At 30.7% G+C, this 72,089-nt stretch overlaps 2 protein-coding genes and 1 pseudogene across 2 annotated transcripts; 1 reads left to right on the plus strand and 2 right to left on the minus strand.

Annotated features, from left to right (window-relative positions):
* Nucleotides 1-5,243: 5,243 nt before the first annotated feature.
* LOC108332797 (uncharacterized) lies at nucleotides 5,244-21,380 on the plus strand (annotated as a pseudogene).
* A 23,710-nt stretch (nucleotides 21,381-45,090) lies between these two features.
* On the minus strand, nucleotides 45,091-46,776 carry LOC108334386 (NAC domain-containing protein 72). Its single transcript, XM_017570202.2, has 3 exons — nucleotides 46,479-46,776; nucleotides 46,124-46,392; nucleotides 45,091-45,953 (listed from the first exon to the last, which is right to left on the minus strand). Exons 1-3 carry the CDS (start codon nucleotides 46,657-46,659, stop codon nucleotides 45,378-45,380), a joined length of 1,026 nt encoding a protein of 341 aa, XP_017425691.1. The 5' UTR covers nucleotides 46,660-46,776; the 3' UTR covers nucleotides 45,091-45,377.
* A 21,962-nt stretch (nucleotides 46,777-68,738) lies between these two features.
* LOC108333370 (ABC transporter G family member 9) lies at nucleotides 68,739-71,777 on the minus strand. The gene is made up of 4 exons (XM_017568795.2): nucleotides 71,524-71,777; nucleotides 70,373-71,162; nucleotides 69,722-70,047; nucleotides 68,739-69,586 (listed from the first exon to the last, which is right to left on the minus strand). The coding sequence occupies exons 1-4, from the start codon at nucleotides 71,614-71,616 to the stop codon at nucleotides 68,921-68,923; spliced, it is 1,875 nt and encodes a 624-aa protein (XP_017424284.1). The 5' UTR covers nucleotides 71,617-71,777; the 3' UTR covers nucleotides 68,739-68,920.
* Nucleotides 71,778-72,089: the final 312 nt, after the last annotated feature.

Genomic DNA, 72,089 nt, shown 5'->3' on the forward strand with positions numbered 1-72,089 from the left:
CGTCGGCTCCCCAGGTGAACCGACGTCTATTCTAAACTAGACGTCGGGGCCCTCACTAATATGACGGCCAAAACAACTTTCAGAGGCCATTTAGATGTTGGTTGGCGTGATCCAACGTTTGTACGGCGGAAAAAATATAACTTTTCATCTACCTATCAAACATATACATGTCTGTTAGGAGGGGCACCGACGTCTATAATCGAATATAGACGTCGGGGTGGCGGGATCGGACGTCGCTAAGGCGGAAGAAAGTGACTTTTCACCTACCTGTCAGGCCTTAAGACTTCTGTTAGGAGGGACCCCGACGTCTATAATATTATAGACGTCGGGGCCCCGCCTAACAGACGTCTTAATGCCCACTTATTTACAAAAATGCCACCGGTCCATAATTTACGTTGGTTATTTTGTTGTCCGACGTCTACGGGGTGACGTTAAAGCCCAATTCTGCACTAGTGGTATTTGCGAGGGTTCTCCAAAACCGCTGGGAATTATTAAGTTTATGTAGTTGGAGTTTCTAAAACTGTCAATAATGAAAATGATTTAATTTTCTTTTAATTTAAATGATTTGATTAGTATAAAATATGTTTAATAATAAATCAAAAGGAATAATGTGAAACCAAAATTAAATATTATTATAATAACAAGTTCAATCCTAAAAATTAACAAGAAAAATGTTTTGAATAACATTCCTTTCATTCACTTACATACAAGTTTAAGTAATAGTAATAAAATTACACAGTGTATAAACAAAAACACAAAAACAGTAGCGGGTAAACTACTTTCTCTATAATTATGTGGTATGAATGGAGATATATGCCAACAAGATACTTAATTCTGGGTCTAGCTCACCTGAAAATAAGAAAACAATAATTAATTAAAAAGGACAAGACATATATATATATATATATATATATTTATATATATATATATATATGTATATATATATAAATATATATATATATATATATATATATATATTGTCGAAAAGATTGGAAAAGGAAAGATGAGCTAAAGAACTTGAGATTCTAAAATAAGTTTTGCTACAGAAAGGAAAAAGGACATTTTGTGATCTGCATATGAAATTATAGTGTACGTTTGTAACTTTAGTATATAATTTGCTTAAATATAAAGATTATAATTCTAATCATTTAAAACCTTAGATAAATCAGTAATGAAATAAAATAATAGCTTGAAACATTTGAACTTTAAAAGTAACAATAGTATTTTACTCTGTAAATATTTCCAGTACTAGTTCTTTTATGTTTAGGCCTCGTGACAACTGTACTATTATAATCTCTTAGTTTTTGTATAGCTTATCAAACTCCTATAGAGTTAGACATATATATACAACTCTTCTCTCACCTATTGTAAGTTGGCTAATTCATTGTACCTGAGAATACGAAAACTCTTCTCTTAACTATTTTGTTTAACTAATACATTCGGAAAGATTTTCTACTTTGAAACCTCAACTACGTTTGCAAAGGCATTAGACAACATAGACAATAAAAAAAGAAGAAAAGTATTATAGGAGAGGCAAAATAAAATGGAAAACGTTTATTTTCTCGTACCCAATCTGTAGCCGCCTGTAATGTGACATGATCACCCCATTCACCACTCCTGGTACATCCACACAGAAAGCTATCAGTAAACACATAATCTAATGAAATCACATCAACAAAAATAACATAGCAAGATGAGAAATAAGAACATACTTTCTCATATTCAAATAATTATTATAACCCATGGGAAAAAGTTGAGCAAGTCTATCTTCCCAAGAGCAATTGCTCTGTAAACTGGGGTTTATCCCAAATTGTTCGTCATCTCTATCAATTGCAGATACTGCTCCAACCCAACTGAATGTTTTTCCTTCACCTTGCATCAGAGGAAATGGCTCTGTGCTATCTGCTGTTAATAAATTAAATATTAACATCACAAACAGATAATGAAGGCGCATCATATCAATACAAAAACCTAAAAATTAATTAAAAAATGACACATACTATACGTTTTTATCTTATAAGGCCTTTTAGCAGTATTAGTTCCAGTTCCAATGGAATTTGAATCACCATCAGTAAGCTTTGCTTCATAATTATCATCAGAGCTAACATCTTCCAATATTAATGATTAGCTATTAATATCAATAGTAAATCACAATATATCAATAGTAAATATTACTGCTTAGTTAGAAAATATAATAAAAGAAGCATAAATAAATTAAAGAAAACAATGGCATAAATAATAGGATTAGATACCAGCTTCCGGTTACGCTTCCCTTTCCCATGGCATTAAACTCCTCAACTTTATGCTCTTATACTTGTCTCTTAACAACTCCTTCCAGCAATGTTTCTGCCATACTTCCATCAATTACAATGAAGTTTTTAGATCCATATTAGTTTTAACCCCTGTCACCCAGTTAACTAATGAAATCAATAGTATTACCTTTAGTCCCACAGAGAAATATGATTGATCTTTGTCGTCAGTATTCATAGATATCACAGGTAGAAGTGTTGATAAAACAATAGTCAAATCCTGCAACCAAAGATTCAGAGAGAAATGAAATAGTGTTGCACTTGCATACATACATCATTGAAATGGTGATTCGTAAAGCATCAAGAAGATAAAATAAGAAATATGTCAGATGTTTTAGGTTAAATGTGATTTTTCACTGGAGAAATTTTACAAACACCTTACGGCTTAAAATATCATTTCAATTTCACCAAAATACCCCAAAATGTCAAAATCCATTTGGGTCTCAGAATGCACCCAACTCAACACCCAACAAAATCACGTTTATGAATCTAAAAAATGGATCAAACATTGCAAGAAAAAAAAAAGCACATGAGAAGGGATGACATATCAGAGAACGACGAAAGAAGTGTCCAAGGCAACCACTTTTTCCTCACTTCTGCAACAAGATTTCTAGATGGAAAGGAGAAGTGGGGAACACTAATATTAGGATCTAAATGATGTTTTTTCACCCTTTATGCGTTTTCGGAAGATGCAAAATGCCAAATGAACCAACGGTGAAGACAAAACTAGGGTTAGGTGCATTTTCAGAAGATGCAAAATGCAAAATGAACTAGCGGTGAAGGCGAAATTAGGGTTGGGAATGAGAGAGTTATAGTGGAGAAGATGCAAAGGCGTGGCGAAGGAGAAAATGTTGTTGGGGAATGACAACCATAGTGGAGAAGATGGAAAACGAGACATGATAGGAACTGTGGAGAAGATGGAAAAAATAGGGTTTTGAAAAGAGAGGCAAAGTGAAAATGATGGCACAAATTAAACATGAATAAAAAATTATTTACAAATTTAAGGCGTTTCACAAAGCAAGCGCGAATAATTTATTGAAAAAAAAAATAACTTCACTGCTACTATTCATAATTACAGCTTAAATTTTTTAATTAAAAAAAAAAAGTTAAAACATAGTTGTGGTTTATTATTGAAATCGTCAGAATTTTGGAAGGATTTTTCAGCTGCTAACAAAAAACCTCTCCTATAATATATAATTTTTGTAGTGAAACTATATACATTATATAATATTTTTATAGTTGTTTATATGTTTTGATCTCATATTTATTTATTAAGATAATATTTTTCTGAAAAATCACCACATCCAATATATCATATAAGTTTATAAGTTTATCATATAAATTTTATGGTTGTAAAAAATTTCAACTGAATACATAAAGCCAATATTTAATATGACAACTTCTTCAAAGAGCTAGTTATAACATTATCCTTTTAACAATTGAGATTAATGTGGCGTAAACCTAACCTTATCTTATTTCAATAGTTGGTCATTTCTTAAAGTTCAAATAATGTGTTTTCTAATTAAGATCAAACCCATTGTAAACAAATAGAATTATTTCGTTCATTTTATTTAACGTGGTTCTCATTTTTCTATGCATTTAATTTGATTTATATTTTGGTAAATTTTACTCAATTGAATCTTTTTTTATGACATCATCTAAATTGTTAACTAAAGAGTATACAAGATGAACAATTCCTATGACGATATGATATTTTATTTGAGGTGTGCGTTGTGACATGACTCCTCTCCACTTATTCACAAACGTTAGGGTTCCATGAACCCATGGTTGTTAGAGATGCCACTACTGCCATCAATAACCCCAAAGAGGAGCTCGACAATCCTAGAGAAGTTCGACATCCCCAGAGAGAAGCTTAGTAACCCAGAAAGAAGCTCAACAACCCTAGAGAAATATTTTCAGTATATTGTGAAAAGACAATGATGAATGAAGAAGAAGAATGAAATCTGTAATGGTAAACAACGATGATGATAATGATTGAGTTTATTATGAAAATGAAAAATGGAATGATGAATAAAGGGAATGGAAGCAGAAAGTCAAGATTGATGAGTGAAGTGTGTGAAAGATAAATGATTGTTGATAATGGAAAGGATTTGAGAAGTGATGGTTTTTGTGTGTGTGTTTTCTAAAAAAAAAAGTATTGATTGGGGAAGGGGTTGAAAATAATTTCAATGCAGGTTTAGGGATTGCATGTGCACAAGGGTTTTGCGATCTGCGTTCACAGCGGAGGACGAACAATGATTCCAAGTTTGACTATAAAAAGCTCAAGGTAGAACATAAGAAAAACAAGTGATTGTACTTGAAGAGGTTGTAAATTCTCAACCAACAAATATTGAGGTTATGTTGAGCTTGGATCAACAAATAGTTGTTAAAGTGAGTGTAAAACTTTTGTCTTTCAATATCGTTTGACTTCTCCCAATCTACTTCCCCATCCAAAATGTAGGATTTGGTAACTTGTTGTAAAGAGGTCTTCTAAATCAATTTCAAGACATATCATCAAGTCTTGACATTGGCTCTTTATGGAATACAATGAACAAGACTGGTTTGGTAAGTGATCTCCTTTTTATCTTTGATGAAAAACATTAAGGTCTAAGGAAGTTTAGTTATACTAAAGTGATGATGTTTCAATCACATGCTATTATTTGTGACTAAAAAACAATTGTGGTGGAGGCTATAAAAAAAATAACAAAAGAAAGGAGTTAGAGTTCAAACTGTCTTAAAACCTAATAAATAAATGTCTTAAGTTCTTAACTTAACATATATGAAGAAATTGTTTCCATGAAGGCTAAATAAAATAAAGTATAATAGCGGAGAGCTTTGAAAATCAAGTACAATTTAAAAAGGCTCAATATAAAGTGGTTATTTTTAAAGCTCATGTATCGTACAAAGAGAAAGTTATTAAGGTGGTTCAGGATCATGAAGCTGAGCTTCAAAAAGGTTGTAGATTACTGGTTCATTGAGCTTCTTAAACCTAAAAGGGACCTAATTGATGATACTTGTGAAGGGAAGGCATCAAAAGAGGTCCTTTACCAAGTCAAAGTCATCGACTTGGCAATTAATCTAAAAGACTTTAATATTGAAAAAGTTATAGTAGATGGACTGTTAGTAGATTAACAAACATTTTCTATTACTCGTGTCATTTTTTTACATTGTTTATACCATGAATAAAATATGTCTCGATATTTGGCCTAAGTCGGTTTGACTAATCCTTAGGCATGGGCAAACTAGTGACGACCTTTGACTCGGGAAGATCCATCTTGACCCTCAATCTGGGTTAACATATCTCAATATTTTGCCTAGATCATCCTGTGTCAATCTTTAGTTCGAGATAGACTATGTTGACCTTTGGCCCACGTAAGCAATCTCTACTTTTGGCTCAGAACGCCCTGTATCAACTTAGGCCTCGGTCAGCCTATCTTGGCTTTAGGCCAGAACTGGCCCATCTCTACCTTCTTCTCGTTTCGGCCTATCTCGACCTTAGACTCATAATGACACGTCTCAACCTTTGGCTTGGGTTAGCCTACCTCAACCTTTGGCTTGGGTCAGCCCATCTCAACCTTCTGCCCTGGTCAATTTGTTTCAACCTTTGTCTTGAGCCAACCTATCTTAACATTCGACTCGGGCTGACTCATCTTTACATTACGCATGAGCCAACTCGTCTTGACATTCAACAAGGGTCAACCCATCTTGACCTTAAATTTGAGGCGACTTAACTCAACCTTTAACCCAAGATGAATGTGTTTAGGAGTTTTATTAAAGTCTTGTAGTAAGGTCAAACCCACTTTGACCCTAACCCAAACCCACTTTAAGAGGGGGTTTTGGCGGTTAGAACTTTTTTTGGCTCACTCATTTGGTGGCTCTATAAAACGGAGTTTATTTAGGAGTTATTTAAAAGGAAACCTCTAGTAATAGTATATCGTAAGTATGCAATTTGTTGCATAGTTGGTTGTTTTTGCATTTCAGAGACATGATAATTTATATCATGCTCATGTAATTCGATGGTTAGTTAGTCGCTTATGTTTTTACTAATATAATTATGTAATTATATTCATAGAATATATATATATATATATATATATATATATATATTTTGGTTCATATCTAATCACTTATACATTTATAAGATGGAACATTCTATGATATAAAATGAGATAAGTATAAAAGATTTAAATACCTTAGAATTGTGTTTCCTAATACAAGTATTATGCTTTTAATTACTTTTTTAAAAAACTTTTGAACGTCAAATATTCTTATTAGAAATATGAATAACGAAACAGAAAGAAAAAAAAGATTAAAATTACCGCAAACAAACTATTAGAAATCTCACATCGACTAGAGGTAAGACCAATTTATAGTATATAAGTGAGTGCAAACCTTACCTTACAAACCGATTTTGTGGGGTTAAGTTAAGCTTAAAATTCATTTCTTGTTATTGAGAATGAACAACATTTCACACAACACGTCACGTTCAAATGATAAAAATAATGCATTTTCACCTACTTTTTACAAGACATAGCATTTTTTAGACATTTTAATTTAAAATAGTGATAGCCAAATAGTTTTATTATTGTGACACTGATTAAAACTTCTCATTACAAACTTTAAATTATAAAATTCAAATTATTAGTTACAAATAAATAATAACATATTACATTATCATTTAATAAGCTCAAATAAAAAGAAAACTATTATTAAACACTTTTGATATTATTAGAAAAAAAAATCTCAAACTCAATTAGTTTTAAATATTGAGTTTTAATTGAATTTATATCACATTATATTTTATTAAAACACTAAAAGTAAATATAAATTAATGTTAAGTTAATTTTATAAACATAAAAATGTTCAGAAAATATAAAATTATTTTTAAATTATTTTATTAAATAAATATTTGTATTAATATCATATTAACCAACATTAACTAAAATAAATAATTTAACGTTGACTTAATGGAAATTGTATTATATGTATTGTTTGATGCACACTAATCGAAATAACATGATCGATTCAAGAATGGAGGAAATCGATCGGTCTTGATCAAAATAAACTAATTATTTAATTAACCTAAACAAGTTAGTAGTCATGTTTAAAATGAATTAGATCGTGATTAGACTGACCTTATTAAAAATTTATGGAGAAAACTATACATACAAGACAAATGGATGGTTGTTGGAACTTTTATTACGCATTTATTATAGCTTTAACCGCTTAACCGACAAACTTGAGTTGACTTAAGCATCGAAGTATCTTCAGCAGGTACACATGACCAGTTGCAAAACAAATTATTCGAGCAGGAAGAGGACAACTAAGGAGTAAGCGACAAGAAAATTGTTTTAAGTGGACGTTCAACCCTTCACACGAAGCATTTTGACGCCCATCGTGGAGTCGAGTGAAAACGTTTGAAGCTGACATGGTAACCCTTAGGAATATGGTGAGCAACATTGTAGTAGATGAAGTTGTTCATGATCAAAAGAACCCACTGGAGAGGATGTGATGGATGTAAAGGCAAATGGACAAGATGTAAAGGAAATATGAAAAAGAAACAAAGGCATTGCGAATCGAGAATGAGATCATCCGGCAGGAGAGGGGTGGTAAACGTCTTGTGCCCTTCACCCCAACTCTTTAAGGACTAGCTAAAAAACCTTGTGATGAGCCAGACCGAATACTCCAAGCGAGTAGCTTTGACGTAAGTAAGGACCACCATCATTTGGTCGCAACTATCAATATGGTCGGTTTGTTGTCATTCATTACAAGGACCATGGAGACCCATTTACCCAATAATTGGAGGATCTAGTAGTCGACAAATACATTGGATCTACTGACCCAAACAATAACATCCAATTTTTTGTGAACCAAATGGCATTATATACAACGTGTAATGCCATTTTGTGAAGGGGTTTTTTCACTTCTCTAGAGGGGGAAACCATGGCTTGGTTCTCACTGTTGTCGACCAACTTGAAATATTGTTTTGTGACCATCTGAGGGAGATTTAGAGCTCAGTTAGAAATAAGTTAACCACATCACTTGACATCGATCACTTTGGTCAATGTTTGGTAAAAGAAAGAGAAGACCTTTCAGGCCTTCATGGAAAGGTTCAGGAAGGTGTCTTTGCAAATTTGAAACCTCAACTAAGAACATGGAAGAGTTGAGGCAAAGATTGACCCAGTACATGCAGGTGGAGGATATGAGGGTTTTCCACAAGAAAATGCGTGAAGAATCATCATGAGGAGAAAAAAAGGAGGCAAACAAGAAACTGTTCAGGGTAAATAAAGATTGAAGGGTCCCCACTTCAACAATTACACCCTGTTATGTGTGCCTCAAGCCAAAATCTTGGAAGAGAAACTTAGTGGTGACTTATTGCCCTCACCTACAGAGAAGTCGACTCCCTCCAATGTTGATGGATCACATACTTCCTTTATCACCAAAGCCTAGTTCATACCATAAAAGAGTGTTCAATCCTAAGGAATAAAATCAAAAAGCTCATGAGATTTGACCACCTGAGGCAATTTGTAAAGAAAGATTGCTCAAAAAGAAGTCCACCTTACTAGTGGATTCTAACGCATAGTCTCATAAGAATAAACCATGGAACCAGGCGATAAGAGAGTTAACTAGGAATAGAAGTCATAGTAGGAGTAGAAACATAGACCACCCTCTAAGGGCCTATATAAACAACACCTCAAATGGATTTGTGAAAGGTGGTTCATGTCATTCGATGCAAAAGAGACATGTTTGCACCCTTGGTCATCTCGATCGAGCTTGCTAAGTATGGAGTCAGCAAAGTTTCAGTTGATCAGTTCAACATCCTGAATTAGAAGACCTTTCGAAAAATGGATATCTCTGAAAATTTATTTATGCCTTATAACGAGCAAATTGTGGAATATTTTGGAGAACGGATTGACACGCATGGATACTCTGACCTTAAGACTCATATAGGTTAAGGGAGGGATAATCGATAAGTATGTGTACAATATTTGATGGGTTGTTGTGCTTAAACGTGTTCGGGGCCATAGTGTCCATGCTACACTTAGTCATGAAGTTTTCATCCAACACGGGCCAAATCTTCACAGTGTATGTAGATCAAAAGGTAACCCAAGAATGTTACACTGGAAGCCTGAAGGTGACACCAGACTAGCCCCCTTGGAAGGCTTTTCGATTGGAGGTGGCATGGTTGATCTAGTCCCTAAAATGAATGTATGAAGTCATTAGGAGAGACTAAGAGTTTGGAGATAGGTCGATAAGATGATCAAGTTACTAAGTTGAGTAGTGACTTGAGCAAGGAACAAGAGCAAATATTATAGATTATGCTCTTAAAAATAAATATATGTTTTCTTGGATGTCGACAAACATGCCTGGAATTCACAAGGGAGTTTTATCCCTCAAGTTGGTAATTTTGAAGGAGGTCCAACTGGTTGTACAGGAGAACCACAAGTTGTGAGAGGAGAGGAGTAAAACTACTTAAGTTCAGATCAAGAAGCTTCCTGAAGCAGGATTCATTCAGGAGGTCAAGTATACTACTTAGCTTTCCAACGTGGTCCTCGTGAAGAAGTTGAGCGGTTAATGAAGAGTGTGCATCGACTTCACCGATTTGAACAAAGGATGCCCTAAGGATGCGTACCCTCTTCCTAGTATCATCAAGTAGTTGATGACGCATCAGGCCACCAGGTGCTAGGCATATTGGATGCTTATTTGAGATATATCCCAATCCCTATTTACCACCCGAACAAGGAGAATATTGCGTTCATCACCGAGCGGGTTGGAGAACAAATTATCTGAATAAGAAGAGGATAACTGAGGAGTAGACGACAAGGAAATTGTTTTAAGTGGACACTTGACCCCACACCCAAAATAAAAACTAACTAAAATAAATATTGAAAACAAACACTAGTGCAGAAAGGGCTTTAGACGTCCGTTATTTTGGGCTTTTAATGTCAGATCTTGATCCCACGTCTTTACGGGTGACGTTAATGGGACGTCAGACTCTAAAAGGTGTCAGATTACACCAAAATCGACGTCCAAGGGCACTATAAACGTTGGACATGGCATTAATCGACGTCTAAGGGCATTATAGACGTTAGTTAATGCCTTTAATCGACGTCTAAGGGCACTATAGAAGTCGGACATGGCATTAACCGACGTCTACTACAGCTCGTGTCTTTGGGTAGCGTAGTAGCACCTTCTTCCTTTGCTAGTTTCGTCATAGAAAAGGTTGCGTCTTTTGGACCTCTTCTGGCATTTCAACCAAAAAACAAATATGGGTCCTTGCCTAGTTCCATTCCAACAGGCAATGAAAACGAATACGGTGACTTGAGAACTAGGCAAGGACCCAGGTTCGGTTTTGGGTTGAAACGCTATAAGACATCCAAAAGACGCAAGCTTTTCTTACGAGAAAACTAGCAAAGGAAGAATGTGTTACTACGCTACCCAAAGACACGAGAAAAACTGCACCAAAACACAACAAAAACTCATTTTAATCGGTTCAAATGGAAGATAATCAATCAAAGACTAATTTAATCGGAGTAAAAGTAAGTTTAAACGGTTCAAAAGAGATAAAACGCACCTGGAAATGCAATGCCGCGGAGAGAAAAGGCGAGGAGAAAGACGATGAAGTGTGCGTAACCGCGGGTCCGCGATTTCTGATTTAACAGGAATCTAGATGTCGGTGCCCCAGTGCTCGACGTCTATTCTCGACTAGACGTCGGGGACCTCACTAATATGACGTCCATTCGATTTAAAAATTAATATTGGTGGTGTATATAGACGTCGGATGTGGCGGGATTCTGACGCATACAAACGTCGGTTAGGAGGGTGCCCGACGTATAGGTTAACTTTTCACCTACCCTGTCAGTCATATAGATGTTGGACTGGCGGGATCCGACGTCTATATGGCGGAAAAAAATGATTTTTCAGCTACCTGTCAGACATATAGACGTCACTTAGGAAGGGCCCCGATGTTTATATGCCAAACTTATTTACGAATATGTCACCGGTCAATAATTTACGTTGGTTATTTTGTGGTCCGACGTCTACGAGGTGAGGTTAAAAGCCAATTTTGCACTAATGAAATAAGGATTTAAGTGGACGCTTGACCCCACACCCAAAACAAAAACTAACTAATATAAAAATTGTAAACGAATAAGGATGCACTTATGTTTAGATATTTATATTTATTTAACACTCACGCACGCACACATACATATACATATACATATATCATTACACTAATTTTTTTCATTAACATTCATAAATCTTTTAACACTCATCTTTTTTATTAGTATTTATCTCTTTTACCCGCATTTATCTCTTTCTTTCACACTCATATTTTTTATCCACATTATTCTCTTCATCTTCTTCATTCACATTTATCTCCTTCATTAACATTTATCTTTTTCATTCACATTCATCTTCTTCATCTACACTCATTTCTTTCATTCACTATAATTTTTTTTTCTATTTTTTTGTTTATATTATTTGAACATGTAAGTACTATACGATTTTTGTTTAAGTTACTGTCATTAGCGTCAACCAAACTTACAGTAAATTAAATTAACAATAGAAATAGATTTTATTTAGTTGACGCTAAATTAATTGAAAATTAAAAGGGTTTGTTGAATATAGTGAAAAACTATGTATGGAATTAATCTCCTTATGTTGAATATACACATAGGATATTGTATTTATAATAGAAGAAATATGGACTAAGTCCAAAATACAAATAAGAAATAATATGACAAAATAATTAAAGATAAAATGATAATCTACAGGAACTAAATTATCATTTGACAAAGAAGATTATCGTTAGTAGTGGATTGCCAACAGTGGCGGACAATGACAAACTACAGGAACTAAATTATCATTTGTATCTGATGGGGCCTACAATGACGAATAGAGACAAACTGTAGGGACTAGATTGCCATCAGTAACGGATGGTGGCTTGTAGTGGCTGACAACAATAGGCTGTAGGTGACAAACTCCACCTCATGACGAAAATGACAATGCACCGATGACACACAATGAAGGTGAAAGATTTGACTCTTCAAAATAATGGTCTCCTTTATTCATCAAAGCACCTAGTAAAGCTCCTCCCACGAGGAACATCGTGGACAAAGGTAGTGAGTAGTGGACAATAGTGAAAAATACATTGTAGAGAACTGAATTTAGGATAGTAGGACTTAGGTACTCATACACATGTATGGAAATATAAAATTCTTAGGATGACCAGCTGAGACGATCAAAATTATGTTGTCACTAGTAAAAACTGAAACTTTGAAGTTTTTTTCTTCTATGTTTTTTTATATGTTCAAACGGCAACACTTTTTCCTTTTTTTAATATATTTTTTATTGTGATAAAAATAAATAAATTAAAGTTAATCTTGAAAAGTCAATGTTATAAAAAATTTAACATTCATAATTTTAGAATAGTATAAGTGTGTAACACAAATTTAACTGTTAATTATTATTTAGCATTGACTATTACTTGTTAGTGTTGACTTTTAATTAATACTAAATACATATTTTCTCACCCTCTAAAAATCAATTAAAAGTTTTAAACTTAAAAACTAACAACATATTTTTCCGAATTTCAAATTTTAGAGAACGTACATAGATACTGATATTTGATACACTAATAATATAACTTAAATATCTTACATATATTGAATTTTCTCACTACAATTCAGAACTTAATTGATAAAACGTAAAATTTCCACCTTATAGAATATTTAGTGTCAAGTGAGGATATTTATATATGTTTTTTTTCTTTTTTTTTTCTCTTTTGGTGTTGTTTAACATGATATTACCATGACTTTAATATCTAGAGCGTATATATTTGGTAGGGGGATTGTTGTGGTAAATGTAGCATGATTTGATTTCCTTTCCCATTGGTGTTTGTCTAATCATGAATGCACTCTTCCTTTCTCTTTATTGTTGTCTTTTTTCATTTTTTCAATTTTCTAGAATTTTTCGAAAAACAAAATATAAATAGCTATATAGAAGTCATTTATAGGATGAAACCATTTTACAAGTTATTCATATTGGTTACTCAAAATGAGATATGTACAATACTAAAAAAAAAGGCACCCATTTCAATTATTTTTTGGGGTGAAAAAGTAAAGTTGATATAATTTTTTTAATAAAATCTAAAAACGCAGTTAATATTAGGATTATAGTTTACAATTTTCTTTTACGGAATTAAGGTCTTATTTGATTAGTTTTATAAAATTATTTTTAATTTTTTTTAAAAGACTACAAAGATTTATTTGAGCAATTATTTCTACGTGCTTTAAAATTATAAAATAAAATACATTTATAAGCATAAAACAAGATAGTTTTAAGCTTGGTGGTATTCTCTCATAACAATAAAACATTTATTGATCTTGTATACCAAGTAATTAACAAATATTGAAAACTTTTTAAACAAAATTATCTTCTATTTTATTTGAAAAAGTTATATCCACACACAGAAATTCTGAAAACAAATTTTAAAACTAGAAAACGAGAATCATTTCGAAAAAATATCCTACTTCTTTCTATTAGACTCATTTTTGTTGGTATACTCTTCAAGTTTTTGATATTTAGCTAATTGATGTGTTTTGTAGAAAATGAATGCTTAGAATTTTATAGGGAAATTTCTATAACTGTTAGAAAAAAGAGGTTTTTAATTTTTCAAAAGAAACGTGTACATCTGCGTTAGTTTGACAGATCCGTATAGCCGTAAAGCTATCTAACTTTGTCTGTTCTATGCAGCATTCACGAAATAACTAAATTTAAATTGTAATTATTTAGTTTATAAAGTTTATGTTTTTTCTTTAAAATAACTTATTTATAAAATATAATAAAATAAAATATGTTTTTAATCACTTAACTTTAGAATTTATTTTTATTAAAAAATTTAATATATTTTTATTTTAAAATTTAAAAATAAATAAATAAAAATCATTTTAATTCTTACATTTTATTAACAAGTTAAACATAGTTAATATTGAAACGAAAATATTAAATTATATAAACAATTTAAATATTAAAATAAAATATGTTTAAAAAAAATTTAACATAATTAAATTACAAAAAAATTATTCATTTAATTTTAGAGTTTGATAAACAAAATATATCAAAGTTTTAAATACAAACAAATTTTGATTTATATCAAAATTTAGAAACTAAAAATATTTAATCTAAAATGATATTACAAATTATATTTTTAATTAAACATGACAATTTTAATATATATATATATATATATATATATATATATATATATATATATATATATATATATATATTAAGCAATAGATTTTAACTTTATAATTTCAATTTGTAAACTGAAATTTATATTTAATTATATATAGTAGATTCTGGTTAAAAGTAATATTTTTAATACACTCTCTTCTTATTGAGCAATATATATCTTAAGCATATAACTATATATTAATATATAGTTATTGAGTAATATATTCTGGTTAAAAATCGATTTGTAAAAAATATTATATGAAATTATTACAGTAGAATTTCCAATACTTTTACATGAAAGAACTTCTTAAAAGAAATCACATTACAAGATAAAGAGAATAGTAAATAACTATTTGAAACACATATTGTATTGATATTTTGAAAAGTAAAAAGAAGGAAGTATTGTTTTTTATGCCACAAGAAAAAAGATTAAGAAGATGATGATTGAGTTGATACCATTTGAATGTTGTAGCTGAGAGATATCTTTATCCAAGATTCTCCGGCATGTATCAGATCTTATTTGTCACTTTGTTTATCCATTTAGGTTCTTTTCGTCACCAACTAAACTTTCACTCTTTCTTATGAATATATTGGCTACCATTCAAGTATATATTCTTACCCAAAAGATCTTTACTTTTTATCTCTTTTCTTTTATGGAATATCCTCTGCCACTATAAATCTCTATTTACATTTAGCCACCAACCATCATCAAATTCCATTAAGATTACAACAATCTTAGTCTCTAAACTAATTTTCGACTTATAGCATGTAATTCTAATTCAGAGAAACCAAGTGGTTTATAACTTTATTCAATTCATTAATTTTGTTACAAATTCACTAGAAAAAACAAGAATTTAATGTTAGTTAAGTTGCGATAGTTTTAATATAAGTTAATTCGAATATGACACAAAATATTATATTTAAAAACATATTTTTAACTATTTTTAAGAAATAAATATTTGTATTAGTGTTGATGTAAGAACTTAGAAAATAGAGTATTAGAGTTGGTAGATGTATTAAAATAGTGAGACCCAGTATTTTATTATAAAATAACCTTATAATATAAATAGAATTTTCTAAAGCTCGACTCATTATTTAAAATACTTCTATCTTTTTAAAACACTATTCTCTTCTCTTTCTCTCACTTCTCTCTACAATTTCTTACTCTTCAATCATTTGTTCAACGATCAGGAAGTGTTTAGGCAATCCCTGCGTCAAGGGCTACCAATCTAACCGATCAATTGGTTGAATCGAGTAGGTAAGTGGTAAACCCTTTTTTTCCTTAATGTTTAGGGTTCTTGATCATGTAAAGTGGTTATGTTATGCATGGGTCAATAATCCCTCTCCCTTGATTCTTAATCTGTTTGTGGTTCTAAGGTTGGTCTCCAATCACCAATCGGTGATTTGTAGGTTTTCTAGAAGTTCCTTTAGCCACAAGAAATTCGTGGAGCGTTTAAAGGTTTTGGAGTTGTTGAATCGAGGTAAGGGAAGCTAGATAATTGCTTTTAATTGAAGTGTGTAGTATAAGTTTAATGGTATGTGAGTACTAAACTGTTTGGATGAAAAATGTTATTGTGTGTTAGTGATAATTAAACTAATTGGGTGATATTGATTATTTGAGTGACAATGAATGTTGTATAACATGTTGGTGAGATTGGATTTGATGTTGATGAAGTGAATTGTGTTGATTGAACTGTTAGAGGAAAAAGAGTAGTCTTGGTTGTAATTTTGTTGGCTTTAAGTGGAGGTTTAAGGTAGTGAAATGGTGAGAAATGGTTGGTGAACTGAATTGTTGAAGTTGGGGTGTTTAGGAATTAGTTTGGGTTATGTTCAACACTTTAATTGGGCGAGATTTTAGTTTGGGGTGAGTGGTGGTAATTGTGTAGAGTTCAACTTGGTTTAGAACTCAAATGGAGGAAGTGAAATAGTGAAAACTTGGTTTTGGGGTTCTGTGTGCAAATGATCATTTTGGAGAGCTTTGGTAAATTGTTTGGGACTTGTTTGAGTCCCTAAGTCGCTTGAAATTGTGCCACAAGTGGTAGAATTCAATTTGAGTCTCTAAGTTGAGTTTTTGGTTGAGATCTTGTAGTCATTTGTTATAAATAGGTTTAGAAAGGTTTAGACACACTTATTTAAGTATAATTGGGTATATAACATGATATAGGAGGATTAGAAATTGGGAAAAATATGTTCATTTGGTCAAGAGTGGTTTAGGGGTAATAATTCTGCAGTTTTTGTGTTGCAGAATTATGCAGACTCGATAAGCGACTCTACTTGCTCAACGAGAGGTCAAGGAGTCTGGGTCACTGTCTTAGGTTTTTCGCTCAGCGACCCAACTCGCTGAGCGAGTGAGTTGGGGGTCTGAATCACTGTCTATGTTTTCGCACAGCGAGAGGTTGAAGTCTGGGAGCATTGGAAGCTTTATTCGCTCAGCGGACTGTGTCCCTGAGTGAGTGGTTGAAGTCTGGGACCACTGTCTTTTTATTCGCTCAACGAGTGGGGTCGCTGAGCGAGAGGACTCTGTGGTCGCTCAACACGTTTGGCCGTTGAGCGACTAGTCCAAGGGGTGTTTTATTCTTTCTATTCTTGTTTTCTTATGGATTGGAGTTACATTTATATTCATTGTGAATGATGTATAAGTATGTATGAGATTATATGATCAAAGAGGTGATGTGATGATGATGTTCAAGTAATGTGTGAGGTGTTGATTTCAAGTACCATGTGAGAAAGGAATTCCAAGGAGGAATATCCTAAGTTGGTTGTGTTGTGCTATGTATTAATGTATGGGCTCCTAGATTGGGGAATGATCCTAACACTCTCAATAACCCCATTTCATGTAGAGATGGGTGATTATGTCGTGGAGAGTAGCAGGAGGTCCTAGTCTATGGTCACTGGTTAGGGCCATAGATGTTTGACAGATTAACCTTGGTGTATGGTTTTATTGGTGGTGGTTGAAGATGTGGTTATTATTATTATTTCTGAGCTAGATTGCTCCACCATACACAGGTGCAAGTTCCCCATGAGTCTGATATCAATGCATCTATCCGGATAGTAAGAAGTGTTTCAAGTGGATTGGACAAGTTGTTTTGTTCTTTGATTCATCATATGCTTGTATATTGTTTTAAATAGTATGTAAAATCTTTTGATACTCTAGCTTACCCTTGCTTTTCTGTGGTTTGTCTTTGTATGTTTTTTCTCTTTCGCGATGATCACCTTAATGATGTGAGCTTAGGGATGCAGTCTTTTCAGTTGGTGTAGTTGAAGGTGGGGAGTGAAGCTTATAGTATAGGTAGTTACTTTTGTTCTTCAGTTGAAAATTTTTATTCACCTAATCTATAGTTCTTGTTCTATTATTATATATGTAATGTTCAGTTTAATAATTTTACACTACTAAATTTAGGATGTTAGAGTTGAACTGGTGTTTATTTAGTAGACACTAAGTTAATTTTTAAACTAAATAAATAAATAAAATTATTTCACAAACGTTAAATAAAATAAATATTATAAATAAATAAAATTAACGTATGAGAGTATATTAACCTTAAATTTAAGTTAGTGTTAGCTAAATGAATACTAGATTTTTTTTATTATAAGTGGATATATTTCTAAAAAATTATGGCAAGTTTGTAAAAATATTACTATTTTAGGTAAGTTGTACTGCAACATAACAACATCACATACAAAAGTCATGTGGTTATAGAATGATTTTTACATAGTATATTGAAGTCCTGAGAGATAGAAACAACTTCATTTTGTATTTATTTTTTAAAATTAGAAGTCATGTACTCTCTTCATAATTTTCAATTGATACGATTTTCAATTGATCTAACAAATTGAAAGTCATTTCTACCTCTCACGATTTTATTACACTATGGAGAAACCGTTTTAGGATTACACAAGTTCTATATATAATATCGTTCTATACTACACGACTTATCCAAAGAAAGTAATACTTTTACAAAAAAAAGTTAAAATAAAATCGATTTAGTAGACATTAACTTTATTTTTTTTAATATTTTAATTATTTATGTTAGTATTGATTTAACTTATACTAAATTATATATTTTGAATTTATGTATGTTTCTTCACATTGAATACAGATCGCATACTATTTTTAATCTAAAGACTTAGATTTAAAAGTTACAAACTTCACTCATAATTTTTTTTTCTCACATTTGTTATATAAATTTCATCACACTCATCTTATTCACCCACCCACATTCATATAATGCATATTTTCATCCGCATACATATCTTTCCTTTATATTTTTTTTCCTCATTTTTTTACTCATATTCTTTTTCTCATCTTTTTCGTTCATACTCATCTACTTTTTTTAATATTAATCTTTTTCATTTACATGGATCTCTTTAATCCATCGTGATTATTTATTTATTTTTTTCATTTATATTATTTAAAGAAAGAGGTGCTGTAAGAATTTGATATGTTACTTTCATAACACAAATTAAACTAATATTAAAAATAATAAAAACACGTTAACGTTCATAAGTAGTAAACATTAAATTATTTTGATTAAAAAATTAATTTAAAAACGTCAACTAAATTTTTCGAGTTTTCAAAATTCGATTTTAATGAATTAATTTTAACGTGACATATAAATAACACAAAAAGTATTTAACATCAACGTTACTGGAATTTGAATCGACATTAAATATCCATTTTCTCTTAATGATAAGACATAAATTTGGATACGTGGAACCATTTTCTTCTTAATTTTTAGTAAGGGATTAAATATGATAGTGCATTATTTTGTAGAGTTTTATTAATCCCACGTGCCTCTAGAAGATGGGAATAAATATAGTATATATTATAATGCTGGATTTAAACGTTAATTTCCACTACTCTCTGTCTTCAATTATACATACAGAGACCACGTTCCTTGAATAATATACGACGTTGTCTTTCACTTTCAGAAATTGGTGAAAATAATAGTAACCCTTTGGCTTATGATTTAGGAGGATTATAGCTGTGTTTAGCCTTTGCTGTGCGTTGGACCACTTCTATCCTCTTCTAGAAAGGAACCTTCACCCTACCCCAAACATAACACAAAAATCCATTTTTTCTGCCCTAAACAGCTCCCATTACAACGAATACTTATTCATATTATTTTAGATTAACATTTTTATTAATTTCGTTAGAATCACCTCTTCGATCCAACACTATTGTTAAAAATTGCAACTACTCTTTCCTTTTAAGAATTAATCATTCTAAATCTAACAATTTGGTTGAGATTTAATTCATAAAACTAAGTATAATAATTATAATCATTAAGTTGTAATTTAATTTATTTAACGTATTTTATATTTATATCGAGTATAAATAAGATAAATTTATAATATATAAATAAACATAAAATTTTGTAAAATTAAGTTTAGAGTTTACTTTTTAATTTAATTTGAGTCGTATCATAAATTAATCAATCTCTTTCACTTTCTTTGAATTATTTTTTATAAATGCAGTATATAATTAAAAAAATGAATTTTTAAATATTCATAAATATAACAATTATATTTAATAAAGAGGGGAAATCATGTTACTCGAAGACGGTTTCTAAGGTTATATTTGTTTAGCGGGAGTAAATAAAGCATGAAAAATGAAGAAAAAAAGTTAAAACAGGTAATATATGAAATAGAAGTTAAAAATGTTCAGTCACGGAGAAGTAGAGAAAAATAAATAGATAAATAGAGTGGAAAAATATCATTGACATTCGCTATTTTTTAAGGTTAAACTGTGTTGGTTTTTTTTCAGTTAAATCCTTTTATTAATTTTTTTCTTAATCAAATTCTTAAAAGTGAAAAATGGACTCAATTGAGTCTCTGTTGTTAAACTGGGTTAACAAGATTAAGTTTTTGATGACATGACAGTTAAATGTAGAATAATTTAATGAACATAGTCTTTTAAGTGGAAAATGTTTGATTAAATTTTTTTTAAAAAAGGTCATCCTTTATTACAATGAAGCACCACCCAGAAATCTCCTTCCCTGTGTATCACCCAGAAATCTTCTTCCCTCTACATCATCCAGAAATTTTCTTTCTTGTGCATCACCCAAAAATCATCTTCCATGTGTATCAAGCCTGTGAAAGGAAATTCAAAGAATTGCGCCTCACAACAAACCTGCAAAGAAATCCCAAATTTCACAAACTCGTAACCCTAATCACACCTCCACCATCTTCGCGACACTAAACAGGAAAATGCAAAAACACTAATTCATTCACCCATCCTTTTCTCTCGTTCTCGCCGCCTCTTCTTCCAATCCCATACTCTGCCCATTTTCTTCAATAATCTTCTCTTAATCTAACCAACCAAATCTTCTTATCACTATCTCTGAAACCATATATCTTAATACTATCTTTATTCTTATTCATTAACCCCAATCTTCACAAGAAACCTAAAAAAGAAGTATATCAAGAAAAGCAGAATTCTCAATTGCTTCAAGCTGTAACAAATCATAAGTAAAATTCAGAACCCCATCATCAACCCAATGGAGAAATCAGAAGAAAAATAAGACAGTGTCGATTTGAGTCGAATATCTCTTCGACCTCTTGAGCTCTCTGACCTGGATGATGTCTTGGTGTGGACCTCCGATGAAAAGGTGGCAACTTTCTGCACTTGGGTATGTTATCTATTCCAAATACTAGGGTAAAGGGGTTGCCACGGTGGTTGTGAAAGAAGTGGTTAAGGTTGCTTTCACTGAGCAATCGTTGCCAAACTTGGAGAGGATTGAAGCTCTTGTTGATGTGCTGAATGTTGGGTCTTAGAGAGTACTGGAAAAAGCTGGTCTTCATTGGGTTGATTTTGATAAACCCTAATTTGGTGGTTCTTAATTTCATATTTTGAAAAAAACTTGGGTTTCATGAACCCTAATTTCGTGATGAACCCTGAGCATCAACCGCTAGGGTTGAAGATGATGAAATGTAAGGTTGAAAATGATGAACCCTAATTTATGTTTCAATTATTAGAAAACCTAATTTTTAAATGTATAATGTAATCGAATTCCACATAACAACTTGTGCTAATGCCATGTATTAAAATTTATTCCATGTCAAGTTGTTAGGTCATCAAAAACTTAACCTCGTTAATCCAATTTAATGGTAGAAACCCAATTGAGTCTATTTTTCACTTTTAAGGACTCAATTGAAAAAAAATAATAAAGAGATCTAACTGGAAAACTCAACATAAATACGAATTGTGGAAAATATTTTAACTTTTTTTTATTATTTATCTTTATAATATAAAAGATAAGTAATTAAATTTATCATAATAACTTTAAGATTCACCTAATAATAAAAGTAGAAAGAGATGTGAATTTAGCTCTTTTATTAATATTTGAAAAATATAAAATTGATTTGAAAGATATGAAAAGAATAACTAGATTCAATTTTCTCTGTTAAAAAAAAATAACATTTAACATTTTTATTAAAAATATTAAATTTATTATATAATAATGTGCACTCGTTTATTTTATTTTATTAGAAAAATAAATACATTGGCAACCTATTATGGGTGTACTTTAAAAAATAATAATTATTAGCTGATAATGTATGGTTTTTATTAAAAATTGTTCATAAATCCTTGTAGTGCACTCATTTTTTTTAGAAGAAACATGTTTTCAAGTTTACATATGTGTCAACTTTCTGTACCAAAATTTAAGCTATTAATTAGTACAATGTTGTCTTGCTATATTAGTATAATAGTAGTTACATTACTAGTTAAACTTTTATATATTAGACAACTCTTAATCATTAGAAAAAACCTCAGTGTACTATAATTAACAATTAATAATTTAATTTTATATTTTTTTACGAAATATCTAGTTACACTACTTCAGAAAAGACTTTTAACGTCTATTATTTTGGGTTTTTAGTATATGATTTTGTCCCAACGTTATATTGGGTGATGTTAACGGGACGTCAGATCCTTCAATAGAGGTCAATAGGACGTCAGTTCCTTTATCAGACGTCAATAGACCTCGGATCCCCCCACAGACGTCAAAATAGACGTCCAATCTCCCCATATCTGACGTCTAAGAGTGATGAGCGCCAATGTTTCGTGCTGAGGGCGTAAGTTGTCAGAACCATTAAAAACGCACCTAAAAACCCCTCTGAACGGACGCCAGGTGTCAAGCTGAGGGGAGTCAGAATCAGATAGTGGAATGCAGGTGTCAGTAGAGGAGCGGACGTTCGTTTTAAACAAAACTGAGTTTTTGAAAGTTTACATCACACTCTCTGCATGCATCTTCTTCTCCAAAACTCTGATATTTCTCATTTCTCCTCCTTCTCACTAAAAGCTCTCCCTTCTCTCTACGAAATCTTACCTTTGCTCTTCTCCGATCACCGTTCAGGCACCGTAGAAGCATTTCTGGCGTCCTGAGCTTCATTTTGAACCGAACAATTTTGAGTTCTGAACTGGTAGGTTTCCTTGTCTTTAGCCGTTCGTTCTCTGGTACATGCAAATCAAGTTCTGGTTGCATGCTGTCATCTTGTTTGAGCCATTGTTGGTTTTCTGTTGTTTGATTTAGTTCGAAGAGTTGTTGAGCGTTGAGAGTAGAAGGATTTGTAGTCAGACAAACCGTACTTCTGTCTCTAGGACGTTCGTTCACGCTCAGAGGTAAAGGAAGCTTATTTAATTTAATTTGTATGTTTATGGTGATGCATGAACGTTCGTTGTGTTGTTAAATTAAAGTGAAGCATGATTGTTGAGATATTTGACTATATGAAATATGATGGTTATTATGTTCTGATGTATGAGGAATATGAAATGTACTATGATAAGAATGTATGAAATTATGAAGTTATATGTTGAGAAATGAGTTTGAATATAAATGAATTCTGGAGGTGAAATTTCCCTATGATAATGTACGTTCCTCATTGAACGGTCATTGACCGTTCGGTAATACTAGTAACTTTGGTTAAAATTGGATTCTTTCATTTGGAAAGAATCCTAATTGAGGACGAGCGTCTTCGTGTGGTAATACTATACTTGAGTGTTCGGCCAAGCGTAGTTGTATCTGAGTATTCTGTGATCAACTTAAATTTTGTAAATATATGTATTTGTATATTTTAGTTATTCTTAAACACTATTCCAATAGTATCCTATTATAATTATCAAGCTTTCTATTATAAGTTTAGTAGTGCTCGGTCTTACATCAAGCGCTCGTGCTCGTCTCTTGTATGATCTATCTTGATGAAAATAGTGTTCGTCCAACTTCAATAGAATTTTCTTTGTACCGTGTTCGGTCATTGACTGACATTCGGTTTATTAATGTGAATCCTTTTAAGTATTTTTCTCTGAAGGTCTTGAAGTGTATACATCCATTTAGTTCCGGCTTAGAGCTTTAGTATTTGGTATGATTCTTTCGGTGTTCGGTTAGAACTCTCAAGGGTCAGTTCATCTAATTGGCTCACTGATTAAGTAACGATCGTTCTGAGTCGTTCCTATTATACATGATTATACTCGGTTTCTTTCTCAAACCGATAGTAATCCTCTCGGTCTTATTCTATTCTGGAACGGGAGACTTCTCTGTCTCGTTCCAAGTGTTCATCCTCGTTCTGAGTGAGGATTGAACGTTCGGTATCAGGTATCCGTAAGAATCTTTGAATAAAGATGGAATTTAACTGATTGGTAATGAAATTGAGAATGATTATTAATGAAAGATGAAGAAAATGTGATATGGATAGAATTGGTTGGATTATGGACAAGCGTTCCGGGGAGGAACGACTCATGAATGAATATTGAATTGGTAAAGTATGACTGTGGGCATGCTAAGATGGCGGTTCATCTTGATGTTCCGTGAGTACTCGTCCTCACGTAGAGGAGGGTAGGTCATGCGTGGGAACGGCAGGAGGTCCTAGTCCTTAGGGGTACTTTGGACAGATAGGACTAACCTCGGGTGGCAGCTGTTGAGGGCATCCCAGTTACTACATCACCCGGGTGCACGAACGCCTGTAGCTACACAGATTTCATACAGTCCGGACAGTCAGTCTAGTATTAGGTTTTGTATGAAACGTATGATGAATTATATTGTTTGGTTTATTGTATGAAATGTATGTTATACATGAATTAAATTACATAAGCTTACCTTGTCTTGTCTTGTTTTGTACGTCTGTCTTTGTCATTGCAATGATCATCCTTGTGGATGTGAGCAGAAGGAGACGAGTTGTTGGAAGAGGCGCTAGAAGAAGAGAACCTGGTCGAGGTAGAAGTTAAGACAGAACAGTAGAACGTTCGGTTAGTAGTTTATTAAGATAGTAAGGTGGTCGTTCGATCACCTTCCCCCTTTGTGTTGTATGACCGTTCGGAATAGAATTTTTAAACCGTTCGGTCAGATTTGTACCATTGTATAGTTCAAATTTGTAACTCTTTCTGTAAAGTTGTTCGGCCATAACCGTACGCTCTTCTTAGTGTAAGACTGATCTGAATTATTATTAAATGTAATTATTCTATTATATAGTTTATACTGTATTTTTGGGATGTTACATAAGTCCCTAGAGTAACATTGGAACGAAGATGACGTCGGACAGTGCACTAACGCCAATAGACGTCGGACGTGCACTAACCCACGTCTACTTTATGTTTTTTTTTTTAAATTAATTTATTTTTACGATAAAACCACAACTGAAAAATAGAAAATGATCCCAACACATCACAATATAATATATTTTATGCGTTTTAAGTTAACAAGATACTAAACAATCTAAAAAACAATCCAAAATTTAAACTATCAAAACTCAAACTTAAACTAAAGCTAATTAATGTTCAACAATAATAAAAGTCTTCCTAAAGGCATGGGCATGGGTCCTAAGTCCATCTCTACAGAAGATAAGATGCTCACTCTTGTCGTATCTTTTTAATTGTCTCCTCTAGTATAAGAGATGTATTCTTGAAGCATTGCAAAATGAAGAAAAATTCATTATGTTTGGATATGTTCAAAGCTAAATTTAATTTGTAATGTACTAAAGGTAAGCATCATTACCTCAGTCCAGTCATCTGTAATGTCAGCTCGAATGATGGTTTTAATCCAAGACATGACATAGTAACCACATTCCCATGAATGTAGCTGCTTGTTACACTAAAATAACAAACTAAATAGTCACACATGTAGATCATACAATAACATAGAAAATGAATAACTTAAATGACTTGCAACCTTTTTGGATACAAGATTTGAACTAGCTGACCTCAGGGTTTACCCATAACTCTATTTACATTGAAAACACATGGTAATATTAATATAACTATATTCATCATAAAAATTTAAGGTCAACATGAATTTGAAACATAAAAAGAAAAACACTTACCCTTGAAGCATGTTTCTCAAATCATTTTTCATTTTCCTGTGCAGCGAACAAAACCATAGAATTTTGCATTGTCTGGGAATGATGACCATCACTAGACCTATCATGAATCATAAATAGTTAGTAAGCTAATTAAGTAAACTTTAATGAAATTTTACCTTTTGCAACCCATATCCATCAATGTAGGGCACAAGGTATATGTCTCTATTTCACTCAACCATCCATGTTTAGAAATATTTTTGTTTACTCTCAACTGTGTTACCAGAAGGTTAAATGGTCTGAGGTTCAACAAATTCGTACATGGAAGACCGACCTTGATCCACAAAACTGTGTCCATGTACCTATGACAACAAAGTTAAGTTGTTAGAAACTAACAATGTAAATATAACTAATATGGAAGACAAAATTGACTATCTTACATGCACCATAGTTGAAGGATTGAAATATTCAACATCTTGTCTTCCCCAGACCTTCAGTGCCTCATTTAATGTGATATATAGTGGCACATGGCATTGGAGGCTAAATACTCTCAAATCCTACTATAATTCTACTGGTCCTTTGGACAACCTGGGTAATTTTGACATGAGCTTTGTTAGAGGATCATCCTCCGCTTCAGCCATGTCATCATCTTTATTTATGACTGACTCATGCATGGGTTGCTTATGAGGACGTATGAACTGAAATTAAAATTTTCAAAGTTATCAATCAATATTTATAAATTTATAATAAAAATACTAATAATAGAAATATAATACTTGTGGTGTAACAATGTGTGACATGATCAATGCTTTAGGCCAGACTATAAATGTTCCTATGGTCTCCCCCACAAAATGAATTTTTGAAGTCGGTACAGGTACCTGAGCCTAAAAATCACGAACTTCGTCAATCGTCACACGCACGTTGTGGGATAATAAGGGAACACCATGAATAGTTTGCTCTCCCTCAAGTACTCGTCCGACAGCCACAACACGTGGGGGATCCCCATCAACTAACAGCTCATACTGACCACTATACTCAGTTGGGTCTACAATAGAGCATCATCATCTTGTGCTCACCCGAGGTGCTATTAGAACTTCAGTGGGCAACCCCATGGTGCCTTAAGTCATTGAATGCAACTTCCCTTCAAGCGCTCTTTGGATTTCTTTTTGTTCTTGTAGTTGCTCCATGAATCGTTGCTCCATAGATCTCATGCTTTGGTTGAGTCTTTCCTCCACTGAAGATCCATCTTCTTCAGTGCCTCCTGACTCATGGATTCAGTATTTTTCTGTGTAAGGCCAAAGTAGTCACAAAGACCAATCGCCCTACCAACCCCACGTACACGGCCTGGGTGCTCGGGCTTTCCAATGGTCATTGTTAGAATGTCGTCCCTACCTTGTCCAACAAATGAACCCTGAGTTTGTGCTCAACCAACTCATGTTGCATATATCAAAGAACTTTGTTACATAAAACACATGGGATGATAAATAAACAACCAATCAATGTTTAGAATTTGAACTTACAATTCTTTTTTAAATCAAGGCAGCTGAGGAGGATGTCATGTTCCCATTAGACTTAGTCCGAGCAACCTTTCACATCTCGTACCTAGCAGGTGCAGGTGCTAGGTCGGAGGATTCAAGTTCTAAGGCCTTTACTCGACTCTTTCTCATCTTTCTCTCAAATAATGCATAACCACCTCGTGATAACACATGTGGTGCATCATTTAGCCTTTGTCTTTCTTGGGCGGCTAACCTTTTACCCTGACAAACCATGTATATTCATAAGTGTAAAATCACGATTAAATACATTATTTGACTATAGAAATATGTTAAGAAACAAACTTGTCAGTCTCTAGACTCTCTATATGCACGAAAATGCATTCACTCCTCTTCAGTTATTTTGTACTTGTCACAAGGAGACTCATGGTGTTTGTCTCTAAAGACATATAGACGTGTCAGCCTTGTCTTGAAATCCCTCCATCTGGTCGCTATATGGGATAACACTTTATTTCTAATTTGACCAGTGTTTGGAATATCAAAATGTTGTTGTTTAAAACAATGAACATCTTAATGACATAATAAGAACAACGTAAACAGTATATCTAATTTCTTTTAAGTAAACATACCTTAATGTCCTACCATATGAGGTTTTTGTTGACCACTGAGACGTCATCCCAAGATGCAAGAACGATAGAAAATTGGGTTTTTGCTAACATACCCAGATAACTCCTACACTTGACAGCATGTGGCCTTGAAGGCAGACCTGATCTAGGGTCAATCATGATATGTGTCCTCTCCGCCGCAACGTGTCGGGATGTCACATCGAACAATCGTGTCACAGATCAACCACGTCCGCTATTTCCTGATCCTGATCTCGAGCTTGACATACCTGAAAAATACAATGTTAGTACTACATCAAATATGATAAATACAACAAACTATAAAGGATATAAAAATATAACACAAAACCTATTAAGATATTGTTTTCTCCCATATTCCTTCATTGTGATCACTCTGAATTGTGTGGGTGTCATCGGCTACGTCATCCACCTTGTCTTCAATGGGTCTTGCTTGATGCAAAAGATGTTGTCCCAAGTATATCAAGAGAATCTTCATCATCATATTCATGCATGTTTTTTCCTTCCAATATTACTGACCATTTTTTATTTGTTCGATCATTTACATAGAATATTTGTCTTGCTTGACTAGCCATAATGAATATAGTTCATCAGTGTAATTCATCTTGTTAAGGTCCACCAATGTGAAACCAAAGTCATTTGTCATGACACCGGAATTTAATGTCAACCCATTTACACTTGAAAAAACTTTAAAACTAACATAATCAACTTCCTATATTTCTTGTATTATTCCAAAATAACTCATGGATGTTGTGATTGGATTTTTTTGTCTTTAGAACTAGCAAAGTGCACAACCTCACTTGTAGTGTAAACCTCACTTGTAGTGTAACCCTACTATTTTGAACTTTTGTTTTGTTATCTTCTAACTTTGTCTAAAAAGAAATATTATTTATATAGTACGCACCATATGTAATCACATCTATGTTCGACCCACAATTTAGCCTCAATAGACTTTCATAAACATTTGGAGTCGCATAAATATTTTTCTTAAACCATGGTAAGAAGGTTTTGATATGTTCATTAAGAGTCCATTTTTCACTCATTCTTAGATGTGCAGACTTTATTTCAGTAACGTGTTCTAAAATGTATGGAATCACATCAACAGTGTTGTTTAAGATGTACAAATGAGTTTGATCAACTTATTTTATACTCACACTTTCAATTTTCAACCCTCGAACACCCTTACCTTCACATTTTCCTTCATGTTTGCTCTTAGGAAGCCCATAGTTCACAACTTAACATATAACTTGAACAAAATTTAATGGTTTCTTCTGCAAGGTACCGCTCTATGATTGAAGCTTATGGTCGATACTGATTCTTGACATATCCCTTTAAGATCTTCATGTATCTCTTAACAAGGTGCATCCACCTTAAGAATACCGACCCACATATTCGAATTTCTCTAACAAGTTGAAAAATCAAATGAACCATCATATAAAAAAAAGGTGGAAAATACCATTCAAATTCGCATAATAGTCTTATTCTTTCATTTTCCAAACCATCTAAAACTCGAGGATCAACAACTTTCTTACAAATGGAATTAAAGAACAAATTCAAACGTGTCAGAATACCTCTAACAGAAGCAGGTAATATGCCTCAAATAACAACTAGTAACAATTGTTGCATCAATACATGAAAATCGTGAGACTTTAAACCAACTAACTTTAACTCTTGCATAAAAACAAGGTTACTAATATTTGAAGAATAACCTTGTGGAACCTTCACACTTCTTAAACACTTACAAAAACTTTGTTTTCCTTTTGTAGAAAGAGTGTGACAGGCTGGGGGCAGATAAGTGTGTCTTCCAATTGATAGTAGATGTAACTCAGAACACATTCCCATGTCAACCCAAATCTTGTCATGCTTTTATTTTGTCTTTGGTCTTCCCTTTTACGTTTAATAAAGTTCCGATAACACTATCAAAAATATTTTTTTCAATGTGCATGACATATATACAATATCGTACATCAAGTTTACACCAGTATGGAAGATTAAAAAATATTGATCGTTTCTTCCCAATGTTTTTCTTAATGGTCTTCTGGTGATGTTTTCCGAAGAAAATGTCAATATTTTTTACTTCGTTGTACACTTCTTCACCATTGCGGGGTTTGGAAACAACACCATCCTCAAAACTTCCATTAAATGCTTTTTTCAATCTACAGTAAAGGTGATTACGAAGAAGGAGTTTTTTATGTCTTGTATATACCGTTTTTTGACCATGCTTCAATTGAAGGTAACTAGAGTTTTCTTTTCAAATGGAACATGAAAAATGACCTTTAACACTATAATTGCTCAAGTTTCCATATGCTGGAAAATCATTTATAGTGCAAAACAACATTGCACGCAAACAAAAAGTTTCTTGAACATCTCAATCGAAGAAGTCGACCCCTTCTTCCCACAACATTTTCAAATCATTGATTAAAGGTTTCAAATAAACATCAATGTCATTTCCAGGTTGTCTAGGACCTAATATCATCATGGACAGCATCACATATTTTCTCTTCATGCACAACACAGGAGAAAGATTGTATATCATCAACATAATTGGGCATGAACTGTGTTTTCTACTTAAGTTCCCACAAGGATTCATACCATCAGTTGCAAGTGCAAGTCTTAAGTTTCTTGGATCTGCACCAAACTCTAGAAATGTTTCATCGATCTTCTTCCATTGTGGTGAATCAATTGAGTATCGAAGAAGATTATCGCACTTTCTTCCACCAACGTGCCATTTAAGGTTATTTTCATCTTCTTTAACAGAAAACATATGTTTCAACCTAGGTATTATAGGAAAATACCACATCACCTTAGCAGGTGTGCCATCATTACCTTCATCACTAGTGTTTCTATCAATTTTCTTTTTATACCGTGATAAACCACATGTTGGACAATACTTTAGTGAAGCAAACTCCTTTATGTACAAAACACAATCATTAGGACAAACATATATCTTTTGATATTCAAGACCCAGTGGACATAAAATTTTCTTTGCCTCATAATTACGAATAGGTAGAGTATTAATTTTTGTTGGAAGCATCTCCTTCAACAACTCCAACAACTTTATGAAACTTTTGTTGGTCCATCCATTCCTTGCTTTTAAACCAAACAACTTCAAAGTTGCAAACAGACGTGTAAAGTTGGAGTATCCTAGGTACAACTTTTGCTCTAAAACATTTCTAAGAGAATCATACAAATTAGCTCTTCCAAAATTTTCTTTACCAACAACACGTATCATGTCCTCTAAATGATCACTCAATCATTCTTTCACATAATTTGTTCCTCGTGACATCATAGGCTGGTCTAGTACCTCTCCATGCCATGTCCAAATAGTATAAGTTCTCATTATAACGAACATGAATAGATGGTGACATATATTGCCTAAGTCTTAGAGTATTTGTTAAGACAACGAATACAAGGACAAAAAAATGTCTCGTTCACAGACTTTGCATTTTTTTCAACATATTGCAAGAACTCTGAAACATCATTTTCATATTCTTCACTGATGCGACGTTCATTCATCCAACTTCGATCCATACTATAACATACTTCATTAGTTTGAATTTCCATTTTCATATTCTTCATTGATGCGACATTCATTCATCCAGCTTCGATCCATATACTATAACATACTTCATCAGTTTGAATTTTCATTTTCATATTCTTCATTGATGCGATGTTCATTCATCCAGCTTCGATCCATACAATGTTCGTAACATACTTCATTAGTTTGAATTTTTTAAATCTCACAAGGTTAGGCCCTACCCATTCAGAAAAACTATTTTTCATAATTTGCTAAGGCACATGCAAAGAAGTCTAACATGATAAATTTAATAAAATTTTGACAGCATTTCGCATTGGTCTACGAATTACGTGAAATGAGAGTGGTCAGGGATGACCCAATCAAATATGCATCCAGAGAACAACACAAATAATCTGAACCGAAATTTTATCATTCTTATCCATAAACTCCAACATACATATTATAGCAAATTATGAAAAATAATTATGAAAGCAATGGTAGAGGAGATAATTCTCGAGGAAGACAATGAAACGTGATTGCGTGTAATTGTTGTTCGCGTTCGCGGGAGGTAATAGTAGCCATTTAGACGTCGGCCCTCTCCTAGCCGATGTCTAAATCAAATATAAACATCGGCCCCCCTCCCAGTCGTCGTCTAAAGACTTTAAAAAACTAATTTTGGCCATATAATTGAGGTATTTTCAGATCCATTTGGCGTTCGAGGGTGGGGGTCGATGTTTATATAGGCTTTAGACGTCGGGGTCTAGGGGTCAGACGTATAAATAAACGCATTAAGTGACTTTTGAGTTTCTGTGATAGACCGTTTGGCGTCCGGGGGTGAAGGGCTGATGTCTAAGTAGGCTTTAGACATCGAGACCCCTCCACACAAACGTTTAAGTATAATAAAAAATATTTTTTTTTAATTTTCTCGTACATTTTAGGTGTCCAATGAGTGGGTACGACATGTAAATAGGATTTAGACGTCGGGAACCTTCCATATCTGACGTCTAAATGGTTTTTTTATTTACGAAATTGTCACTGGTCATTTTTAATGTTGGATTTTTGCTGGTCAAATATTATACACGTGATGTTATATCCTTTTTCTGCACTAGTGCTAGAATCTTTAAAGTAAGTGTTTGAATTCGAAACATATTCGATTATGTAAAAAGAAGGATTTACCCTTATAGATAATACAGCAAAGGAGAAAAATATTTTTGAACTACTTAATTAACCATGAAGCATTACAAGTTATTGTTGAGAAATTTTACACACATATATAAATATATATATATATATATATTTGTTATGCATGTGAATTACATAAGCATGCATATAAGAAGATAAGATGTTACATATATGATCTGAGGAAAAGACAATCTCTAGTTTAACTGGCTTGTAAGATAAGGTTTACATCCACTTATATATTATGAATCCTCACGCTGAGGTATATACATCTCGAGCGTGAGACTTTTCAGTAGGATAAACTCTAACCTGGATATGATATCATGTTAAGAAGTGGTTTTTAAGCCTAAGTCAATTCTACAAAATCGGATTAAGATAAAATTTACATTTATTTATATATTATTAATTGATATTATCTCTAGTCGATATAACTTCCAAAAATATATATATCTAGGAAAAACTGTGTTTACTTACTCTGCTTTAATTTGCCATAACATTGATTAATTAATTTATTTTTGTAAGTTTACTTGGGATTTGTCATAGTGGCACGTAGATAGTCACGGATAGAGAACTATTGGATATGGTTGATGGAGCGAATAATAATAAGATGCAATAAATTCACCTAACACTAGGAATTGATTAGAATAGATAGTAGATTTATGTCATTATATGCGTGCCATCCCCATCCTTAATAAATGCTTCACTTATATATATGGTTAAATGTTGCAGATGCCCCTCAACCATTTTACCTATATCAAGAGATAACACATGCAAGTTTTTCAATCAACTACAACAGAAAAATGTCATATTTTCATGACATTTCTTGCATTGAAAATCTTTATAAGGGACATCACCCCTTAATTGCAAGGTATACATACCCTGACCACGTTACTTTACTATTTGTGATGACTTAATTAAGTGAGTTTCAGTTGCATATATAACCTTTTTGTTTACCCCTTTTGTTGGCCCTTTTATTCATTGGTTGTGTTTTTCGAGAGCAATAAAGAGTACGAGACAAGCATCCTTCATTGTAACTGATTTTAAGAGAAGCTGTGTTGCATGAGCCTTTCACATGTGATTGGGACCTTTTCATTCGGTTGGCTTGCGCTTCTATCTATCTTTCTCAGGTAACCCATAAGTTTGGCGTCTTAAACCTCATTCAAAAGAACACACACACACCTTTAAGAAAAGGGAGATCAATGAAAAGAAATCCTCGTTTACCAGAACATGTTTACCATCGTTGTCCAAAGGAATGAATTCAGCATGAGGTGCTAAACAAATTTTAAAAAGTAGAGAATTGCTTTCTTTAATCTCTTGTTCACCTACGCAATTTACACCCTCAATCCTCACCATATATATAATATCTCAATGGCCTAAATCATGGAACTTGTGCCTTTCCCATAACCAACCTACATCACTTCACCATTTTCCTTTTCACCATGTGACTGTTAGTTACATTATCATTATTCCTGACGTCAACAATACTTATATCACTTATACACTCTATTAACATCATTTATTTATTTTTTTAAAGGTTAATTCAATTTTGTACTTCCTTCCCACAAAACATTATCCATTTTCGATTATCTTATAGTTTCATCTTATTCAGAAATAAGATCTAAAATAATTTAAATATTTCATCTTCTAAAATAGATAAAATCGTATAGTGATTGACCCTAACCATATTACTCGACAAATTTAAAATAAACAAGTTTATTATAATAAAGAAACAAATGTTTATTCATACAAGATTAAATATTTGTGGATGATTTAATATAACAAATGACTATATACGATTTAATAAATCTTATTAACATATATTTTAATATTATATTAAGAAATAAATTTAAAGTTAACTAATATTTACAAAACCAGTTTGTAATTTGTAAAGTAAATTGTTTTTACTAATAAATTATGAATTAGTCATAATTATCATAAAATAAAAGATTTAAATTTAAGAAAACAATTTTAAAGTGAAAAAATATGTGGGGTTAGTTTATAGGAGTTTAATAAGTAGTTACAAATTTAAGTTATGTGTTAAATATTTAAGGAAGAATTATTTATAGTGAAAAAAACATCGTAATTTATAAAAGAAATGCATTTTACTATAGAATCTTTTTCTATATCATCATAAATTCTTGCAGAATAGAATAACTAGTTGCAGTCTTTTGGCAGGGTATATTCCTCTGTTGACTGAAAAAGAGAATGCGAAGAAAAAGAATAAAATGAAACACTCCCATTGCATGGTCGGTAGAAAAATTCTTGAGAAGTTTTTTACTATTATTTTTTCAGTTCTTTTTTCTTTATAAGGAAAGTGATTTATTTTATTTCGTTCAAATGAAAACAAACGTAGTAGTGGAAGAAAAAAGGGAGAATATTAAAGAAAACAGTGTTAGTTTGCTTGAGGTGTGTGTGTGTGTATTTGGAGAGGAAAGTTGAAATTTTTGTGCATAGAAGGAGTGAAATTTGAAAAAGAATATTAAATAAAGAAAAAGTGAAAGTGTGAGGATGAAAAAAAATGAAAAAAAAAAGTGAATTGGTATTAAATTTAAGAATTTTCCGTATTAAAAAAGTTGAAGTGTAGGTTTTGTTGTGCACGTGTAGTTGAAGAAAAAAAAGGGCCCAAAATGATGCTTGTACGCATAAGAGGGTAATATAGGATATCCAAATGCAAAATATTAAAGAATGTAATCTATTCTAAAGTAGACTTGAAAACAAAAACGCATGCTTATCCTCACTCACATTTCCATTTTTCTCTCTAAAATTTATTTTCTTTTCGTAATAAATGCACTAATGTGTGTGCTCCTTTCATGCATTATAGATGACCACTCGAAAAAGAGACGAAATGGAAAAATCACTTTTTTATTTTTCACAAGTACAGTGAGGTTGAACTACGAGAGACGTGGCGAAAGCAAAAGCCATGAAATAATAACCATTGATTGAATTTGAATCAGTGATCACATCATGTATAATCTTTTGATAATCCTTTTTGACTCCCCTTTAGTACGGTGTGATTTGGATAACAATAACAATTTTCTCCATTGAAACAAAACATGGCATGAAACTGTGAATTGCATTTCGCTTTCGTATGCGAAAGATACAGTTGAACAGAAGAAGAAAGGGTGAGTGGTGACTCACCGAGTAGAGCTTCAGAAAGGCAATCATGGGTGCATTAGGGCATGCTTCTGCCTAGCCTTATATAGAATCTCTGATAGAAAATGCAATTGTTTAAGGGTTGCTTTCACAACTAGCTGTTTTTAACTCAGGTTTTTCTCACATTGTTTGCAAATGCCGATCACTTACCATTTTCTGGAACAAGACAAATCTATCAACACAAAAACACAACCACATATTAAACCACTATGTCTTAACCATGAAAATCATCCTCTCAACTCACAACAATGTCTTTCTCTTTCTATCCAAACTTTTCCTTTTCTTCTTCTCTATTTAGCAACATTAGCCTCTCTAGCTCCTTCATTTTTTTTATATGCATATGTATCATGCATGGTCTGCTTTTATATCACACACTGCACCTTATTCATATAGCTACCTCCTGCTATGTAAGTTAAGTTTTTCATGCATCCATTTTTTGGTAAATAAATACTCATCATTTCATCATGTATATATATGGCTGTATTGACCAATTAATTTATGTTAATATATAAAAAAAATATGGTATTTTATGCTAGGTTTCTTGAGATTCTTGTACAAGTTTGTGTCTATGTGTCCAACTTGAGAGATGTTACTCATTTTTTGCTGATACAGAGCTGTCATGGGAACAGGTTCTTTAATTTCTTCTCAGCCACAGAATTATCTTATCTTTTTCTTCATATTACGATGCATAGATTCTTGGGTCAAACTTGAAGGTGCATGCGATCTTCAATGACATCATCATATATTCTACTGCTTCTGTCGTTGCTGTTGCAATAGTAACAATTGCAAAACATGTAATTAATTTCTTTCAAAATGGTGCTGTGGATTTTAGAAATTAGCTAAACTAAATATGTTTTTACTTTGAATTTTTACTTTTTCTATTTCTAATTTATGTTGTGTTTGATATCGATCAACAAATATAAGACAAGCTTACAACATATAATTTTATACAAACTGGTTAAATTTAAATTTTATTGTTTAAAATAATATTAAAATAAAATTTATTGTTTATTAAACTTATCTTATTATTGAATTTCTCGTATATTTAAAATGTATATATTTTGGTGTGAGAAAGGTATATCATGAAAATTAAAATTTGAAATAATTGCTTTTAACCTTTATAAATAAAAATTTGTTTTAGTCCCTATAAAATATTATTTTATTTATATCTTTTTATACTCCGAAAATACTATTTTGGATCTTTCACATTTACTTAATAGAAAGATTGAAGAAACTGTTCAAAAAGCAAACTAAAATTCGTTTATTTCACATGGATATTTAAGTCACAAATTATTATTACAGTTTCTAAATAATTGAAAAAAAAAGAACCTAGTATTTTGTGGTAAATAATTTAAATTCTGTACATAAATGTATTATCTTTTTAAAAGTGTTTTTTCCTAATATATGAAGATTTACTTTTCCTTTGGGTTAAAAGAAGATGTAAATGTATCAACACGTGATTGGATAGCAAAAGTTTACGCACGTATTTAAAAGTTAAGCACTTTTGTAACATTTGGCGCAGGATTAAGCACTTTTGTGTGGAATGCTTAGAAGGATGTATTGATAATTTTTCTCTTAAATAACTTTGGTGGGATATGTTATGACAAAAACTATGAGTGAGTTGACCCACTAGCTTTATTATATGCTTTTGTGCTTCTGGTGCTGCATTATAATAATAAAACTAAGACATTTTTTTATTAACCTTTTAGGTTTGCTGCTATAGTAAAATTATGAGCCCATTAAAATCAATTTTTTGGGGTTTTAGTGTTGAACTAGGGATATCTTCCTCATGGGCTTTGGGATAAAAGATGGGACAGCTTCTATCTGTACCCCCTTAAATTTCTTTTTGCACTTCCATGAAATTTTGTATTTTGAACCTCTGAAATATATATTTTGTATTTTAGAATTTACATTTAGAAATATTCTTTTTTTTTTATTTTAGAATGTAGAATTTGACATACAATATTTTGTATTCCAAAGTATTAAAATAATATTTTGGAGTATAGAATTTAGAGTACATTTATATTTTAGATTATATAATCTAAAATATATTTTCAATTTGCATTTGAAATATAAAATTTAAAATAAAAAATTATATTTCAAATTATATATTTTGAGATAAAAATATTTATAGGAGTGTAGGTCAAGAAATTGTCTCAAATTGACAACACTAAGAAGAATTTGAGAATGCATACCATTGGGCTAACTATTAGCAATGTCCTAATTTTATTTTAAACACCCTATAACTTATTATTATTAGGGGTGATAGAAGGAGTTAAGTCCCACAAGTCATTTTATCATTATGTTCAAAGAAAAATAAGTTGAATTCAAAATTTCAATCGATTAGTCTGTTTTCTCTTGATCTATCCACTCCATCAATTTGACAGGTCAAAATACAAGCCAACCCAAATCAATTTCTAGTCTCATTTTTCTTTAAATTAAAAACAAAATAAAAAATAATGTAAACGATCAACTTTTCTATATTATACTCTTCAAAAATGTAAATATATAAATTAAAATCATTAACACCTATAAATTGAGTTATTAATTATAATTATGTAATTTAATATATAATGCAATAATTATTTTAATTTATCTAACTAATTAATTAAAAGTTAAGAAAATATTTTATATGATTAAATATGTTTTTTAACATTCACTTATATATGTATATATAAACTAATTTTAAAAATAAAAAATTTAAAAACAAATTAAAAATGTTTTTAAAATATTAAAAAAATGTGACAATGTTATAAGTTTTATATTAATATTAGTTAAATTCTTACTTAATTACAGTCAATTATAACCCAAAAAACAATCCACAAAAGAGTATTGATTGATGAACTGTTATAGTAAGAAGATCTCTTAGCTAGACTATTCATTTACTTTGCTATTCTTATTATTTTTCTCAGTCATATTTAGGCCAAAACCATGGTTAATTTATAGATTATCTTGACTATTATGTTAATTTGAATAATTATATATATATATATATATAAATATATAATTTTAAATAAAATTTCTCCCTCTAATATAGTTATACAAGTTCAAGATTTCAAATTTATATTGTTACAATAAAAATTAAACTTTATTATGAATATCGACTTGGTATATATAATACGTAGAAAACAATTGTCAAGAAGGTTTAATAAAAACTGAAATACAAATCTTATTAAGAAAGATTCTAACATTATATTAGAAATAATATTTAATTTAATTTATTCTTATACAAGCATATTATAAGATAATAATGAACTATTTATAAATTATAAATTCATCTTATTTTGAAGATACATGAATCTCCAACTGAATGCATGTGCAAAAATTCAATGTTTCTAACACTCTAACTTGCACGTTTCAAATTTGTTTTAAATGGGTGAAAGCAGAAAGCAACCTCAAAGGACCACATAAAACTCAATAAATACAACAAAAACATATTCTCCTCAAACAAAAACTATATCTCAAATCTAACCTATGATTCCATATATTTTATTCTTATTATATTACATTTTCATCTCTGAATAAACTGAATCTTCAAAAATATATATCTTCCATCATGTAATAATAATTCTATAAGGAATGAGATGACATCCCTGATAATAATTGCTAAAACAAGGTTTCTATAAATAAATAATTAAGCTTTGAATCATATTTTAAAATTAATTTATGAAATAATATTTGTATTTTATTTTAGCTATGTTATTAATGGATATAAGATTAAAATATAATATTTAAATAAGAAAGACAATCGATATTTTATAAATTTATTTTATACATTTGTTTAAATTTAAACTTTATTTTATGATGATTTATTTTTTATAAATAAATATATATTTTTATAATAGAATAATAAAATAATTAAGTATATTATTCATTGTATATTAAATGTTATAAAAAAAATATATTAAATTAATATGTTAAATACTTACGCCTTAGCTTAATTATATGCTGAACCTGAACAATCATTTTTCCATTCTATTTAGATTGACTTTTCACTTAGTTTCTATTTTTCGTTTCATTATATTTTTTTTATTTTTTACATCAATGTTACTCATTATAAATTTTATATTATAATTTAAAAATATGAATATAAATAAAAAAAGAAAATAATAAAAGAAACTTCATTATAATATATAACTGTCCGTAGAATATAAATGATTATTTTGTTAATTTAGTTCAGAGTCACTTTCTATTGTCAGTTAATTCAGTTTCTTTTTTCTTTCACTAAATTTCAATTTTAACTTTTTAGTTTATTTATTATATATATCAATATGATTAAGGTGAATTTTGTATTCATGGAAAAGGAAAATAATTTGTGTTATTGTTATAAATGATAACAAAAAGTTGTCAATGTGAAAGAAAGGAGAGGAAGAATCAGAATTAGCAGCTAATCTTCCTCCTTAGTCATTGACAGTTTTCACATAAATACAAAACCACTTTCTTTCTACCAAACTTCCTGTGCCATAAGCAATATTTTAATATTATTATTATTATTATTATTATTATTATAACCTTTGTCAAACTATTCTTCTGATAAGATCATCTTTCAGGATAGATACATATGAGGGCAATACAAGAAAAATATATTCCTAAACTTTTACAAGAATTTATTTGAATCAAATGTGTAAATATGACATTTTAAATTTAAAATTAATTAAATAATAGTAAAACTATATAGACTAAAATATGATGAATGAAAGAGAAATATTTCTTTGAATATATTATTTAAATAAGAAGAGATTTGAATAACTTTAAAATTATAAAATCTTCCTGAAACAATAAAAAGAAATGGAAAATAGCAATGTTCGAAGATGATAATGATGATGAAAGGAGTAGCAATTTCAAAGTTTGATTTGAAAGTGGGTCAAGATTCAACCATCGATTCACTAAACCTAGTACAAAAACAACGTCATACTTATCTTCTCTTTCTTTCTGTCAGTGCTTCTAAGTTTGACTGTTTCTTATATCTTTGACCGTTATGTGAGATTCCACCTTACTATGGTAAAAAGTTGCAAACAAGAAAAATATCTATTTATTTCTTTTTTAATTTTTACATTTCTCTGTTGTTTCTTTTTAAAAAAATAACTGTTTTATTTTTCCTTATTTATAAAAACGTGTAGATGAAAAATGAACAAGTTTAAGTGTGGAAATAAATAGCAAATTGCATATATTTATAATTAAGAGGATAAGATGCTTACCCTCCCAGTTGGCACCAGATTTATATATCCCTTTCGTACTTTTGGATTGGAACAACACACTTCTGAACGTGAACGTGAATAATTAGCTTTTCTTTACTTTTTTTTTTCTTCTTAATATTCTCGATTTTGGATAAAAAAATTTGTATAATGACATGTAAAAATAATGCTTTATCTAAAATGTATGTCTTTTTTCTACACTGTTTTTTAAATATTTATTTTTAATTATTTACAACAAATTGAACCAAAAAAACATGTATTAGGCGTGTATTTAAGTAAATGGTTTGATTAAATATTCATTTAATAAGTTTGTATCAAATAATTTTTGTTTGGTGTTAGCCTAGTTTAAATGTTAATGATCAGTAATAATATTTAGCATGAGATTTTGATAAAAATTATCAAATAAGAGTTTTCCTTGTAAGAAATTCACTGAAAAAAATTTAAAAGATCTCTGTTAAAAAAGTGTGATAAAGAAAGAAAAAAAAGGATATATGTCACTTGTGAATATTATATATAATAGAGTTATATAGTTTTTATATTTTATTATAGGTATAGTCATTAATAAGGAGATAATGTGATTGAATCTGAGAGTGAAACCATATGGATGGCAACACAATTAATCGTTCAATGAATGAAAAGTAGCTTCAAAATCTTCAAAAGATCGTCAACGTGGTAAGAATGGACTCGCCATATGTTCTCCCCGAGGACAAACAAGATAACATTTGTCGTTTGCATGTAGTATGTATGTCACGTATGTGTATGTCTATTTTACCATATACCTTCCAATTAAATACATGTCTTCCATTTATATTTTTAAATTATAAAAATGACCTTTATGTGGAACATATTGTCAGTATGATTGTTAATGGTTATGTATATTGGCCTTTACTTATTCTATTTATAGTGTTTTGGCATTGAAAAAAACCAATTCAAATAAAAATAGGTTTCTTTCTCGTAAAGAATAGTTCTTAGAAATATATTTAGAATTTAAGAAAATAAGTTATTTATTCAATTGAAAGATTTACCTGGTTAAATTATATATAGATTCAATTATCTCTTTGAATATGATTAATTTTTTGATTTTTTATAATATGATTGAATGTTAAGTTACTAACAAGTAGATAATGTTGTTAGATTAGAAAAGTGAGATAATAATACTATATGAAAAGACAGATTATTGATGGATATTTATCGATGAATCTTATTTGTTAGTAATTATTAATTACTTACTAGATTATTGAGAGACATCCTTGTTTAATTTATTGACTAAAATATTCGTCGATAAAATCTTATGTCAAATTGTTGACCTAAGACAAAAATAACTCAATAACTAATGGATTAAATTCTTCTGTAAAGTAAAGTACTTTATAAAATCATAATTACATTTCAGATTTTCTCTCCCAATTTTTCTTTTGTCCCAAAACGCAAATCAAAGCAAACTTCTTCCTGCAAAAATTCAACCTGCAATGACTTTACGCTGGCCTTGCATCGATGTTGTCATGACCTGGACACTGTCCATTATTATCTTGTCGTGTCGTTTGTGGCTTGAGCTAGGAGTCTTATTGTTCGTGGGTTGGGGGAGCTCAGCAATCTCACTTCATCTCACAAAAAGACGTTGTTCTCCCTCCGTCCCATCGTTTTCCATTATCAGTGGTAAGTTTCTCATGTTTTATTTGTTTATCCATTCGTCGTCGCTCACTCTCGCTGGATTACATTTCTAGACCAGTGTTCAAATGCATTGAACCTTTATTATTGAGAGGTGTCATTGAGAGATCTGAATCATTATTAGGTGAGGTCATTTTTACCTTTCTCTCTCAAGTCCTAATTAAGCCATGTGTTTTGATTTTGGTTTGATTAAGTGGTTTGATTTTGATTTTGATCTTGGTAATAGTCTTTTTTTTTGCATTTAATCTAAGGTTCATATGTAATGTAAAACATTTTATATTATGACTTTACATCTTTGTTTCCTATGTCTCACAATTTGGTTATGATTGTATACCTTTCAATTTGACTGGTTTGTAAACTAGTGGATTTGCTTACTAGTGACTCTCATAAAAGCTTTTAATGTGACTAAGTTTCTATTTGAAATTCTAAGAAATAATTCATGAAAATAGGGATAAAAAAACATCTAAAATTTCCTATCAATCGATAAGTACCATAGTTTTAATGTTGAATTTACCGATAAAATTATTCGTCAGTAATTATTGACAAATATGTCATTTATAAATCGATAATTATCAAAAGATTCATATATATATATATATATATATATATATATATATATATATATATATATATATATATATATATATATATATATATATATATATATATATACCGACGAATTTAGAAAATCTATAGACAACAAACTTACTAAAAAATTTTGACCGTTAGTAATTTATCCATAATATTTCCTTTCCAATGGATTTATGCGTTTACCAATAAATTATTATAGTTCGTAATTTCTATTGTTTTCTGTAGTGTAATGATGATAAGTGTGTCAATATAATATAATATAATAATAAGAATAAGAATAATAATAAAAATAATAAGAATAATAATAATATAAAAAATAATGTAATAATAACAATTATAATAATAATAATAATAATTTATCTATCCGATAAATTAAAGATAAGATTAAAATTATCAAAATATCTTTAAATATGGATTGTGGTGTGATAAAGTTGGAATTTTATAGATAATTTAAAATGAATTAACAGGATAAAAATGAATAGAATGAATAATATATAAGTAAAACGGTTCATAAATTTATGTTTAAGTGAAAAATATAATATATTTATATATTATTTGAGCTTGTTAATATTATATTAGTGTTGAATTTTTTTCCTAAAGAACCTAATAGTGATATCAATGACATTTTCAAGTCAACCATTTACAATTTTTTATCTAAAAAAAAATACATTACACACTCATTTTTTATTTAAAAATATACATTCAACACTCATACTATGTACATATTGTTTCACTTGTCACTTTTTCTGCAATAATAAACTTTTAAGTTATGACTTTACAGATCACTTTACTTTTTCATAACTTCTTTCTTCCAAGCTTTTCCAATTCGATAATTCTCATCTTCGACAAACATCAGTACTAAATTTCACAATTTTCTTCTCACTACTTAATTCATAAAACCTATATCTTCACAAACACTATTCATCTTGTTCACTTTTCCCTATTAGCAATTTCAGTTGTTATACGATATTTTTTTTTTTCAAATGTTATTAATTTTACTAATTTTTGACAATAACAATTATCTTTTAAAAAAAAGTTAGAACATATTTCCCAAAAGTAATTTGACGCCAAATACCCATTCAGCCTACAATGTAACAAATACTTTTTTTTTCTCTTTACATGTTGTTAATTGTTTTAACTCTGACAAATGGTTTAGTTTTTGAGAGAAAAACAATTTATTCTGAATAATTAAATTAAATTACAAGAAAAGAACTTCTGTTCTACAGATTTTTATTTTCAAAAGTTAATCTTTTTATTATGCGATGAAATGGTGTGAAAATGGGCCTTAAAAAATCTAATTGTTGCTCTCCATGCTTCGAGGCTATAGTCTTTTCTATTCCAACTAGTTTCTGAAACATGCATTTTCTCAACGTGCACACATGTCCTTCAAATCAAAATCCTATATTAAAACAAATATCTAAAAACAACGATTAATGAACGTTGTTGAATTTCCGCTCTGTTTGGAAAAATCTCCATCCGTGAAAACACTTAACATTTTGCTCAAATGTTGAACAATTCCGCAGTCAAATTTTATCTGTTGCTTAAAACGTCATCTCACATCCCTCTCTAGTTTGTTCCGTCAATTACTTTTCCCACTCCAAAATCCATTTTCTATATTCTCTGCTGAAAATAGTCAAAAATACAGATAAGAAGAAAAATTCAATATATACGAACCTTATCTCTTTCTTGCTGGTAATGGCAATGCGCCTACCTTCCGAACGGTGACTCATTTTACACGTGCATAAACTACGTATACAGTATTAAAAAATTTCAAGCAGCATAAAGAAACATGTGGACATAGGAAGATCGAAATTAACGAAACCTAATACTGGAACAATTTGAAGTTGATTTTTAAGTACAAAATGTGATTCATGTGGGTGAGTAAGCTTTGTGTGGCCGAAAACTACCTTCTAATAAATTAAATGCTTCCATTCCATCATTGCTTTATCTCGTGGATCGATTCATTCTTTAGCCGAAAATGAAGACCAAAATTTTCACCTTTTCTAAAAAGGAACCTAAAACCCAACGAGTTAGCCCAAACAATCCCCACCTATTTACACAAAATAAACATTATTTCTTTTTTCATAACCCGCTGAACTTCATTGCCTGAACCCGAATCCCACCGGCTGAACCGGGAACTTAAACCCACACGTGTCCACCGGGTTCTGATACCCCTGCGTATAATCGTTCTGAAGAAACCACGGGTTATTGTTGTTTTGGCTTCTCACGCCGCTTTGCACCTCTTCCTCCATCTTTTGCGGAAGCGTAGACTCCACGTGGCAGAAGGTGGGGACATAAAGGTCATTGCACCCGCCGTAGTTCACCATCCCCTGCGTGTGCTCCTGCACCACTTGATTATTCCCCGAAACGAAATCACCCACCGAATTCAGAACCGCAGGGTTGGCCCAATCCACCAACCCTCCCGCACCCAGGTTCTGATGAACGCTCACCTTCTCCTCCTGCTGTGCCTGCATCGTACTGACACGTGGCATCGCGAAACATCGTTCGTCGATCGTCGGCAGCGATTCCAGAACGTCGTCCAGATGGGACGAAGACGACGACGACGAACCGTTGCTGTATTGAGTGTGTTCCCTGCTCGAAACGACGCCGTTCTGCGCCGCCTTCTGTGCACTCGAGTTCTTCTTGTATATACGACACAGAACCCAATCGTCCAGCTGCACCATCAATCAAACGCTCCAATCAATTAATGGTGTAACAATTACCATTAATAACATGTTTAAAGAGAACTTATTGCTCCATAAATCATCTATGGTTTCTCAATCTACTGCAACCTTTATTTAATTAACCAAAAAGGAAAGTAAACTCGATTATTTATAATATATACCTTGGTTCCGGTGGTCTTTCGGGAAGAGTCAAGGAGGCGATACTCGTGCATGATCCAATTGGTTTTGGTGCCTTTAGGAGCTTTGCCAACGTAAAAGACCAGAGCTTTTTTTATGCCAACTTTTCTACCCTCGGTGGTGATGATCTTGTCGGTTCCGGTGGCTTTCCAATACCCCGACCCGGCTACTCTGTTGGGTCGAGACCCGTTTGGGTACTTCCTGTCTCGAGGGCTGAAAAAGTACCACTCTTTCTCCCCGAAAATCGCCTTGCCTGAGAAATTAACAGCTCGTGTCAATTCAATATAGAACGACAAGAGAAAAAGCAAAAAATAAAAAGAAGAGAGAAATTGTATTTACTTGGGAGAACCCATGGGTCGAACTTGTACAAATCAATTTCAGCAATGATTGGGAGAGAGAAATGGTGGCCGGCGACCTTGCGGCAGAGATACTGAACGAGAAGCTCCTCGTCGGTGGGGTAGAACCGAAAACCAGGTGGTAGACTCAACTGGGCAAGAGGATCTTTCTCTGGAACTCCCATTTTCGAAAGCAATTCAATCGTCTCAGATAACACAACAAAGAAAACCGATGAGGATGAAGTAGTGCAGAGGAAGATGTTTTGTTTTCTCTTTCCTTTCTTCTTCTTTTTTTCTCAGAAACCGGTAGACATTGGTCGATATTTATAGCGGCACATGGGGTAAGATAAGTACGGTTATCTTTGTCTTACTGTTGGAGAGCGGGACCCACTTGAGTTACTCGCCTGTTGGACTTCACCACGTGTCTGGAACAAAAAGGCGTCCAGACAGTCGACCTTATCGGTTCCGATACGGTCGTGGTCGTTCGGTAGGTGCATTGCATGTAGCCGTAAAACTCAAAGTTAAAAAAAAAATAAAAAATATAAAAAATAAAAGCACCTACTTTTCATTCAAGGTTAAAAGTAAAAGACAGAAAAATCCACACGGGATTGCGCCATTCCCGTGAAAGTTAAAAGCCTAAATCAGATTCATACAGCAAATGTAAGAGAATTTCTTCAATCAAGGAATTAAAAAAATAAAAAAAGCTAGCACGAACCAGATTTGATTGAGCGACACGTGTATGTGATAGTGTTCCATGTTGAGTGTTCTAGAAGCGGAGTTGTGCAGTATCCACTATGGTGTGTCTGAGATGAAAGCAGTGTTTTAAAAAAGAGTGCGAAATCATTTTTCACGCGCGAGTTTAAACCACGTCGGCAATGGCTAAAGAGAGGGTGCGGGAAGAGTGTACACGTGCGGGCACGTGTCCATGTAAGAGATAGATTGAGAGAGTTAGGCTGGACTTTTGTTACAACCGGTAACATAGAAAACGATAGCTCAAAGCAGCACAAAAGGTTCGTGCGGTGGCCGCTTCCACCTTCGACACGTGTCCCCCTCTTCTTTTCTTTTCTTTCCTCCTTTCCGTTTTGCCCTTTTTAATCTACCAATATTTTTATTATTATAATATTTATTTATTAATAATAATGCGTGTTTCTTTCCCTGATCAAACTCCGTTACAAGTATGAACATATAATTGGTATGTTGGTGTGGCTTAGCTTTCAAAGTATAGGGTCATTTTCGTAGAAAAGATAGGGTGGTGACGTGGTGGTAAAGGTCAAAATATTGTAAATTGTGGTATTATGTAATGTAATGTAATGCAGTGGCGCGATTGTTCGTGATTGATTGGTGACGTATTAGAGTTTTGTGAACGTGTGTTGGAGATAGGGAAGGGAAGAAATTGTGATGGGCATGTTTTAGAGGTGTTGTGTGTCTGTTTAGCGAAGAAGATGTACAAATGTGTAAGAAAAGGTAAGTGCGAGAACAAAAAGATAATGTGACGTGGAGATATATATTTACCAAGCATTATATATAGTATGAGCACACAATGGAGAAATTAATTGTGTGGTTGACAAATGATGTGAAAATGTTGAAGATTGGAGAAGGAGAGGCACTGTGGTCAATAGGGTGTTACTTTGAATTGGCCTTGTGCCACGTTTGGATTTCAAGTACAAGAGGTGGCCTTAGTTCAATGGTTAAACCAATCACAAACATCAAACGGGAACGTTCATTCAACCCACCTAACTAGCTTTTGCTTTTACAATCAATCTATTTCTATCTTAAGCGATTAATTCATTTCATTTTCTCTTAATTGCTTGTAAGTGTTCAAATTCAAACTTTGCTTCTCTTGCTTACTTTATATTTTGCTAATTAACCATCGGTTTTTTTTCTATGGCACCCTTTCTTACAGACTTCCTTTTTATGTTACTTGACTAGTATATATATATGGAAGGAAAATTCGTACGGCCTGTAATATTGACGACTTCATTCAAATTCTACTTTTTACCAAAAGCTTGGTCAATTGTTCGATCGCATTTTCACTTTTTCTAGCATAAATTAAGGTTGTTTCTCTTAAGAACTAGTTTATGTTGAGCTGCAACTTTAATAATTATTTTGCATGGTGACGTATTTGATGTGGTTTCAAAAGACCGGTTACATGGGAGAGTAGTAAAGTTTGTATAGCGATAATATATATATATATATATATATATATATATATATATATATATATATATATATATATATATAAAAGAAAAAGTCTTTGTTTTTATTTATTTTTCCATGTAGACAGGACTTGAATCGATTTTGAATTGTAAAATGGGGTGATCATGTCAAACTTTACGTTTGTTAAATAAAATCACATGCATAAATGAAGTTCTTGGGCAAAGTCCAGAAAAGAGAAGAGGAAAACACGAGTGGTAGCTGTACTACTTCATTATTGTCAAATTTGTCTCGTTGACCAAAAAAATTGTCATGACTTTTCTCCTTCGTCGATCAAGTGCAATATTCATAGTTATACAGCCATGAGTTATGTACTTTTTTCTAAGCAAGGAATATAATCCATAATATACTAAAAAGCAGTAACAACTTAAGGAAACTTTTCCAAAGTTTAATAATGTTTATACCCAGTTGGGAATTAGAAGTTTTGAACTTCAGAGGCATTACTTCATTCTACATACTATATTGAGTTTTACGTCTATATTTTTGTAACATCCCAAAATATAGTAATTACCATAATCAGAATTAATTACATTAATTTAATAAAACAGTGCAGTCTTACAAAACCGAACGAGCGTTAAATGTCGAACGACCAAAATATACAGAAATAACGAACGCTTAAACATACAGGAGTTCAGGGACGAACGACCTTACAAAACTATAACCGAACGTCCACAAAATAAAATTAGCGAAACTAAAACACACGAGCGAGCGCTCTAGGGCTCGGCTTTAACTTCAACGTCCACCAGAGTTGCGTCCTCCAAATTTTCTTCTTCTAGCATTTCTTCAAGTGACGCTCCACCGTCTGCTCACATCCACACGGATGATCATTGCAAGGACAAGACGAACGTACAGATACGATGGACAACACAAGGAAAACGGAAGGGTAAGCTTATATAGTTTAAATTAAACATCAACACATACAATATTTCATTCCACACAAACACATAATTTAACCTATAATCATCATGTAGTATCAATATAAATGACGACCGTCCGGACTGTATGAACTGTGTAGCTACAGGCGTCCTTGCACCCGAGTGGTGTAGTAACTGGGAGACCCTCAACAGCTGCCACTCGAGGTTAGTCCGTTCTTACGTCGCCCATGTTAACTTATGGACTAAGGACCTTCTGCCATTCCCACACATGAACTACTCTCCTCTACATGAAGATGAGTATCACGGAATATCAGGATGGACCAAGCCAGCATTAGCAATAGCCACAGTCATACTTTACCAATTTAATATCCAACCATATGAGACGTTCCACCCTGGAACGCTCGTCCAAATTCCATAATCATATAATCATGTAATATAGTGTTCACACGTCTTAATGTCTCTTATTCATAACATTTTCATTCTATGTTCCACTTTCATAAAAAGACGAACGTCCAACTTTATGAAGGAAGAGGACGAACGTAAAAAAAATCAGAAGTTATAAGGACTCCAATATCAATTAGGAAGACTCCAAAGGAATAAGACTATTTTCTTAATAATTTAGATACCAAGAGGTCAGATTGACTCAACTCGGACGAATATACATTAAGAGGAATACTTAATTAAATTGGGAACTTTTTGGTTAAAATGGGACGACTGCCAGTCAATGACCGAACGCGCCAATATAAAACCACTAGCCATTTAGGACGAACGCTATTTACGTTCGTTAAGAAATCAATCACCAAGACGAACGTTCGTTTAAGACCGAACGCTACCTTAAAGCGAACGCTAGGTAGATGACCGAAGACCAATCATGACGAACGCTTAGTTCAAGACCGAGCGCTCTTTAGGACGAACGTTCGGTATTAGACCGAACGCTCTTTAGGACGAACGTTCAGTGTAAAACCGATCGTTACTTAATTACGTACCATTTAAAGCGTACGACAATTCCATGCTGAGCCGAGCGCTCAAACATAGTAATTCGAAATAAGGACGCTCGTTCTCAAATTGAATTCTTCCCAAATGAAAGAATTCTACTCTAAGTTAATTCCAGGGAACACGAACGGTATAAGACCGTACGGTGACGAGCGTAATTTATCATAGGAGAATTATCATATCCAGATTTTTCAACTATCTTAACTTTAACATTTTCCATATGATTCATATCTAGTAAAATTCTTATCCCTGCTTCATTTTCATACTATACAGATCTCATCATTTTAATACATTCACCCATACCATAACCATGCATCTTTCATACGTATCCAAATCAACATACATTTCAACCAACAGAAAAACATACACAACATCAGTGATCGTTCATACAACTCAAACAGCATACTTTTCATATATCCAGATCAAATCATGCAGCATACAAGTATAAATTAAACATATAAGCTTCCCTTACCTGGATAGCAGTGTACGCCCTAATGCAAAAGTTGGGTTTGTCTCTTACAGCGTTCTACCCTCAGTTTCACTAGACACTTTCACTTGATCTAAACACCAAAATCAGAATAACTCAGACCTAGAACCCATGCGTGTAACCAAACTAAGGTTCGCATGAATCCAGAAAATAAAAGGTTGACGACGAGAACTTACCAGTTCCGATCCAAGTTCTGTTCGGTCCAAAAGGAAGATCACAGCTGGACGAACGTTCCTACGGTTCTGAAACGTGATCGGAGAAGGGAACAGTGAGTTACAGAAGAGAGAAGTTGGAAGGTTCTAGAGAGAAGTTGGAGAAGATGAAGGTTTGAGTTTCGTGAGGTAGAAGATGAGTGATGCGGTGAGAGAGAGAGTTTTTAAAAATCTAGTTTTGTTAAACTCACGTTCGTTTGAACGAACGTCTCCCAAGCCGACACCTGCACACCAAACTCTGAAATGGAAGCTTCTCCCGCGACAGGTGGCGTGTGTGCATGTGGTGCAAAGTGCGTTTTTAATGCTTTCAGAGTAATGATGAGGCTCGGTTCACAGTGCACAGCAGAGTGGTGTATGGGATTGGTGAGTGGGTTTTAATGTGTGAGTGTGGAAGTGGAGTGTATTAATGGTGATGTGACAGAAATTACTACTGCTAATTATTAGGGGTCTCACAATTTTCATGATTAAATATATTTTTAATATTAAACTTTGAACGTAAAATTAAAATTTATTTTTATCTTAAATTGTGATATAAATTGATTTTTAAATTTTTAAATTGAATATATTTAATTTTTCTAATCTAACTGGATGAAAACTTTGATACGTGTATTTCAAGTTATATTTGTTTACATTTGACAAGTTTTAACTCAAATTTTAATTTAGATCATCGTTCAATAAAAAAAATTATATTTATTCATTTTTAAATTTTAAATACCAAAATATATAAAATTTTAAGATAAAAATAAATTTTAATTTCACATTAAACTTTAATAACAAAAATATATTTAGTATTTTTTATTGACTTTAACCATTAAGTCAACTTATTTACATTTATCTTAGAGCCACCATGTCACTATCTAATCTTGGGAATTAAAATTTTGTGAATAAAAAGAAATTGAAAGAGAAGGTCGACAATTCCTAATTTTGAAAATAGATGAAATAGACTAAGATGAATTTGACCTCAAAGTGTACATGAAGTTTGGAGGAAAAAACAGTACTTTCAGTCTCAAACCTAAAACACAAATGAGACTATGGGTATGGAGAAGGTCTGTATGGTTAAGATCACTGAATGGTCGATCAGTTCGAGTAATTGATATTATTAAGCATCATTCAATCAAAATTATCGGTAAACGATGTTTATTAATCAATGGATCGTGAATAGAAATCCATTAATCATAAACTCATTTCGAAATCCTTAAATATAGGTCAAAGGTAAAAAGATAGGTGATTATATTTATTGCGAATTTAAGAATTTACTATGATCCCTGGTCAGATTAATCACTGACTTGAATATCGAAGTGTCTTTGACAAGTACATCCAAACAGTTTGGAGCTTAAACAAAAAGGATTTTAACTAAGTATATGGAGGATAACCTAAACTAACTTGAAAGAAAGTGTGAAAGAATATTTTGTGGAGGTTCTTGATTCTCCCTTCGAAACAATAAACATAATTTAATTTAAAGATTATTTATGGATACTTTATTTAAATTGTGCTTTATGGTTTGACCAAATTAGAAGTGAATTCTTAGAAAAGAATTATATTTTGAGTGCTTGAGTCCTTTTGCTTGATTATAAATACCAAATTGAACGAGTGAATTTGAGTGGTCATTAATGGATCTTTATTATTGATATGGACTGAAGAATATACACAACCTCAACATTAAAATACAAGCAAAACCATAATAATATTACTTTACCAACTCTGCAACAATTTATTAAAAGTTTAAATATGTTAAACAGTACCTATAATTTTACAAAAACTTTATATTTAATTGGTTTAGGTTATATTAAAAGCTACTCGACAATTTATATCTAAGAGGTTTAATCATTATAAATTATATCAAAAAGTTCGTCAACGTTTTATATCTTTAATTTCTTTACGTATCATTAAAAATTAAATGTATTAACAGTTTACTAATTTCAAATTGTATTCAAAATTATACAATTTTTTAATTAAAAGCTTAATTGTTCTAAAGTTATACTAAAATTTGTACAATTATTTATATTAATAGTTTGATATTTAAAAGTTACATAAAAAGCTGTACAATTATTTATATTAACAGTTTAATTATTCTAAGTTGTATGACAGTTTATATTAATAGGGTTTTATCGTTTTAAATTGTACTAGAAATTGTAGAATAATTTTATTAAGAGTTAATACCTTTAATTCGTACTAAAATTTTTGATAACAATTCATGAAGTATACATGTAGAAAGAACTAAAAAGTCAACCTGCAGCTCAACTTTAATTAGGAGTATACATCTAGTAAAAATAAAAAGCAAAGACTAGGATCATATTTTGACACGAGGGAACATATGGGAAAGTTTGACTAGTTTTACTATTCATTTATTGGGTGTACTTTAAAAAGGAATTATGCACTATGTAATTGTTTTATACATTTTTCTTCTATTCAATATTTTATGCATTTCATAAAATAGTTTAAGGGATGATGTTTTCCAATCGTTCCACTTTTCAAAGGTTACATTAAAATACAAAAATAACAAGTGCAAGATGTATTCCTTTTCTTTTGTATTATGTGTTGAGATCAAACGTTTCCAAAAAGTTAGGAAACAAAACCAAACTCCAGTGGGAAGAAGTTCGATTGATATAAAATGCTGATTTAGATTATTTATACACCAAAAACAGAGAGACTGTGTCTTATTAAAAGTTAAAACTACACCACCAACTTCCTATGATACTCCAAAAGTCAAAACATCAATAAAAAAATAAACATGATTTTAATACCATTCTAGGACATTGCTGATCAAAAGAAAATATCTAAGTGAGAAAGAAAGCTATTAAAAAAAATTGTGAATGGTATACTTAACTCAACCTTGTAATTATAAGATGAAATTTGTACTCATTTCTAACACACATATCTTAGGTTAATATATGTGATATTATCATATTAGACATTAATGAGTAATTAGATAATAATTCCATCAAAATTATAAACTCAAAAAGTAGTAATTTTTTTTAGGATAGAAGATTTTGATACCAATTTTAAGAGACAAATTTTAAATTTAATTCAATTTTACAAAACAAATTTATAAAATAAAATTTACATATATTTATGAGTTAAATATGTTTTTAGTCCCTTAACTTTTAGTAAAAATTGAGAATAGTCGTTCTTCAAAATTTTGAACTAATTTAGTCTTCTATTTTTATAAATGTGTGAATTTAGTTCTTTTAACTAAATTTTGTTAAATTTATTTGACGTTTCAAATACGTTTCATGATAACATTTGAGTTATTTATGCCGTTTGATACATTTTCGCTTCAATGTTAACTAATAAACATATTTAAAATATCAAATAAACTTAACAAATTTGATTAAAAAGACTAAATCCAAACAGTTCTAAAAACGAGAGACTAAATTGATCTAGAATTTCGAAAATAGACTAATTCTAATTCTCATTGCAAGTTAAAAGTTAAAAATATATTTTAAATTTATGTTATCTCTAATTAATAGGAAAGAATCTAGCAAAAGTTGTGTGAAAGCATGCAAGAAGTTTGAAAGTTGTAAGGATTGTTGATGTAAAGTGTTGCATGAGCGTGACACACATTGGTTAAGCATTGTATCTGTGTTATGTAGGCGCCGAAGTGGATAAACATGTCAGTTTGGTGAGTTTGGAGCATGTGTTTTTTGACTTCGGCCTAACCTCAACTAAACCTCTTAATCATTTTCCTTCTTCATTTCCAACTTCTTTCAAGTCCAAACCCAAAAGCCACCACACAAACTACAGACTGCTTTAATCATCGGGCCAAACACTCCTTTTCCAACATTTACATCTTCTTCATCTTAATAATATTTCCAATTCTAAAAACCTATATTACTCAATTAATTATGACTGAATATATAATCTTACAATACTATCTTCATTCTACAATGTTAAGTGACCTTAAGTAAATGTTTATATGCTTTCTAAAAGAGATTCCTTCATTTTTTTTAAAACAAAAGTGATTAACTAAATATAAATATCGTAGATATTAAGATGCATCGACTAAAATAGAATAAAACAGTCATTGTCTAACTTGAGTACAAATCACACATGTGATTCATTGTATATATTTTTAAACATAAATTAATGTACTAAAAATATGTTGATTCTTTCTTGTAGGAAATTTCTCAAGATATCATGTCTTAAGGCCTATGTCACAGTATTTAAATTCTCTTACAAGAACACCTATTAAAAAACCTATAAAGAAATGAAGAAAGTGCAATATTGAAGAGGGGAAAAAAACATGGTTATATAATGAAGAACCTAAAAAAGATGAATGACATTAAATGTAGCATTGATTGCCTTTTAATGCAGTCTAAGTTCATCTCGGTCACATGATGATTGTAACATTAATTTTGTCTGTTGTTGAAACTTTTAGAGAGTGGTCCTCACTTAGAGAGCTTCATCTTTAACTCTTCTTTCAGAAACAAATTTAAGCATAAAAGAAGTTTCAAACTCTTTAATAAGTTACTATTATGTTAAAAAATATTCATGTTGTAAGAGATTGAAAAATAAATGTTAAAGAGTACTTCTTCAATAAGACTTGCATAAGCTTCTCAAAGAATACTTATCTTGATAATATGGAGAAGCTACCAAAAGGAAGATGTCATATATTATATTAGTCTCACATTAAATATTAAATTAATTTTTAAATATTAATGTCGGGTAAATTGCGACAACTAAGTTGACTTCAATTTGAATAAAAATGCTTATTTATTTTCAAAAGTTAAAAGTATACATTTTTTAAAGGATTTAGAGTGCGCTTAACTAACTCTAAGCCGACGCTAACTATTTTAAGTTTCTGTGTTTATGTTATGTTAGTGTTTATGTTAAACGTCAATAGAATAGGTTTAATTAAGTTTATGACAATTCTAACTATTTTCAATTTTTTAGTAAATAAAATTATTTATGTTAGTATCGACTAAATCAACAATAATTTCATTTATCTTATTATTTATTTAAGTTAGACATTAATATATCTATGATATTTATTTATATTAGACATTTATTTATATGCTATCAATCAATTTGCTTTCATAATAATGATTAGGAATCATAAATTATTTTTAATTGGAAGACATAGATTTAAAGATGACAAATATCTTTTTTACTTTCTATATAAATTTTATCAGATTCATATCTTTCATTCATACTCATCTTTTTTACCTACACTCATCTCATTCAATCACGTTAGTATTTTTTTTATGTACACAAATATCCTTTATCCACAATTTTCTTCTCATCTTTTTTATTCACATTCATTTTCTCTATCTAATGACAGATCTTGATTAATATTATTAGAGGGCCCCAAATAATTCACTCAAAATTTATATATTTAATTTGTCAATAATATAATAAAATTGAATACACTATTTAGTATAACGATAACTTATAAAACAAATTTATATATATATATATATATATATATAAATAAATAAATGTCCTTCGTTCCTTTGTATTCTTTAACCATCAGTAATTGAATTAGAATTAAAATTTTCAGCTATTTCCTTTTAATGTAATTAATCAAAATCGGAAAAAAAATCCACTTTTCATTGCAAAAAAAAGTTATTTCTATTATAACTATAGAAACATGAAGAGTTAAAAAATAAATTAAACGATCAAGAAAGTAAAATGTTATTAACTTACTGTTCGTACCAAAGATTGACATGGTTAATAAAATTGGTTATCAAAAGAAATATTTTTTCTTCCTATATTCATAAAAAATGAATATACAAAATACTTATGAAATAAAAAATAATGATAATTATTAAACTAATATTTTACTATAAAAAATATGTTAAACGAAAAGAAAATGAGTATAGAGAAACTTAAAAAACAATAGAAGAGAAAATAATAAATATCTTAATATATTCTCTTATTTTTTATTATATTTAATTTTATATTTTATTATTTGTTAACATTTAATATTGTAACTTAGGTATTTAAATTAATTTCTATCAATTCGTAGTATATCATAATAATTTAAAATTTTTTTCAAATATATCACATGTAAATTAAAAAATTCCAAAAAATTTAGGAAATTCATGGCATCTCGAGTTCCAAAGTCAACCATTGCCTTCATGTTCATCTTGTTCATTCATACTTATTTTATTCATTTATTGAATTTTCCTTATTTTTTGTTTGTATTTTATTTTAAAAAAAATTATTCTTATTAGTGTTGATTAAATTGATATTAAAAATAAATTTTATTTGATGACGTACAATACTAAATTAAACAAATTTTAAAATAATAAATGTTGATCAACACTTAATTTTTTAATAAAAATTAATGATAAAATAATGTTGACTTAGTCAACTTTACTAAGAATAGTCTTCAAAATTATATACCAAATATATATATATATATATATATATATATATATATATATATATATATATATATATATATATATATATATATATATATATATATATATATATATATATGATTTTAGAGTACAATGCATAATGTAGATAATTGACATTGAGTTTTAGTTATTAGTGTCAACTTTTTACTAACACTAAATGTTTCTTTTCTAGTATATATTTAAGGATACATTAGTAAACCAAATTTATTAATTCTTTCTTAAAGGAAATGTTTCAAGAGAGAAGATTTTACACGTTTCCGTGTCCTAAGTCATAGTATTCAAATTCTATTTCTTTAAAACCTATCAAAATATCTAAAAATAATAATAAAAAAGTTCACTATTGATTGAAGTAAACAACATGAGTTATGTTACAAATAACATAAGAAAGATTAATGACATTAAATGCAACATTGATTGCTTTGTGAAAAATTAAATGCACTTGACATTCAATTCGGTCATATAATGTCATAAGATCATCATAGAATCTACATTCATATATAAACTTCAATAAATAACAAATACCATCACAAAATTCTTCGATTTATCATTAGAAATAAAATAGTACATATTGTTTAGTGCTACCTTAAAAAAGTCTAGCAAGAACTAGGTATAAAGCTCCTAAAGAGAAAAGATCAAGTTTGCGCCCAATAGTTTGAAGTTTTCGCCCAATGGTGAGCTCCTACGCCCATTGATAAACTCCAATGCCCAACACTTCAAGCCCTAAGGCTATGTGGAATTTAAATTCCAGAAGCACCCAACAGTACTTAAGCGATGCCAAAAATTAACTATCCTTGGAACCCTTGTCAAGTGAGTGCCAAATTCCTTGAGCATGACACCTAGTTCATTAGACCACTCTAACTCATTGTGAAGTGAGCACTCAACATTTTCAAAGTGGTGCCTATTGCTATGACCAGTAGAACTCACTAACATGATCAAATTTGGTACCAAACTAGTATAGAAAATATTTTCTTATAAGCCAATTTTCAAACAAACTTTTTAATTCTCACTCATTCTTCAACATATTATAAATGCAATGCACAAGAATTATTACATAAAACTTCACACATTCAACCCAAGACATAATTTCATTCAAGTCAAACCAAAATTCATATTCCTAATTCTACAAACAATGTCACGATTTAAATTAAACAATCAATTCAAGCAATATAATTCAAATATGCAAAAATTAGGATTAACTTCCCTTACTTTGGTTAAACATCTATTTCTCAAACAATTGCTCCTTAAAGCTCTATCTAACAAATAATGTCCTAAGTAGACAATGAAGACTCCAATTAGAAATCTAAACACACCATCATGATCACAGAGCAACAAAGATTTACTTAAAGCACCTTTGAATCACATGCATAGTCATATAGACCTACATGCAATCCAAAGAGTAAACCAATCTAAAAGGTGTAAAAAAGTTAACTTACTATGTTCTTTCTTTTGATCGGGAAGATGCATAAAGTTTTTCACTAAGAACACTTTAATGATCTTTGATATTAAAAAAAGATGAAGATCGAAGTTAGTGATCTAGAGAGAAGTTAGAGAAAAGGTTTAGAAATAAGGTCTTTAGAGATTGTGGTTTTTATAAAACTTAATTACTGGTTTGGTCTCACTTTGTTGGGAAAATTTCAAGTTGGTCTTTGTTTTTGAAAAAAAAAATCAATTGAGTTCTAACTTTTAAAAATTGGTCTCAATTAGTTTTTTTTTTAAATTACTAATGACATTAACGATATGTCATGTATGTTTTTTATTTATTTTCTTTTAAATTATAATTTTTAATTTTTTTTACAAAATTTTTTGTTACCATATGTTAGGTTCTTAGTATGACATATGACACTGTTAGTGTCATATGACAAAAATGTCACATGTTAGTATTATTGTCAATTATCATTGTTTTTATTTTAGTTTAGTTAATATATATGTTTCTTTGATTCAATTAGTCTTATTTTTTAAAGTAAAACAATATTATTTCTTTTCAAATTGAAACCAAATTTATTATTTATATAAATGTTATATTTGATTTTTTTATTAAAATAAATTTTTAACATATTATATTATTGTATATTATTAATTCATATTTTTTTAATCATGATTTTTAGTACTAAATTTTAATATAAATATTAGTTTAACATTTATATAAATAATAAATTTGATCATAATTAAAAAAATCAAATTTTGTATGAATTAAACTAATTAATTTATTCTTATAATAGAAAACTAACTTAAGAGTTTTCTATTAGAATGGAGACCATAAATATTCTTATAAAATAAACTTTAATTACTAAAAAACATATTAATAATTTAAACTTTTTATTAATAAAATATTATAATATTTTATTATAAAAATCATAACGATTCTTCGACCTTTTTCTAGGTTTTCACATTATATATTTTAAAAATTATATATGAAATAAATTTTAAAGCATATGAATGTGATATTAAATATATTTTTATATTTATATATAACCTTTTGTATACGTAATTTATGTAACTGAAATTTTAATCTAACAAATTTCATTTTTGTAAATAAAGTTTTTTTCTCTTTACTTAGAAAACCCATTTTTTTTATGTTTATTTTATAAAACTATTAAACATGATAAGACATTTTAAATTATTCTTATTATTATTATTCTTATTCTTATTATTATTATTATTATTATAATTATAATAATAATTACTATTATTATTAAAACACTACAATTTTTATTTAGTAATATAAAATGTATAATTATTTATAATTTATTAACTGGTTTAATTGTCTTGTAAAACAAATCATATTAGTAAACTTTTTAACTCTTAAACTTGGTAAGGTTTAACCAAATTTTAAAAATTGACCCATAACAAATAAATTGTTCAAACTTAATTATAATCATAAAGAAAGTCATATTGAAACCTATCTACTAAAGTTTAACCTAATTATACTTATTTAAACTCGTGATTTAATATGAAACTGTACAGATTGCTTAAAATAAACCCAAGAAATATAACGTGCAGCCTAATAGTTGTTAAAGAGGTACATCTTGTATCCTTCTTTATTTAATACTATCTTTGTTATTAGGAAAACAATAATTAACGCTATATATATTAATTGGAGGTGCCATGTTTTATTATAAATAGTTAAATCTACAGATTGTTTAAAATTAAGATAGTAACTTATAAGAAGGAATATAGTTTATTCTTCCCAAAGAGATCGTCTTACTCTAATCTTAAAAAATATTTTAAAATCCTTTATTTTTTTAAGAAATGGAGTTAAATCGTAGCAATTTATTGCCCTAATCATAGTACTAGCTCTATCATCATTATAAGTAGATAAAAATCACATATATTAGGAAAATCAGTTTACTGTATTAATTTTTACTAAATTCTTAATATTTTTCTATACAACAACAAATTTTAGAAACCGAAAATAATAAATCACTGTAGTAACTATTTAAATACCAATTTGTAAACTAAAAATTATTAATAACATCTATAAATAAAAATGATAATTGATTTATGAATTATAATCAAAATTAGTTTCTAACATCAATGATCAGAATTTTAAATATCAAGAAATTATTTTTTAAATTAGAAAATTATTATAAGCTAATGTTGGTTTTTGGACACATTTTTATAAGTTGATAAAAATCAGGTATCTGGCACACATCTATTTTAGTAAGTGTAAAGACGAGAAAAAGTTTAGTGATTATTGTTCCGCGTTAGTGTTTGGCAGTGATGCGAAGTGTTTGGCATTTGGGATATTACTGAGTTGGCTCTTGGCAACATCTTCAAGCAAAGCTTGTGTCTTCAATCTGGTTAACAAATTCAAGACACGCTTTTATTTCATATTACATAGACATGTGTGATGTTTTATTAGCTCTAATTAAAATCTGGTGCCTCATTCTTCTAATTTTTTTGTTGTTGGTACCAACATGTATGTTTAACTTTGGCTAATGTTTCTTCATGCTTTGGCTCAACTAAAATGTTGTCATGAAAAATGTAGTTTTATTAGGTAATTAGATTTACATAAAGTTTTCTAATTATCCAAATATTCCATCTCATACGTTTTCTCATTAATCATATAACCGTTTATTATAAATGAGCTTTCGACGAAAACTTCCAAACAATAAAATAAGTGATTATGAAAATAAGACTAATTTTTTTTAAATTTATTGAGTAATAAAAGCAGTAGATGCTAACATTTAATTTCACTAAAATTTATTTATAGTTTTATAAGTTCTAAAAGCTTTTAATAAGTTAAGTGCTCATACAACAGGGAATTAAAATGTATTTCTTAAACAAATTTTCATTTCAAAAGAAATGACAAAAGGTCAATTCGATTTCAGTCTAATTTGACTTTTACTTATTTTAAAAATAAGTTGAATCAGACTGATCACATACTTAAGAATTTTTTGTTGATTTTTACCATCTAATGTATTGAGTTGTCAAATTGTCAGACTCAAAGAGTTCATATCGAGCAGTCGGACGATTTGTCGAGCTAATATTGTGTTGCATTTGAATAATTTATCAATTATTTGAAAATAACATTATTGATGTTGGGCGACCAAGGTGACGGTATTGACCTATGTATTGTCGCAGACAATGACGAGTTCCTTACATTTAAGTTTTTTAATGATGTTGAGTTATCTCGCCGAATTGTCCGAACTGTCTTGTCAGGTTGTCTGAATTATCCTAAGTATTGTTGTGAGAAAGAGCGATTTCCTTAAATTTTAGTTTTTTAATGATACAGGGTTGGCCAAACTGACCTGTCAGACTAAACAAGATGGATTATACCAAACCGATTTGAAGAGATCGTTCCAACCACTTTTTATGATCTGACTACGCCCGTAAACTCAGTCATTGCCAATCCTATCCTAGACTAGTGAATTCAAATTTCCACATAAAGTTTGAAAATAATTTAATATGAGCAATTGAAGTTGAATCTATGTGAACTCAAACAAATTCAATTGGTAAATTATATTGTAAAAAACTTGTCATAAATGTATGTTAAATCAATAGGCAATTAGTGCTAATCAAGAACCACTAATCCCGGAGTACTATGTTCTGACTTTTCTAATAATTTCAAAGACCAATTATTGTCCAACATGCCTTTTGAAACACATGGTGTGTTCTGTTTCACTGTAATTGTCAAATTTTGTTGTAGGTTTTGATCGAAACATTGACTAAATACCCATCTTTTTCTGATGCAAGTTCGATAGAGAATGCCATCGATTAGTGTCCAAGAAAATTTTCTATGTTGCTAATCATTTTCAATTTTATTGACTATACCATTATTCATATAGGGCAACAACGAGAGCTAGTCTTTTTTTTTTTATAAATAAAATATAATTATGTTACAGTGAAAGATTAAAATTTGTAGAAAAAAAATATGTTAAAGAAAAAATATACATTAATTAGTCAATAGATCTGTTCCCATTAAAATATACTTTATCAATAGCAACTGACCCTCCTATATCAATATTACATATTTATAGTAACAATATGTTAAATAATGTTAATAGATAATTTTATTAGACTATGTAACACTCTAAAAAATAAATTTACTATTTTATATTCCTCGTATTGTTCCAATCTTATACAGAAATACAAAATATATTTAATACATAAAATATATAAATATAAGTATTTGTGTTATTATATAAAAAGAATTTCTTCTTTTGATATATATATATATATATATAATTTTTTTTTTCAATTTTATGTTTTAAGAATTGAAATAATTATTTTATCAATTTTCTGTAACGGTTTTGTTTGTTTTTTTAAAATTTAACTGTCTTTTTATTACGAACGAAACTAAACCTTATCTGTAATAAAATTGTAAAAATTATTTAATTTTTTTATAACTATAATAATAATAATTTTACTATTTTTTGTTTTTAGAAAAAAAGAGTAATATACATGCTCATAAGATATATGTTTTCATTAGTTTATAAAAAAGAGTCAATATAAATACATAAAAAAACTCTATTATATTTCACATATTTTAGTTTTTTTCTTAATATTTCGTTTTTTTTTAATTTGACCACATTTAGTTATAACTGAGAACCTAATTATTCATTTTAATTAATTTTGAAACAGAGTAAGATTTTATGTAGTCTAATAATTTTTTTTCTTATTTTTATTTCTTATAATTTTATCATTAATTTTAATAAGATTAGTTGAGAAAAATAGTCATCTCATCTCATTAACTTGCTTAATTTCATACTGAAATTTTGTTATATTTAGATAGTGTATAGATTTTAAATAGTTTTATTACTTGAATTTAGTGTTGGTATAAAGAAATAGATTTTAGATAAGAAAAATTATTTATGTTTCTGATAGAACCTTAGGATATATTATAAAATCTTAGGATATATTACCTAGATGTAAAGATGTTGTAGTTGAAACATCCCAAAAATACAGCGTAAAATCATATACGAGAATCATCACATATTAATAATACTACAAATAAGTTCTACACAGAACGAGATACTATTATGACCGAACAACCTAACATAATAACAGGGAATTTAAAAATGTACGCTAGCTACTACCAGACTGAACAGTGTACAAAATAAATTATACCGAACGGTCTTACAACATATAAAGCTAATAACAGACCGAACGTTCCTAAGGTTCGGTCTTCACTTCTGCCGCGTCTTCCAATACTTATTCCAGCAACTCTTCTCCTTCTGCTCACATCCACACGGATGATCATTGCAACAGGACAACGACAGGACGTACCACACAGACAACAAAATGATAAACAGGGTAAACTTATGTAATTTAATTTATTCAATCACAACATACACCATTCATAACACAACTAACAACGACCACATCATAATTCATACATCCATGCATACAAATAACGACCACATGACTCTGACTGTCTGGACTGTATAAATCCTGTGTAGCTACGACGTTCGTGCACCCGGGTGATGTAGTAACTGGGATACCCTCAACAGCTGCCACCCGAGGTTGATCCATTCCGTCCAAGTTAACCTTATGGACTAGGACCTCCTGCCATTCCCACACGTGACTTACTCCTCTCTACATGAGAACGAGTAATTATGGAATATCAGGATGAACGCCCGCTAAGCTTTGCCCACATTCATACTTTACCAATCAATAACCACTTTCTGAGATATTCCTCCCTGGAATACTCGTTCATAATCAACTATTTCATACACATCACATCTCAATTTTTCCTCATACTTAATCATCCATACATTCAAATGAAATAAGATCATACGCTCTTATCATAGCCAAGTACGACTGGAATAACGCTTCTTAGAAACTAACCAGACTGAGCGTTACTAAACAAACTCCTAAGAGTTCAAACCGGACGTCACGAAGCCTAGGCCAAGTACTAAGACTCTAGGCCGAACACCTTTTAAAGACCAACACTGACTTATACTAAATAATAATACTGATGAGAAACTATGAATTAACGAACGCTATCTAGTTTGAATGAAGACTTTGATTCTAAGCACAAGAATAATATATTAAATTGGTTTAAGACCGAGCCATGTAGAAACCGAACACTATTGGACGAGCGCTGGTTCAAGACCAAATGCTTATCAGAAACGAGCGCTACTGAGACTGAACGCTTGATTCAAGACCGATCACTAATAAACTCACATAAAACGAATGAATATAAATCTATACAATTGAGCCACCACTTATTCTGAAGGAAAAAGAACAATAATGTCTACGACCTTAAGTAGTATATAACACATTTAACTAAACTGTTTAGGAAGTTTAAAGAAGAACTTAACATGAACGGACGCTCAACGAAAACTGAACGATGAATACAAACTCTCGGTCATAGTTTACCTATTCTTATATCATATTACAGAAAGACTCTTAAACAATATCCCTAACGCATGTTAATTCAAGTAAGACCATGCACTCCCAAGAAAGACCGAACGCTCGCTAATGACGCTCGACCATACTATCACCTTTGCTCAGAATACTATGGTTCGAAAATTAAACTCTATTCCAGCTCAGTTCATAGTGTATATCATACGTCCATCCACACGTCCAAACGAGCAGTACAATCATATTTCATACTCATCAAATAATCAAACGTATCATGCAAGCATACAAACATTCAACACAACAAGCTAAATTAAATTATATAAGCTTCCCTTACCTCGACACGTAACCGAACACTTAACTATGCAGAATTAGAGCTCCCGACTACCAAAGACTTAAAGTCCGACGGCCACGTTTTAGGAATACTAAACCACATAGAAAACCAGAAACACTCAGAATAATATTACCCACCCAGGCAACCAGAACTAGAGGGTTGCATGCGAGTCTTAAAAAAACGTGCTTAAAGAGAAAGAACTCACCAGCTCAGAATCACAAACCGATCAGTTTAAATGGACGCTCTTGATGTCGGGAGTGTTCCAGTGGTGCCTGAGAGGTGATTGGAAGAAGAAATGGTGAGGTTTTTCTTAGAGAGAAGAAGGAGATTTTAGAGATAAGGAGGAGAAAAGAGTTTCAACGTTTTAGAGAAGAAGAAAGACATGCAGAGAAGTGACACGTTATTTGAAATTTGGCCTTAAATACTGCCATCACCCAAAACGAACGGTCACTCTCCTACAACCACCTGTTTTCCACTAACTGAGACGCTCACTCTCCTTTTGACACATGGATCCCACTACTTGAGGTTTTTGGATGTGTTTTAATGGGGTCTGACAGTAGTCATTTATGCAAGGCTCCTATTGTTTTTAAACTATTTAAATGTTTGAAGTTGAATGTTATTTGGGTTTTGGTCAATAGATTATTATTTTAGAATATGTTTAATTAAACATTTCGATAAGGAGTTAATTTTGATTGGATTATGCACGTTAAATTAAAGTATATGATTTATTAAACGGAGTTGTGACTATGATTATGATGAGTATGATTAGTTTTCTATTTTTGTATTGATTTTGAATTTTCAAGATTGAATTTGAAATAAGTGAAAAATGATACCGTGGCCACATTTTATATTGTATTGATTATTTTGAATATGTATAGGTAGGTGTATTTGTAAATTGATTTTGAATAATTTTTTTAATATAGTTTTATTTTACTGCATTAAATTGATTATATGATATTTTCACTACAAAAAATATCACTACACCTTAACTTTTGAATCGGCCAAATTTTAACTCAAGTTATATTTTTTTTTTCTCTTTAATGAATTGTATTTAATTGTTATAAATATAAAATAAATATTAGTTTGTATATTTAATGATTTTTATTATTTTTTAAATAAATTATGTTATATAAAAATGATTTATTGAAAATAATAATATTTATATGATTTTGTGGTCACATGACTTAGATGATCAGTGGATAATATTTTTTATTTTGCGTATTATGTATTGATATTATGTTGGATTCGTTTGTAAATATTTTATGTATTAAATCAAATGTTAGTTTTTTTAAGATATACTTGATACAAGTTTTTAAAAGAATATAAGTTGGTATATTATTTATTGAATATCTTTAATAAACAAGATATATTTGTAATTTTTATGATATATATATATATATATATATATATATATATATATATATATATATATATATATATATATATATATATAAAGTTAAAATTTCAATACTCATTATGATATTACTATGTATATAAACAAACATACGTATCATTTGGAAAACCTTGAAATTTTATCTGTGAATTTATTTCTATAAAAAAGATATAAATATATTAATATATTTATATCCTGTATATATTTATATTATATTTTAAAATACTATATGTTTTATGTAGATTCTCTGTTATTATTATTTTTTGTTATGTTATAGTATAATATTTTGTAAAGGATGTTCTAGTATAAAATAATAACAATATTATTTTAGTATTGGTGTAATTCATATATAAGAAACTGATTTTTTTTAATTAGTTATAATTATAGTGACTATTATAAACAGTTTATAACATTTTGAATAAAAACCATCATTAGTTACTATGACTATTGGGTAAAAATGTCAATGTAATATATATGTATGCGTTTTTATAATTAAATATTTATTAGATTTCATTTTATTTGATAAATATTTTCTACACGCTTCAATTAATAACTTCGTAAAGAAAACTAATAAGATAACAAAAAGAAAATATTTAATTGAATAAAGTTTAATAAATGAATTATTATAAACTTGATTATAGTGGTAAAATTATAAAAGGTTCAAACTTAACATTTAATAATAGTTAGTCTTGTGTAATTTGTTTGTGATAATGTTTAAATACAACTTTTGGGATTGAGATTCTGAAGTTTATTCTTTGAATTAGATGACACAGAGCCATCTGGAAAATAAATTTGTCAGTCTTATTCATTAAGCTAACTATTAAAGTATTTCTTGAATTTTATATTTTAAATCATTTATAAAAATTTAGTTGAGTTTGACTCTACAAAAAATAATCATTTTTTTATTACCTTTAATGTATCATTTATTATTCACCATGTGTACTTTAGAAATAACAATCCTAAAATGATGAGGGTAGTTAAATTAGAATGATGAGAGTACTTAAATGAATGTACCATACATAATAAATGTGTATTTTTTTTTATAAAAACATAAATTTTATAAATGTGTTTTAATTATTTTTTCATAAAATTATAAATTTAAAAATTAAAAGGATTGAAATTTGCAAAGATATAAATAAAATGAAAGCATTAAATCATAAGTTAGATTTTATTATTAAAGTAAAAAAAAGAAGTCAACCTTTTAAATCCAACTTAATACTAAATTGTTTATACTCTCTTATATATGATAAAATTTTTCATGTACTTCTTATCAAAACATATATATTTTAAAGATTAAAATGATTCTTATAGTGACATATACATTTTAAAAACAAAACTAAAAGGATTTTATATATGATTTTATAGTAAACTGAGACATGTACATTTTAAAGACAAGACTAAAATGAATTTACAGTGAACTGATAATAAGATATACAGCAAATTTTATTTTACAAAACGGATTTATAAAACATCTACTATAAATATAGTGTAAATTAAATCTTAAATATTAAATTTTAGAACTTACTAAAAGAGATTTAAAAACTGAAATTGAAATCTTAATTACATTACACATACTCTGAGTAATCCTGCTTCTATCAACTTAATGTTCTCTTTATGGGATTGTTTATATCAAATACATATGGTACTCTATCAGAAGTTTCACATTTGCATGACAGTGCAGAACTGGAGTTAACTTTCAGTTGAAAAAGGAAAAGGAAAATCTATTTTAGTACTTCTAAACCTGATATAGGGAAGTTGGCTAAGCTAGTTCTTGGTCACTCCAATTCTCATAAGGGCAACATAGGCTATAACTCTGTAAACTATGAGCATTATCACCAGACCTAATGCAGCCATGAGTTGGTCATGCAATCCAAAATGAACTCCTATTTGCTTTATGGAAGGAAACTCCACAATTTGACACTGTCCAGTGGAACAAGGGTATGTCTCACCATAGCTATATTGAGACCCAATGAACAGCTGGTAGGTGTAGTAGCTGATAGAAATGTACTTGATCCATGCTATAAACTTTGGAACATGCTGAACATAAAATCCACCAGCCAGCAAAAAGCATAGCATGATCACTGAGGCAAGTGTTGTTGCAGCTTTTTGATCCATCACAGAAGCACCAAGGGCAAGACCTAGACCTTGTGCTACTAACACATTGAGTAAGAGAGAGAGCAATGTGCATATGAAGTTCACCACATTGGCCTTCAACCCTGCCATCCAATAGGTTATGATAAGGAATATGGTGGGAAGAACAAGTTCCATAGGAAGGTCAGCTACCACCCTTGACATGAAATATGAGGAAAGCCTGTACATTCCTGAAGATCTTTCTTTCTGTAGCATCATTAGCTCTTGAGGAAAGGTGAAAATTGCTTGAAAGAGAGGGAAGAAACCCCAAAAGCCAGATATGAAGAACAGAAACCCAATCTGCATGTACAGTATAGTGGTTATCAGCTATCAATCAATCAGCCCAAATTAACTTAGTGAAAACCAATTATGCTTATAGGTTCAGAAAAACAATACTTAGATTTCTATATTGGTGTTTTTTATTAGAATTTTTACCTGATCCTGCAAATGTGAGATATCAGACTTGCACCAGAGTAGTCCTGAAATTAGAGCAACCACAAGGACTTGACAAACACGCAAAAGAGAGAATGATTCATGCTTTCTCTCTTTGATGTCTCTTCTTAATAGTACAAGGAATTGCTGTCCCCAGTTGGTAGGCCATTTTTCGAAGTCCTCTTCTTTAAATCTATTCTGGTCTTTGCCAGAGTCATTGATTCCTTTAAGTGCCGGCTTCGATTGTGCAGCACAGTTTCCCTTATACACCGAAATCAATTTCTGTTTATCTATAATATGATCCGCATTAAATTCATCAGTGTAGATACCTGCAGTTATTGCAGAATTAGCACAGTGACTTGTAACAATCCAAGATCAAATGTTCTCTTTTATAAATTTTAAAATCAGAAGCACATTCCCAGAACTCCCATTTAGGATACTACTGGTAGCAACAGAAGCCCTCTTGATTCAAGTTACAGAATATTCCGCTATGTAATCTAAATTGTATAAACGTTGAAAGTCAAAATCTCTTTTCTGCCTAAACATATAGAGATTTTGGGGAAAATGTACCAGTCAAGGCTCAATTTTGCACAAAGTTCAATAAAAACCACAGAATATCTAATATGGTAAAATGCACTGGAAAATAAAGCTTACCGTTTGCAAGATCCAAAAGGAAATCTGAGGGGTTCATGGCCAAAGATGGGGCATATCCCATATTAGAAAAATACTCTATGGCTTCAGATCCCTTTCCAAAGTACAATGTGTTCCCTTCAGATAGCAGTAACACCTTATGAAACATGTAGTATAGCCTACTTGAAGGTTGGTGAATTGTCATGACAACAGTTCTCCCCCCACATGCTAGTTCCCACAAGGTCGAGACAATTCTTTGTGCTGTGGTTGAGTCTAGGCCAGAAGTAGGTTCATCAAGAAACAACAAGCTTGGATTTATGAGTAGTTCTTGTCCTATGCTAACCCTCTTTCTCTCTCCTCCAGAAACCCCCCTCAAGTAAGGGCTTCCAACTATGCTATCCTTGCACCTGGTTAAACCGAGTTGATCTATCACCCCTTTTGCATGCTCAACTTTCTTTTCCTTTGTGATACTGTTGGGCAATCTGAGAAGTGCAGTAAAGATCAGGGTTTCAAGCACAGTCAAGTGGGGGTAGAGAACATCATCTTGGGTAACAAAGCCAGTGTTCCTCTTCATGGCATTTGAGAAGGCTTCACCATTGTATGTTATGCTTCCATGAAGCTTCCCTCCAAGCCTACCTCCCAATGCTGTCAGCAGTGTTGTTTTACCACTCCCAGAAGGACCTAACATGGCCAGCATTTCACCAGGTTCAACAACACCTGTCACTCCCTTCAGTATCTCTTTTACAACTGTCTCTCCCTTCTTCGTAAATAATCCACCTTTCCTTGTCTTAATTTTGTACACAACGTCATCAAACTGTACAAAGATCAACAAAAAATCAACACTGATTCTTTATTAGCATGATGAAAATAAAAGAGACCAAAACCATTTCATTCCACCATCATTTTAACTTAGTTTTCCCCATGAATGAAAGAGAAAGCTGAAGAAAAAAGTATGCCATGTGCTTGTGCACGTGTTTTTCTCTTTCGGAAACACTACAATCCAGAATCAGAAGCCATGAAAAGACCAATAATCAACAGGGTTGTGAATACATATAGGAACGACTCATTATGACAGAAACATGTAAAATATATGCAAGCACTTGTTGAAATGTGTAAACCAGGGAAGAACTTCATTATAGGGAAAAGTAGAAGGACATTTTGAGATGCATGCATACCTTAAGAGTTACTTGACGTTTTACTTTGTGTGATACGTCAGGGGGGGCATCCATATTTTGAGACTCTATGTCTGCTATCTCTTGATGATCCATGTCCACCTTCAACTTTCAGAGACACAGCTTTGAAAATCCTCTTGATCTATGATTTCCCTGTGTCCCTAATAATATCAGGAGACGAACTGCAATGAATTTATAATGATCTGACCGAGTATTGTTTGTGATTACAACTGTGAAATCCCTCTCCAAATTCTATACTTTATATCACAATATCGTGAAGCGGTGCATATGTGTGTTGTATTTATATGCTGCTTATAATAGCAAAAATGTATATTTCTATATGCCTTGCAGTAAATGCTGATTAATGCTGATAAAAAGAAAAGAAGGGTCATTATGTTCGCATATGTCATGTGTACTAAGAAAAAAAGAAGGAAATATCTGGAGGAAGAAGCGTTTCGGTTTAGTTTGAAGAAAAACGTGTTTATTTGTTTGTTTTTTCTTCTAGATTCTTTTGAGTTCTGTTGCTTAACTTCCGCTTGCAGTGTGGAAGCAATTAATTTCTGTTACAT

Source organism: Vigna angularis, chromosome 11, assembly GCF_016808095.1.
Source record: "Vigna angularis cultivar LongXiaoDou No.4 chromosome 11, ASM1680809v1, whole genome shotgun sequence".
Taxonomy (NCBI): Eukaryota; Viridiplantae; Streptophyta; class Magnoliopsida; order Fabales; family Fabaceae; genus Vigna; species Vigna angularis.

Bases quoted from the DNA above. Each gene is read 5' to 3' on its own strand.
- LOC108334386 (XM_017570202.2), bottom strand. From the start codon at position 46,659: ATGGGAGTTCCAGAGAAAGATCCTCTTGCCCAGTTGAGTCTACCACCT. The intron at 46,393-46,478 runs GTAAATACAATT...TTAATTTCTCAG, and splicing joins CGACCCATGGGTTCTCCCAA to GCAAGGCGATTTTCGGGGAG. The intron at 45,954-46,123 runs GTATATATTATA...TTGATGGTGCAG, and splicing joins GAAAGACCACCGGAACCAAG to CTGGACGATTGGGTTCTGTG.
- LOC108333370 (XM_017568795.2), bottom strand. From the start codon at position 71,616: ATGGATCATCAAGAGATAGCAGACATAGAGTCTCAAAATATGGATGCC. The intron at 70,048-70,372 runs GTAAGCTTTATT...CAATAACTGCAG, and splicing joins CCTTTTGGATCTTGCAAACG to GTATCTACACTGATGAATTT. The intron at 69,587-69,721 runs GTAAAAATTCTA...CTGTACATGCAG, and splicing joins TCTCACATTTGCAGGATCAG to ATTGGGTTTCTGTTCTTCAT.